The 69,980-nt window shown below is 33.3% G+C and overlaps 9 protein-coding genes, 3 non-coding genes and 1 pseudogene across 14 annotated transcripts; 9 read left to right on the forward strand and 4 right to left on the reverse strand.

Moving 5' to 3' along the window:
* The first annotated feature begins 2,151 nt into the window (after nt 1-2,151).
* On the forward strand, nt 2,152-3,451 carry LOC125185493 (uncharacterized; annotated as a pseudogene).
* A 685-nt stretch (nt 3,452-4,136) lies between these two features.
* On the reverse strand, nt 4,137-5,573 carry LOC125210512 (BTB/POZ and MATH domain-containing protein 3-like). Its single transcript, XM_048110060.2, has 3 exons — nt 4,954-5,573; nt 4,727-4,879; nt 4,137-4,424 (listed from the first exon to the last, which is right to left on the reverse strand). The coding sequence occupies exons 1-3, from the start codon at nt 5,569-5,571 to the stop codon at nt 4,335-4,337; spliced, it is 861 nt and encodes a 286-aa protein (XP_047966017.2). The 5' UTR covers nt 5,572-5,573; the 3' UTR covers nt 4,137-4,334.
* A 3,618-nt stretch (nt 5,574-9,191) lies between these two features.
* On the reverse strand, nt 9,192-10,947 carry LOC125205971 (uncharacterized). The gene is made up of 3 exons (XM_089064799.1): nt 10,339-10,947; nt 9,659-9,811; nt 9,192-9,296 (listed from the first exon to the last, which is right to left on the reverse strand). The coding sequence occupies exons 1-3, from the start codon at nt 10,942-10,944 to the stop codon at nt 9,192-9,194; spliced, it is 864 nt and encodes a 287-aa protein (XP_088920925.1). The 5' UTR covers nt 10,945-10,947.
* A 617-nt stretch (nt 10,948-11,564) lies between these two features.
* LOC125202954 (U6 spliceosomal RNA) lies at nt 11,565-11,665 on the reverse strand. The gene has a single exon (XR_007173279.2). It is a non-coding gene; the product is annotated as a U6 spliceosomal RNA (small nuclear RNA).
* A 1,481-nt stretch (nt 11,666-13,146) lies between these two features.
* Nucleotides 13,147-16,377, forward strand: LOC125191187 (ras-related protein RABH1b). Its single transcript, XM_089063499.1, has 6 exons — nt 13,147-13,467; nt 14,150-14,220; nt 14,588-14,676; nt 14,866-14,977; nt 15,752-15,842; nt 15,990-16,377. Exons 1-6 carry the CDS (start codon nt 13,351-13,353, stop codon nt 16,134-16,136), a joined length of 627 nt encoding a protein of 208 aa, XP_088919625.1. The 5' UTR covers nt 13,147-13,350; the 3' UTR covers nt 16,137-16,377.
* Nucleotides 16,378-20,544: 4,167 nt separating this feature from the next.
* On the forward strand, nt 20,545-22,686 carry LOC125214008 (putative purine permease 11). 3 transcript variants are annotated; one of them, XM_048114843.2, is made up of 2 exons: nt 20,545-20,715; nt 21,416-22,686. In XM_048114843.2, the coding sequence occupies exons 1-2, from the start codon at nt 20,709-20,711 to the stop codon at nt 22,498-22,500; spliced, it is 1,092 nt and encodes a 363-aa protein (XP_047970800.1). In that variant the 5' UTR covers nt 20,545-20,708; the 3' UTR covers nt 22,501-22,686. The 3 variants fall into 3 exon arrangements, with proteins under 3 accessions (XP_047970800.1, XP_047970807.1, XP_088920055.1); XM_048114850.2 differs by lacking the exon at nt 20,545-20,715 and adding an exon at nt 20,726-20,983; XM_089063929.1 differs by lacking the exon at nt 20,545-20,715 and having other exon boundaries at nt 21,409-22,686.
* Nucleotides 22,687-27,275: 4,589 nt separating this feature from the next.
* Nucleotides 27,276-28,856, reverse strand: LOC125208294 (uncharacterized). Its single transcript, XM_048107879.2, has one exon. It carries the CDS (start codon nt 28,517-28,519, stop codon nt 27,629-27,631), a length of 891 nt encoding a protein of 296 aa, XP_047963836.1. The 5' UTR covers nt 28,520-28,856; the 3' UTR covers nt 27,276-27,628.
* Nucleotides 28,857-36,088: 7,232 nt separating this feature from the next.
* TRNAI-AAU (transfer RNA isoleucine (anticodon AAU)) lies at nt 36,089-36,162 on the forward strand. Its single transcript has one exon. It is a non-coding gene; the product is annotated as a tRNA-Ile (tRNA).
* Nucleotides 36,163-39,750: 3,588 nt separating this feature from the next.
* LOC125202502 (putative 2-oxoglutarate-dependent dioxygenase AOP1) lies at nt 39,751-41,707 on the forward strand. The gene is made up of 3 exons (XM_048100907.2): nt 39,751-40,253; nt 40,640-40,970; nt 41,203-41,707. The coding sequence occupies exons 1-3, from the start codon at nt 39,877-39,879 to the stop codon at nt 41,455-41,457; spliced, it is 963 nt and encodes a 320-aa protein (XP_047956864.1). The 5' UTR covers nt 39,751-39,876; the 3' UTR covers nt 41,458-41,707.
* Nucleotides 41,708-46,102: 4,395 nt separating this feature from the next.
* Nucleotides 46,103-48,094, forward strand: LOC125202181 (putative 2-oxoglutarate-dependent dioxygenase AOP1). Its single transcript, XM_048100542.2, has 3 exons — nt 46,103-46,577; nt 46,965-47,295; nt 47,511-48,094. Exons 1-3 carry the CDS (start codon nt 46,201-46,203, stop codon nt 47,763-47,765), a joined length of 963 nt encoding a protein of 320 aa, XP_047956499.1. The 5' UTR covers nt 46,103-46,200; the 3' UTR covers nt 47,766-48,094.
* Nucleotides 48,095-54,536: 6,442 nt separating this feature from the next.
* Nucleotides 54,537-59,203, forward strand: LOC125201343 (phragmoplastin DRP1E-like). The gene is made up of 15 exons (XM_048099414.2): nt 54,537-55,055; nt 55,282-55,345; nt 55,474-55,581; nt 55,837-55,938; nt 56,044-56,094; nt 56,180-56,241; nt 56,550-56,640; nt 56,739-56,803; nt 57,265-57,459; nt 57,544-57,663; nt 57,740-57,810; nt 57,922-58,147; nt 58,251-58,301; nt 58,382-58,840; nt 58,931-59,203. Exons 1-15 carry the CDS (start codon nt 54,915-54,917, stop codon nt 59,057-59,059), a joined length of 1,935 nt encoding a protein of 644 aa, XP_047955371.1. The 5' UTR covers nt 54,537-54,914; the 3' UTR covers nt 59,060-59,203.
* Nucleotides 59,204-59,559: 356 nt separating this feature from the next.
* Nucleotides 59,560-62,300, forward strand: LOC125185500 (uncharacterized). Its single transcript, XM_048082038.1, has 3 exons — nt 59,560-60,201; nt 60,272-60,427; nt 62,011-62,300. The coding sequence occupies exons 1-3, from the start codon at nt 59,560-59,562 to the stop codon at nt 62,125-62,127; spliced, it is 915 nt and encodes a 304-aa protein (XP_047937995.1). The 3' UTR covers nt 62,128-62,300.
* A 5,956-nt stretch (nt 62,301-68,256) lies between these two features.
* Nucleotides 68,257-68,330, forward strand: TRNAI-AAU (transfer RNA isoleucine (anticodon AAU)). Its single transcript has one exon. It is a non-coding gene; the product is annotated as a tRNA-Ile (tRNA).
* Nucleotides 68,331-69,980: the final 1,650 nt, after the last annotated feature.

Raw genomic sequence — 69,980 nt, forward strand, 5'->3', positions numbered from 1 at the left:
CCCAAGCCAACCTAAACCTCCAAACCGCCCAAGCTGCCCAAAACGCTCTAGTTGCCCAAGCTGCCCAAGTCGATGAAGCTGACCAAGCTACCCAAGCTGCCCAAGCTGCTCAAGTTGCCTTTGCTGCCCAAGCCGTCGAAGCTGCCCGAGCTGCCCGAGTTGCCCGAGCTGCCCTAGCCGCTCAAGCCAACAAAGCTGCCCTAGCTGCCCGAGCTGCCCGAGCTGCCCGAGCTGCCCAAGACGTCCTAGCTGCACAAGCCGCCGAAACTGCCCAAGCAGCCGCAGATGCCGCAGCTGCGCAAGCTGCCCTAGCTGCCCTAGCTGCGCAAGCTGCCCCACCTTGAAGATCAAAACTGAGACGAAGCTCAGGCCTAGACCGAAGCCCAAGTCAAAGCCGAATCCGAAGCCCAAACCCGTGTCGAAGCCCAATGCAAAGCCGAAGCCAAATCTCAAGCCCGAGTTGAAGTTTAGTAGATGCACGGAACCACTCCACTCCACCTTTCTCTTTCTCTTATTCTGTAATACTCTCCTTCCAGTTCTGTTAAGACTTAGAATCTATTTTTTGAGAAAATTCTATGATGAAATCTTCTGGATCCGAAATTTTTATTTTTGTGAATGCAAAATTTATAACTTAATCCCAACCAAATAAAAAAATCGAAAATATTCTTTAAGGACCAAAATTTTGAAATACTTTTTTGAATTATTGTACTCCATGTTAGGTGTGAAATATTTAAATAATAGTAGTATTTTATTTTAATCTCTAATTTATACTCCTATTATACATATTATTATATACAATAATATACATTATTGGATTCTTTGTGTTCAAAAGAATCAGATTGACCTAAAAATCTCAAGAAACGCTCTAAAAATTTTGATGCGAATAGAACATTTAATTCGATAGTTCGAATTATGGATATTTTATTCACAACAAAATACTACACTGGATATATAATGGCGATATTTTCCTTTTCTTCTTTCTCTTTTTTTAAACTTATATGACGATCCAACTAATTACCACATGAAAACTTCCCCTATTTTATGTAACATTAATTTAACTAAATGGGATTTTAATATCTAATATCAAAAGCTTTTCAAAATTTATTTATTTTTTCATAGTTTGCAAACTTAAATACTTGTTAAATTTTTCTCACCATCCACCAACCACAAATTTGACTACATCAGTATGAAATGGATAACAATATCGAGCTTCTTAATTGGGACCTTGTAATCATATCATTATTATTTTTCAGTGCTAATCATATTTTTTCAGATCTACTCTCTCTGTTTCATTTTAAGTTCTCCCCGAGTTATGTCCAACGTTTAGTCATATGTTGTCATTATTATTCTTCGACAATTAATGGAATAGTATTATCTACTCAACCAAGTTTTTTTTATGTTTAATAGGTTCGAATGTAAAGGTTTTCAAAATAGCAAAGATTATGAATAAGTGAATAATCTTGAGGGCATATGTTAGTAATCATGTTTCATAAGATAATGAAGGAATGGTGTATATATGTTTTAGTGATGATGAAAAAAAAAATCACTACAAATTTAGTAATTCGATTATACATTGAACGTTACAAAAGCAAACTCTAAGCAAGGAAATTTAACTCTAAAATGTAACGTACACTACTAGGCCTAGCCTAACAGCTAACTCAGAAAAACAAAACAACCTTTGTATCCAATTTCTTCTTTTCGGAATTCAGCGTTTTCCCTACAAATTGAGCCAAAAATTCTCCTTGCTGGCTCTGTGGAGACTGCAATTCCCTCTTGAACCATTCTTGTGAAATTGAATTATGATAGTACTATAAAAATTTGTATAACCAAAAATTGAATCAGTATTTATGATTACGGATTTGTAATTCTTAAATCCGTACAATCAACTACAATTGTATCAACTATCACGGACAATTTGGTGACACTAACAATGTACTCAGCCCCAACACTAAGAGCTTCTTCTTTTTTAACATACTTAACTTATTGGAATTCTGTTTACATTTCTCAATATTGTTTGAGCATCCAAGGGCGGACGACATCGTCCGTCGCATCGTATGTTACTGTGGCATCGGCGACGATGGCTCGTCCATCGTCCGCGGACGAAGCACGGTCGATACCTATCATCCTTCGCATCGTTCGCGATGAGTCCCGATGGCGACGATTGGAGTACATCGGATGACTCAAGCCTTGTTCGATTGCGTTAATGACGTCGTGGCGGAATGCTTGGCACAAATGGAGCGCGAGCGTGCAGCGGCGAAGCAAGCGGCAGCGGTGCAGGTCCCTCGGCCGATTCGACGTCGGACGCATGTCCCCCGCGAGCACGACGTATCTCACCGACGTCTGGTCGCAGACTATTTTGCCGAGCAACCACGGTGGGGCCCAACGGTTTTTCACCGCCGTTTTAGAATGGGGCGAGATCTTTTTCTCCGCATTGTCCGGACGTTGGAAGGACGTGATGAATACATCCAGTATCGGGAAGACGGCATCGGCAGACCAGAACTTACACCGTTGCAGAAGTGCATGGTTGCGATCCGTCAGTTGGCCTACGGCACCACAACGGATATGTTCAACGAGTACCTTCACGTGGAGAGACAACTGGCCGCGACTACCTGAAGAATTTTTGTAGGGGAGTTGTGGAGGCTTTTGGCGACTCATATTTGTGACGCCTGACTGCTGATGATTGCCAGAGCCTAATGAGGATGCACGAGACGGTGCACGACTTCCCTGGAATGTTAGGGAGCATCGACTATATGCACTGACAGTGGAAGAATTGCTCGACGGCTTGGAGGGGCCAATTTACTAGCTGCTACAAGGGCAGCCACCCGACGATGATCCTCGAAGCCGTCGCTAACATCGTGTTTGGATCTGGCATGCATACTTCGGTGTAGCCGGGTCGAACAACGACATCAGCGTCCTCAACTCATCCACCCTCTTCGCCGATCAATGCAGGGGTCACGGCCCGACCATCGAGTTCACTAGTAACGGCCGTAGATATCATATGGGGTACTACTTGGCCGATGACATATACCCAAGGTGGCCTGTTTTTGTGAAGACGATCAGCTGCCCAATGGGTGACAGGAGAGTCTTGTTTGCGGCAAAGCAGGAGGCTGCGCAGAAGGATGTGGAGCTGGCTTTTGGTGTGCTCCAATCGCGGTGGGCAATAGTGAAAGGTCCGGCGCATTTTTGGTTCAAGGAAGTCATCGCCGACATCATGTATGCGTGCATCATCATGCATAATATGATAGTCGAACAAGAAGTTGGACATGTCACCGATTGGGTCGATGATGAAGCCGGATCTAGCTCCAGCACGGCGACCCCACCTGTCGGTCGAGGATAACCGATGGGCTTCGGTGAGGTTCTAGAGAGACAAACCTCAATGCACAGCCAACAAGATCATGCGGCGCTCATGGGCGACATGATTGAAGAAGTTTGGAAGCGTTTCGGCCATTAAGGATTTTTAGTTTTTTAATTTCATATGTAAAATTTGAACTTTCAATGAAATGAAGTTGTTTTATTCAATTTGTGTAGTGTTTAAATATTCAAAAAATAAATAAAATGTTTAGGACGGGGCTTAGGGCGGGCTATAGTCCGCCCCATTGCAGATGGAAGGGGCGGAGGATAAAATGCCTATGTAGCGGTGCATAGGACGGGGCTTAGAGCAGGCTATAATCTGCCCCATCGTGGATGTCCTTTGTTGCCTTTCTTTCATCTTTTTATGTTTTAATCGTGTTTTAGTTTATTCCGTTTTGGAAGGCAGATTTAGTTCGTGGTAAATAACTTTATTTTTTAATGAATAAGGGTTATTCTGATTGATTGATGCGTATACACATACATTAGCTGTTACGTAATCAAAACCATATTAAAATCCAATAGCTAACAAATTTACACCTTTCTCATGCAAAATTGCAAAAATCGAGTGAATTGATAGAATCAATACAAATTAAAATTCAAGATGAAAGAAATGTCACATCTTCTAAAATAATTATTGCCAATATTAGTTTTCAATTTGAAGCTCTCGTGAATAAATCAATCGAATATAGCCATGTCCAAGTTTTTGAAGAGAACAAAAATAAATACTACTAGTTCCCAATCTTTTTTCTTAATTGAAAATTAAATAATTTCTCCTAGTTGCTAAGAAAAAAATAAAGTAAAATATGTGGGCTGCGGAATGTAACGAAACCAAACTTGAATAGATTGAAAGTAATCTAATGACTTAAAGTAGAAAAAACAAGTAGCTCTACTAAGTAATTTTGTAAATTTATTACTGAAATCTGATGAGAGAGGAATAGGCACACCAATCTTCCTTCAATCCATCATTTGTGAATCACTTAGCTTCAATCCATCACTTTAGCTATCTTACTGGTAATCCGCCGTACAGTGCTCCATGCTTTCAAAAATGGGCGATATAAATCTTCTAAGTACACCTATATGAGCCAATATATAATAATCAACATTCTAAAATTAAAATGTAAGTTGTTGATTTTTTCTACTATCCTATTATTTGAAAATGCCCCTCCTATCATATATGGGCACTTTTGGACAAATCATGACAAAATTATTAAAGTACACTCTTACTTTATTCTATCTACTTTATTCACTTTTTACTTTATTCTCTCTACCTTTTTTCTCTTTCTTACTTTTTTATCTATTTATTTAACACACTCAACTTTGTGCCGAAAAGTTCCGCCTCAACTATGAGGGAACGGAGGGAGTATAAAATTATTACCTCTGCATTGTCAGCGAAACCGGGCAATTGGTAGCGTATAGATAGTGTCCTTATCTGCATGCGAAACGAATTGGGATCACGCCAGTTGGATTTTTGGATATCTTCTAGGTCACGAGAATGAAGCTTCTTGTTATATATAAACCACAACAGAGCCTGAACATTGACAAAGTTTAGTAAATAGCAAAACTAATATATAGGAGTATATACAATGAGTTTACGAGGTATACGTCAAATAAATCTGGTTCAACATCCGAAATAACAATGTCGGCATCGACATCGGCATTTAGTAGAAGAGCGGGACATCTTTTATGTACTATGGACTGCTCTGCGAAGAATCGCATATAACCTACTTGAAAAAACAGGTAACGGTCAACTAGTGGGTCGTTGGTATTGGTAAAAACCCCAATTGTTGCCTTAATCTTGAGGGAATATCGCATCCCAATGCAAGCATTCAGATATGGGGTAAACACATATAGGCAGGGAGACGAATGTCCAGCTTGGACAGTAAGTACACTCCTATAAAGGCCTCGTTTATGAAATGAGGAAGTCTTGACGTGGGGTGATTTCCCTGTAAATGGATATGGATTTACTATCCGGAAACTAAGCAGGAGCTCTGCTGTTTGCGTAGATTCAATGGCGAATGCCGCATAATAGTCAATGTAGTCCTCTTGTGTAGCTCCAGATGGGTAGAATTTGATCTTGAATGAGTGACCATCCGGCCCCTCGAATGCCGGGCTTTCGAGGGCAACACCGTACCCAACATGCCGTTGCTCCTTGTAATTTTGTACCGACCATACGTAACTTACCGTTTGCACTATTTTGCCATTATAAACCTCCTCTGCCATTCATATAGTAGATCAAAAATCTGACAAGCACAATTAAGAATATAGCAATGTGTATGCAAAAAATTAAGGAAACTCACCAACTACAAGAGATACTTATCATCTCTTTTAAAGCCATTCCTACGAGCAGATTTCGCATCCTCAACTAATTCTAATTCTGTTACCAAGTTTAGGGCTTTACATTTCTCATTGTTTGTTACTTTTCTACTTCTCATTTACTATTATTTTGCTTATATAACTGACCCGAGTTAGTTAGTGAAATGGGTTTCCAAAAAATTATAAAATACACAAATTTTATCAAATGCTTTGTTTGCGGTATGACTCATTCCCTAAGATCGATATCTACAAATTTTGTAATTAAAATTTGAATGTATTTTGTAGGCAATTATTGTAAAATTAGTACTTTCTCCATCCAAGGTGTGAACTTCTTCAAGAACACGGGACCGACCAACGGCGAACAAGGACAGAAATTAATGGAATATGAAGTACAAAGTTAATAGGTTTCATTTTATAGAGCTAGCCTCGGCACCTTATGTCGACAATTAAAATTGTTGGACGTTGAAACCGAGGAGTTTTGCATTGACGAAGACGAAGAAGATATGTTTGTGTAAGTATGTTGGCACTGTATAACCTAAATGCCTTTTGAAATCGTTATGTTATTATTCCAATCAATTATTTGATGTAGTATATTACTTAATGATTCCAAAATGTCTACATTATTTTTTCGATTCTACAATTACAATGACATCGTCACCAACAAAAACTCCTCCTACATCATATAAAACCAATGTTAATGGCGGAAATGCAAAAAACAAAGCATTACATCCAAGAAGGAAAACGATCGAAAAACTAAAATAGTTAAACAAAGTAGGAAAAATGTCATCATTTCGTGTAAACTGTGAAGGATGTGCGCCAAAAAGTTGTAGCAAACACATTAGGAATGTAGGAAATGAAAACGGCATCACTGTATTAACTCATTAAATATTTATTCCCACTTTGAGATGTTTTGAAAAATATATATTTGAAATTAATTATAAATCTATTGGTATTGATTTTATTAAGATTTTTTTTTTGGTACCATATCATATTTTTTGTCCAATTTTAAAAAACAATAGTACGTCAAACAATATTCAATATCATTTCCACCCAATTGACCACAACGTGCAGCCTTGATGGACTGTGTCACAAATACGCATTCCATTAAAACAACTCCGTTTCGAAAATACAAACGCCCACGCCCAAATCTATAGATTCACCGCGTCGATATCTCGACCAAATCCTCATTTTCCGGCGAGATCGGAAGCTTAATTTCTCCGTCGGAAGGAAAGTTCAGAAGTGGTGATCGGATATCTTAATTGAAAATTAAATAATTTCCCCTAATTGCTAAGAAAAAAATAAAGTAAAATATGTGGGCTGCGGAATGTAACGAAACCAAACTTGAATGGATTGAGAGTAAATCTAATCTAATGATTTAAAGTAGAAATAATTACTGTACTATGTATTTATGTAAATTTATTAATGAAATCTGATCAAAGAAGAATAGGCACACCAATCTTACTTCAATCCATCATTTGTGAATCACTTAGCTTTTGGATCAGGCTTAACTTTAGTTACATTACTGGTAATCCGCCGTACAGTGCACTATGCTTTCAGAAATGGGCGATAAATCTTCTAAATACACCTATATTAGCCAATAAGAAATAATCAACGTTACTAAAATTAAAATGTAAATTGATTTTTTCAACTATCGGATTACTTGGAAATGTCCCCTCCTATCAAGAAAATATGGGCACTTTTGGACAAATCGTGACAAAATTATTAAAGTACACTATACCCAATATGAATAAATACAAAAAAATGTACTATTTAGTAAAATTTCAGTACAGAGAATTTTAAATATTGATACCCTTGTCAAGTGTTGGACTCTTTCCTTTCTCATGCAAATATGTCAAATTATCATCCAAAAACCGAGTGAATTAGTATATCATAATTAAAGGAATCAATATCAAGTACATAAATTAAAATACTTGTGTTATATGCCTGCCTTCACGATCCCTTCCAAAGCATCCACCACTTTATGATTCTTCAAGTCTAGTAAGCGTCGCATAATCGACAAACTAACAACCAAATTCCATTTTCTCCCACTTCCCAAATAGTACAACATAATCAACATCAATTTTTTGATGACGACACCAACATAACCAGATGTCTACATTAATACTCATCAATCGTAGCACTAACATTCACTCCCTCATATTTTAAGTTCTCCACAAGTTATGTCCAACGTTTAGTCATATGTTGTCATTATTATTCTTCAACAATGAAGGGAATGGTATTATCCGCTCAACCAAATCTTTTTTTATGTTTTATGGAGTAGGTTCGAATGTAAAGGTTTTCAAAATAGCAAAGATTATGAATAAGTGAATAATCTTGAGGACATATGTTATTTATCATGTTTCAAAAGATAATGAAGGAATGGTGGATGTATGTTTTTGTTGGTGTAAACCTTCGGAGCGATTGAGTAACGAGATGAAGAAACGCGAACAAGAGAATGTAGGTTAAAGAGGAATCTTGTTTTATTGCTGGGAAAATTCTAGAGTGCAAGATACAATGATTTGAATTGGGGATTAAGAACCCTTGATCTATTTACTAAGCGTAATCGGCCAAGAAGAGGGAAAAACAATTAACAGCTGTGATCTAATCTATCTTACTTGCACAGATCTAACGGCTGACAATTAGCCTACACATTTGAACTAAAATCGCATTTTAGAGTAACAACTTTTCCCTGCTTGAGTCAGCCTCTTCCTTAGCTCAAAACTGAGCTCAAACCAGCAGTCAACAATTGCGGATTTGTAATTCTTAAATCCGTACAAAGGTTGTGACACTGACAATGTACTTATCCCCAACACTAAGAGCTTCTTCTTCTTTTTTAGCATACTTAACTAATTGGAATTCTGTTTACATTTCTCAATATTGTTTGTTGCCTTTCTTTTCTCTGTTTCTATTTCAATCGTGTTTTAGTTTATTCCGTTTTCGAAGGTAGATAACTTTATTTTTTAATAAGGATATTCTGGCCTATACACATACATTAGCTGTTACGTAATCAAAGGCCATATAAAAATCATTAAGATCTAATGGTTAACAAATTTACACCTTTCTCATGCAAAATTGCAAATATGTCACATTATCAACCAAAAACCGAGTGAATTAATGGAATCAATATAAATTAAAATTCAAGATCAAAGAAATGTCACATCTTCTAAATAAAATAATTGTCTATATATTAGTTTTTCAATCTGAAGCTCTCGCGAATAAATCAATCGAATATAGCCATGTCCAGGTTTTTGAAGAGAACAAAAATAAATACTACTAGTTCCCAATCTTTTTTCTTAATTGAAAATTAAATAATTTCACCTACTAATTGCTAAGAAAAAAAATATAAAGTAAAATATGTGGGCTGCGGAATGTGACGAAACCAAACTTGAATAGATTGAAAGTAATCCTCATAACTTGCTAATTATTTAAAGTAGAAATAACTACTAAGAATTTTTGTAAATTTATTAATGAAATCTGATCAGAGAAGAATAGGCACACCAATCTTACTTCAATCCATCATTTATGAATCACTTAGCTTTTGGATCAGGCTTAACTTTAGCTATCTTACTGGTAATCCGCCGTACAGTGCTCCATGCTTTCAAAAATGGGCGATATAAATCTTCCAATTTCACCTATATTAGCCAATAGACAATAATCAACATAATGAATTGAGGTGTAAATTATCGATATATGTTCTATCATATTATTTGAAATGTGGTACACGATAAATGCCAATATGAATAAATATGAAATTTTTACTTAAATTTTGGTATGGAAAATTTTCAATATAGATAGCATCCCTAAATTCAATAAACATTAGTACAATATTTCGTTTAGTGGTATTAAAATACCGTGGGAAATACAGTTTTATTAGTACTACTAATATTTTTTTTATAGCTAAATCAGTATTTTCCTACTTGTAGACAAAAGAGATAATACACCCAAGAACAAGCTATATATATATATATATATATAGTAAGTATGAAATTATTACCAACGAATCGTCAGCGAAACCGGGCAATTCATAGTGTATAGCTACTCTCCTGATCCTCGTGCGAAACGAATTGGGATCACGCCTGTTGGAGTTTTGGATAAATTGTCGGTCCCAAGAATGAAGCTTCTTGTTATATATGAACCATAACAGAGCCTGCATATATAGACAAAGCTTAACTTGTACACTGTTCCATAGTAGTAGAGTCATTTTGCCATTTTGGTACATTCTATAGTAGTTGAGTTATTTCTCTTTTTAGTAAAAGTCAAAACGCATTTCTACTCACTTAGCTTTCTCTCTCTTACTTTATTCTATTTTCAAATCTCTACTTTATTCTTTCTTTACCTAACTCACTTAACTCAATTTTTCTTAAATCTCGTGCCAAAAAGATGGAGTATAGTAAATAGTAGTAAAACTAATAAGTACAAGTGAGATTATAAAGCATACCGCAAATATATACTCCCTCCGTCCCGCTTTAGCAGTCCCATTGACTTTTCTGCCCTCTTTTTGTAAAAATGATAAAAAATAGTTAAAGTGGAGAAATGGTAAAGTAAGAGAGACAATAATGCAGATAAGACTCTTCTCTATATTATTCTCTCTCTTAATTTACCATTTCTCCTTTTTAACTATTTCTTATCATTTTTCCAAAAAGAGGGCAGAAAAGTCAATGAGACTGCTAAAGCGGGACGGAGGGAGTATGAATCAACACCCCGAATTACAATGTCGGCATCGGCATGGTGATTTGGTAGAAGAGCCGGGCATCGTTTTTCTATTATAGACCGCTCTGCGAAGAATCGTTGATCATATACTTGAAAAAACAGGAAAGGATCAGTTGGCGGGCTGATGGTATCGATAAAAACCCCAATTGTTGCCTTAATCTTTAGGGAATATCCTATCAAGGGTTCAATACTGGCTCTAAACATAAGAAGAGTGGGAGACGTATGTCCAGCTTGGACAGTAAACACACGTCTAAACATTTGTCTTTGATCAAATGAGGAAACCTTGTCGGTGTGTGTTATACCATATGGATCCATAGCCCGGAAAGCAAGAACCAACTGAGCTGTTTGTGTAGTTTCGATGGCGAGCGATGCACGGTTGTCAATGTAGTCGGGTAGCGTAGCTCCTCCCGGGTAGAATTTGATCTTGAACGAATGGCCATTCGGCCCGGGAAATCTAGGGCTCTCGAGTGCTTCCCCGTACCCTTGAGTCTTATACCCCTTGTAATTTTGCACCTGCCATTCGTAATTTATCTTTACCAGTGTTTTGGCATTATGCAAATCTTCTGCCATTGATCAAAATTCAAAACCTGAGAAGCAGAAAAAGGTAATAAGGATCAATTCACTAGCTACAATAAATTAAGCACCACGTGTGCAGGAAGCAAGACGAAACTCACCAACTACAAGAGAGAATTGAAGCAAAACAATTAAGGAAACTCACCAACTACAAGAGACAAGCAGCAATGTACTTATTCTTTTTTAAAGCGATTCCTACGAGCAGATTTTGCATCCTCAACTAATTGGTGTTCTGTTACCGAGTTTAGGGCTTTACATATCTCATTGTTTGTTAATTTTCTACTTTTTGCTTACAATATAGGAGTATTCTGTTTTGGAGTAACTAAATACGTTTGGTGTTAACATAACATCTAAGAAAATTAACACTAAACTGACCCAAGTTAGTTAGTGAAATGGGTTTCCAAAAATTTAAAAATACACAAATATTCATCCCTAGAGTTGTCAGCTGGGCCGGCCCACCAGCGAAATGAAACGGGTCTGGGCTGGGCTCATCAGTTGAGATGAGCTCCAATTGGGCCATTTTGCAAACCCAGGCCCAGGTCCAGCCCAGGCCCGGACCCAACAAAGGCCTACCTTCTATTATTAGTTTTTTAAAAATGTAATTAGGGGATTAATAACTAATAATAATATATTTCTCTATTTATGTATGTCATCTTGTGCACGATACATGTTTATTTTGTCTATATCATTCCAATATTTTAGATGTCTCCGAATAGACTCAAACAATAATAGTTTAATATCAACATAAGTTTCCAACTAAATCATGAATGAAACATACAATCTTGATTACATCTAAATATTTTCATAATTTTTTTAGGGTTTATGGTTTATGGTTTAGGGTTGTAACAAAATGACTCTGAAGTTTAACTTTAAGAATATTATGTATTCAAACCTTAATATATGATGATAATTATAGAATTATTTAAATTTGTTAGTTAGTTCATATACTTGTAGCTTTAAAAATACAACATCAACCCATATGTCATCATATACTAACAAAACTAACAATATTGGTTATTCTTTTAGTTATACACTTACTTTTAAATACAATATTGTTAATACAAAGTCAATAAATAAACTTAAACACATTATTAATTTAGATTTAGTTAATGAGATATAAAAGCACAAGTTATATATTTTATTTTTGCATATAATACATTTAGGATATCTTTAAAATACTTAAACAAATAATTTAAACAAACCCCAGCCCAGCCCAGCTCGGGCCCACATGGCAAGTGGGCCTGGGCCAGGCCGGACTTAGCAGAATTAGAAAAAGCCCGGCCTAGACCAGGCCGCCTCAGACATGGGCCTAGGCCGGGCTGGGCCTCAATATAGGCAGCCCTCGGAGGGCCCGGGACCGGGCTGGGCCGGCCCGGCCCACTTGACATCTCTACAGTCATCCCCTAATTTTTTGTAAAAGAACTATCTAAAATTTTGTAATTTAAATTTGAATATATTTTGTAGACAAATAGTTAAAATTTAGTACTTTCTCTGTTGAAGGTGTGGACTTCTTTACGAACACGCGACTGACCAACGACGAATAAGGACAGAAATTAATGGAATATGAAGTACAAAGTTAATAGAATAGTGTTGGACTCTTTCATTGTATAGAGCTAGCCTCGGCACCTTATGTCGACAATTAACCGAGTAGTTCTGCATTGACGAAGACGAAGAAGATATGTTTCTGTAAGTATGTTCGCACTGTCTAACTTAAACGACTTTTGAAATCGTTATTATTCCAATCAATTATTTGATGTAGTATAACTTAACGATTCCAATATGTCTACATAATTTTTTCAATTTTACAATTACAAAGACAACAAAAACTTATACATACATAATATAAAACCAATGTTAATGGCGGAAATGCAAAAAACAAAGTATTAGATCCAAGAAGGAAAACAATCGAAAAACAAGAGTAAAATAGTTAAACTAATACGTAAAGAAAATTGTCATCATTTCGTGTAAAGGAATGTAGGAAATGAAAAGGGCATCACTCTATTAACTCATTAAATATTTATTCCACTTTGAGATGTTTTAAAAACTATATATATTTGAAATTAATTATAAATCTATTGGTATTGATTTTATTACGTTTTTTTTTTACCATATCATATTTTTTGTCCAATTTTTTAAAAACTATAATACGTCAAACAATATTCAATATAATTTCCACCCAATTGACCACAACGTGCAGCCTTGATGGACTGTGTCACAAATCACAATATTATTGTCCATTACTTCACGCGCTCAAAGCCTTCAACATCAAAACAACTCCGTTTCCAAAATCCCAAATCTATACATTCACCGCGTCGATTTCTCGGGGCAAATCCTCATTTTCCGGCGAGATCGGAAGCTTTCTCCGTCAGAAGGGAAGTTCAAAGGTGGTGATCTGCTTGACTGATGGCTCCGGTTTCGGCTCTCGCCAAGTACAAGTTAGTGTTCCTCGGAGATCAATCCGTCGGAAAAACGAGTATCATCACTCGGTTCATGTATGACAAATTCGACAATACTTATCAGGTGCGGAATCACAAATTCGTCAAGTTAATGTTTACCATTTTTGAATTTAGTCTTATGTTGCTAGGACTCTGGATCTGATCCCTAATACCACTAATTAGCTCTTGGCACACAGTTTATTCCGTCCAGATCTTTGTTTTTTTTTCTGCTTTTTTGCTCGTAATTTTTGTCAATAGTTCAATCTCCAAACTTTCATTGATCTGCTGCTGCGGTTACAGAATTTTGTAATGTCGAGATGTGTGATCCTAGTTGGATCCATCTCTTATGCAATTAATCGAATTATTCTTCATTTTTCTGTTGTGATTCGTAGTAGTGTTATTTTTTCTCGGTTTTAAGGCATCTTAGTTTATTGGCTCGTGTCAGTTGAGCTGATTTTGTTGTGAGGAATTCAATGAGTTCAATAATAGGTGTTTTAAAGATTATGTGTTCTTTGTTTTGTTACACATCAATCAACTACACTCTTAGTTCATCACAGATTAGAAACCAAATATTCTGCTCGATTTAAATTAAACAGCACCCGGCAACTAGACAAACGTGGAATAAGTGATTGCAGTTATCTAATGCTATATTCAGGGAATGTTTTAGTTCACTTTTGTTCATATTATCAATAGAACCTTTATCTGTGACTGTATAATATGTAGAATAAAATTTTCATCTTACTTGTTTGCTTTTTATTTTTGTTTAGGCAACTATTGGTATTGATTTTCTTTCAAAGACAATGTATCTTGAAGACCGGACTGTACGTTTGCAGCTGTGGTAAGATACCCTTCTTCATCGGATGATTTCATGAATGCTTCCTAAAATAGATTTTATATATGCATTCTTGTAGAAATAATTTGCCAAAAAAATATCATCTAGAATCTAGAGGTTTTTGGTATGCCTATTTTTGTAGCATCATAATTGGAAAAACTAGGCATGCCTATTTTTGTAGCTTATCACAATTGAGTTTTCTAACTGCAATCAAAGTGAAATTTTAAGTGGTTCTTAGTGCCAGTGTGCTCTTGGGTATTCCATTCCTTCCTGGCACATACCTATGATTCTACTATGAATTCCACTTTTGCTCGTATTTGTTTCTCAGTTTCTTTCTTGTAGAGGAATAATCTTCTAATCTGTTCATGTTCAGGGATACTGCTGGACAAGAAAGATTTAGAAGTCTCATACCAAGCTACATAAGGGATTCCTCTGTTGCTGTCATAGTATATGATGTTGCAAGTATGCCACTGTGTCTCTTATTTAATTTATAGTTTTATACTTCATTTGATGATGCATGATTGGCTCCAGATGTACTTTTAATTTCATACCGAGAAGTGGAAAGTACTTTTTTCTCTTATGCTTCCTGCTGGCTTGTAGATCAAAATATTCCTTAATTTTCTAGTACTGATTATAATCCCTGGCTATTAGGCAGACAATCCTTTCTTAACACTGCAAAGTGGATCGAGGAGGTTCGCACTGAGAGAGGAAGTGATGTTATAATTGTTCTAGTTGGTAACAAAACGGATCTGGTGGATAAGAGGTAAACTCCATTGTCTGTAGTCATTTTCTCATATATGCATTTCAGATTGCAATATAACTCTCATATTTCCCAACTATTTTTGTATAACACTTAGAATTAAACCAAACATTCCAACTAATGTTGCAACCAGTTGCCTTTATTTATGTGTGGGCTTCCTTCTAACCATCCATCACTGTCTTTCATTTTTATCACATCCATAAGAGGTTCCAATTTAAGCTTGCTATTTTGTATTGAAGTGGAGTATATCAAAAGTTATTTGAAAAATATCCAGTAGTATTGTATAGATTGGTATAGGATTTGATTAGGCCTGATCGGTATAGAACTATTAGAATTAGTTTGTACTCATTGGGCCGACGTAGACAATTTAGAAACGATGTTGCAGATTTGCTTCTGGAATGCTAGACCGGACCTTTTCAAGACTCATGCTTGGTAGTTGGTTTCATAATTCTGATCTTAATGTTGCTTGCTTTGACATATGTCTATATTAAACCAATTCTGTAACAATGTACTAGTACTTGTAAGCAAAGCTATTATTTCAAATACATGAGGTTGCTTTGGTAAAAGTCTGAAAGCTGGGATAAAAGGCAGTGTAGCTGTGCTTCAGGAAAGTAGTGAAATATGACATTTGCCTGATATTCACTTAACAAAGCTGTTTGATTTTATAGTGAGCTTCCTACTTAAGAATCTAAATGTTGCTGTGTAACGTTGTAAGCTTTTCTTTATCATTACTTTGATGATGTTTATACTGGTGTAACCATTTGATAACTATAACAGGCAAGTTTCAATCGAAGAAGCAGAGGCTAAAGCTCGTGATTTCAATGTCATGTTTATTGAAACTAGTGCAAAAGCTGGTTTCAACATAAAGGTAACATAGATACTGCACTCGACCTTGTACTACTGCAAATTGATTTGTATGTTATATGCAACTCAAACTGCTAAATCTTGTTTTTCAACGAGGAATGTGCCTCACTAAAGTGAAAATATTATGATGCTGAGCTTTACATATGTGCAGGCACTATTCAGGAAGATCGCTGCAGCCTTGCCGGGGATGGAAACTCTGTCATCAACGAAGCAAGATGAGATGGTTGATGTCAACCTCAAGTCTAGCAACGCAAACGCATCCCAGTCACAACAGCAGTCGGGAGGTTGCGCTTGCTAAAAAGGTGAACCGGAACATTGGGTTGCGCTTAAGATATATTTTTAATGGACGGAATATGCATCTGTAAAGAGCCTTCAACCTTGAGCATTGAATTTTGTTTGTGATTGTCGAGAGTATTTCAAGTCGTCGGATGCAGTTGATTGTCATTGATGTTCATTTTTTTTCTGTTTCTCTTCCTAAACTTGTACCCATGATTATTGAATTTGAGACAGCATATAGTCATACTTTCTTCTTTCTGTCACATGCTCTAGTATTGCTCGTTTAGTTTCTACAAGTACCTTTTTCCTTTATATTTGTAATGTTGAATAGTAAGTTATTTAGTGATAATTGTTATTTGAATTATGATGTTTGGTCAGATTATAGTCAGTTCTTTAACATTTGAAATTGAAATATTAAATCATGAAATTTTAATTTTTCTCAATGGTATCATCTATCTAAAAAACAGTGTTTTTTGGTGATGTTCAAAATGATAGTGTTTATTAAAATGAGAGTAGAAAAAAAATATTTAAAAGAAACGAGGATGAGATAATTTTACAAATTGAAATTTCGTGGTTTAATTTTATTTTTTTTGGATCGTTCCAATTTCCCCTAGGGGGAATGCCCAAGTGGAATCCATGTCTTCTCTCCTATTCAGTTTCTCTTCATGTGTGCATGTCATCCTTCTCATCACTGCAAATCCTTTCTCCGGCTATCATTCCAATCCAATCAAATCCATGTATTTGATCAAAATTACAGTATAAATGGGTACTACTACATGAATATTCATAATTTGATAAAAAAATTTTAATAAAAAATTGAGATGCTTTTAAAAAATATCGAATATTTCATTATTTCATTTGCTAACTCTATCAATTGTTGATTTTTTTCGTGTATATATATAAAAGAAAAAAAAATTAAAGTATGTCATAAATCCCAAATAGTGAAACGACAATACAATGATTCTCAAAAGATTAATATTATTCCCTCCATTCCTTGTTAATTGAGAATTTTTTTGGACACGGAGATTAAGAATCGTGTGTTAGGTGGACGTTGAATAAAGTAAGAGAGATGAATAAAGAATAAAGTAAAAGAGGGAAAGTGTTACTTTTGACAAAAATAAAAATGACTCAATTAATTTGAAACTTTTCAAAATGGAAAAATAACTCAATTATCAAGGAATGGAGGGAGTACTAGTTAAATATAGACTACATCTGTTTCCTAAAAATAAAAACTTTAAAAATGCTACGGATATTAATGCATAATTAATGAGAGAGGAAGAGAAAAAAATGGAAAAGTAAGGTAGATGAAGAGAAAATTAGTGGAATTGGTGTTAATGGATTGTGGGGTTGATTTCCTTAAATGGAAAGTTTTTACTCCCTCCATTCACAATTAATTGACACCAATTTCCTTTTTCGTACGTCGACAATTAATTCACATTCTTACTTTTTACATATTCTATTAACTTATCATACTCATATTTTATTATAAAACTAATATTTCATTCGCCTCCTCATAGTTGAGTCATTTTTTTTTCATTTTGGGAAGTTCCCTCCGTCCCTGAAAATTTGTCACCTATTTCCATTTCTGTCCGTCCTTAAAAATTTGTCACATTTCACTTTTATCATTTTTGGTAGTGGATCCTACATTCACACTCACATTTTATTATAGAGTGAATTACATAAATGGTACCTGATCTTTCAATTTCGCACGTAAATGGTGTCTGATATTTATTTTATATCGTTTTTGGTACTTATAAATCACATTTTTGGTACCTGATGCAATTTTCTTCCCAAAATGCCCTTTAAACAAATATATTTTCTCATTTATGTCATAGAGGGTATCTTGGGCAAACATAAAATTAGTACAAAAAGTGATATTATAATATCTTCTCTCATTCTCCTAATTCTTTATACTATTATAATTAATCAATATTAATATTAATTTTCATTTTTAATATCATTCAAATATACTTAAATATAACTATAGTTATAATTATATTTAATTATTATTGTTATAATACTAAAAATTGATAGTAATTAATAAATAATTGTAGCATAATTATATAAATTATGAATCACATAATATTATGTAATAATTATTATTATTATTTTACATTAAATTAGTAACTAATCAATATAGATTATTATTGTTATGATACTAAAAACTGATAGTAATTAATAAATAATTGTAATATATATATATATATATATAAATTATGAATCACATAATATTATGTAATAATTATTATTATTATTTTACATTAAATTAGTAACTAATCAATATAGATTATTATTGTTATAATACTAAAAATTGATAGTGATTAATAAATAATTGTAGTATAATTATATAAATTATGAATCACATGATATTATGTAATAATAATTATTATTATTTTACATTAAATTAGTAACTAATCAATATAACCTTAATAAAAATATAACGTTGTGAATTGTATTTTTAGTTAGGTGTTTCAACCTTAAAATGAGTATAAAATAATTTAATAAAAAATATTCAATTGATTTAATTACTTTAAATAATTAATATAATTAGGTATTTTGTTTTTTATTTATATTATGAATGCAATTAGATGTATTTATAAACCACTAAAAAGAAAGAAGAAAAAAGAAGGAAGAAGAAACATTTTACTTAGGAGAAAAAAAATAAAAGAAAGGAAGATAAAATACTAAAAAGAAAGAAGAAAATGAAGAAAAAAGAAAGAAGAAGAAACTAATGAAGAAAAAGAGAAATAAGAAAGGAAGAAAAAATAATCACATATTAATGGAAATTTCCAAAAATATCCTCCATGAAAAAAAATCACATATATGGTACCTAGGGTTATTTTTGTCACTGGGTACTAAAAACGATATAAAATAAAGATCAGGTACCATTTATGTGCGAAAGTGAAAGATCATGTACCATTCATGTAATTCACTCTTTATTATAAAACTAATATATAAAAATAGGACTTACATTCCACTAACTTTTTCAACCCACATTCTATTACATTTCTTAAAACCTGTGCCGGATTAATGGTGACGAATTTTGGGGGACGGATGGAGTAACATTTTTTCTCACTCTTATTTTATTCTTTCTTACTTTATTCACTTTCTACTCTATTCTTTCTAAATTTTTTTCTCTCTTACTTTTTTTATCTATGTATTAACACACTAACATCTACTTCCTCCGTCCGAGATAATTTAACCCAGTATTCCATTTCGGTCCGTCCCAGATAATTTGACCCGTTTCACTTTTACCATTTTTGATAGTGAACCTCATATTCCACTAACTCATTCTTACTCACATTTTATTATAAAGCCAATATTTTAAAAGTAGGACCCACATCTCACCAACTTTTTCAACTCACTTTCTATTACATTTCTTAAAGAGGGAACATCTTTTTTTGTCCACGAACTTTGCCAAAGTATCATTTTAAGTCCGTAAACTTTGAAAATATCATTTGAGATCCACCAACTATGGATTAATATCATTTGAAGTACTTTTTTACTATTTCCAAGTTTTTCTGGACGAAAATACCCTCAATAGTCAATACCTTAAAGGGTATATATTTTTAATAAACTTATCATATACTCATATTTTTTACAAATATCTTTACAATATATTTTTTACGAATTTTCTAAATACAATCTGACCTTCAATATTGTCACTTAATTTTGTGACATGCAAGTAAAATTGCTTCTTTAATTTTTTATATTAAAGAATTTTAAAATTGAATAAAGAACTTTTCTTTAATAATAAAAAATTGAATAAGAATCTTTTATTGCATGTCACAAAATTAAGTGATAATATTGAATGTTAAATTATATCTAGAAAATTCATCATAAATATATGGTAAAGATATTTATAAAAAATATGAGTATATGATAAGTTTATTAAAAATATATACCCTTAAAGATATTGTGGGTATTTTCTTCCAAAAAAACTTGAAAATAGTAAAAAAGTATTTCAAATGATATTAACCCATAGTTGATGGATCTCAAATGATATTTTCAGAGTTCACGAACCTAAAATAATACTTTGGTAAAGTTCGTGGACCAAAAAAGATGTTCCCTCTTTCTTAAAACCCGTGTCCGGTCAAATTGTCTCAAATTATCTCAAACGGCGGGAGTATTTATTAAACTTCGTGCCGAAAGTTCAGTCTCAACTCTGAGAGAACTTAGAAAATATATAAAATTCCAGTTTCACTGTATTTCTTTTTAGTCGTGCTAAGTAAAAAAGTTTCAACTATTATTTTGTCTCTTCAAATATATTTTTTTATTTTTTCTGTTTTTATAGCAGAGTATATATATTACTTCTTCAAAGATATTTTTTCTGTTTTTTTAGCAGAGTACACATTACAGCATCAAATCAATCCCCATCAAGCAACCACATGTTCTTCTCAATCATATTCTTCTCTCTTGCAATCAGGCAATTAAAGTAACACAATGTTTGGTCCACATCGATTCAGCATAATTAGCATGAATAAAGTAACACAATGTTTGGATCCACTCAATTTCACCTCTTTCTCAACCATCCATGATATTTCCCTCACTACATATTTGATCTTCACCCACAGCTACCATTCAACCTCCAGTCATGTTAGGTTTGCTACTCACTTCTCTCATCTATTTCTTTCTCACTTAATTGTATGTGTGTTTTGTCCAAGTTCTAGTTTTTAGTTTGCTTCGCCTCTGATTGATTTCCTTTCCAGCATCTATGAGTTGCAATTTTACAATTTCAATGTTGATTCCATTTGATTTTATCATATCTGATTTATTCCATATCTGACATTAGTGGATCTACATTGTGTTACTCTGTTTTGTTGGACTGATTTTGTTGTTAGGAAATTCTGTTTTATAATATCTTGAAAGGTAAATCCGCAACTTTTTATTATTGTTCCTTTTTTTTGTGGGTTTAATTTTTTGGTTTGCTTGGCTTCTATTTGTGGGATTATCATAAGGAAGACCAAATCACCAATATTAGGTGTCCATATGATGATGTTCAGTTTTTAATATGGTAAAGGACATATTTGCATGAAGACCTTGTGAGATTGTTACGGACTCAATTCCCACCTCGGTTGTAAGAACAACTGATATGGGGTATATAGATTAAATGGACTCTCTGTTCTAACAGGCTAGTCTTTTGGGTATATCAGAGACCATTTACATTATTACATAATAGTAGTACTAGTGAGTATTTAGTGACATCTTTATGCCAAAAACATCAGTTTCAGTTTCTTTAACTTGATGAAGATTGTGTTATTATTTAGAATGTTATTAACTTTTGGAACTAATCTATGGCAGATAATCAAGTTCCGATGTTGGCAAACGATGGTTATCGCCAACCGCTTCACAGGCTTAATCGATCTCAATGGTGGATTTTCGTGGTATTGAACATCGTATTTGTTATTGTTGGTCAAGCTGCAGCTGTGCTGTTGGGAAGATTTTACTATGATCAGGGCGGAAACAGTGAATGGATGGCCTCTCTTGTCCAAACCGCGGCTTTCCCTATTCTTTACATCCTGTACCTTTTCCTCCGCTCCCCTGATAAGTCGTCCACCAGTTTATCAGCGCCACCACCTTCTACGCGCCTGATGGCCTTAATCTACATCGTTGGTGGCGCCATTATTGCTGGAGACAACATGTTGTACTCCATTGGACTGCTCTACCTCTCTGCTTCCACTTACTCTCTCATCTGCGCGACGCAGTTAGCATTCAATGCACTTTTCGCCTTCTTCATCAATCAGCAGAAGTTCACTGCTCGGATACTGATTTCAGTCGCACTTCTTTCGTTATCTGCTTTATTGCTCGCCACCAATGATGGCTCGGATGGACCTTTGAGGGCCTCCCGGGGAGATTATATCCTTGGAGTTGTCACAACGCTCGCAGCTTCAGCGCTGTACTCCCTCATCTTGTCCCTCATGCAGCTGACGTTTGAGAAGGTGCAGAAGAGGGAAACTTTCTCGGTCGTGCTTGATATGCAGGTTTACACGTCGATCGTGGCAACATGTGTCACCGTTGTGGGCCTCTTCGCCAGTGGAGAATGGGGGACCATAAGGGGAGAAATGGAAGGGTTTGGGAGCGGAGAGGCTTCCTACATCATGACACTGGTGTGGACAGCCGTGGCGTGGCAAATCTCTTCTGTTGGTGTGGTGGGACTGATATTTGTGGTGTCGTCTCTCTTCTCGAATGCTATCAGCACCCTCTCTACAGCAGTCACGCCGATTGCCTCTCTGGTTGTCTTCCACGACAAGATGAACGGGCCAAAGATAGCCGCGATGTTGCTGGCATTTTTGGGTTTTGCTCTTTACATTCGTCAGAACTATCTGGATGATCTTGAGGCGAGGAAGAAACAACAAAGTGAAGAGTGTGATGAATTTGTGCAGTAATTGAAGTTAACATATTGGTTTATTAGTCTCTTATGCAGTTGTAAAATAGCTAGTGTGCAGTGTTGTGCTAAGCCTTAGTTTTAATTTTTTTTATTTAACTTGACAGAAATAAAATAATTTTGATTAGAGATGTAGCACATGGCCACCTAGTTTGATTTATGAAATCTTAATTTCCCAGAAGCTCAAGATTTGGGTGTCACAATTTCATTCCCTCTTTATTTGACTAATTTAGCTTTGTTTCCGCAAATTCAATTGTGATTGAGATATACAAACTTCAATTTTTCCAACTGTATTCGCAATAAATTAGTTTCGACATCTATGACCCCAACAACCTAAATATCCCAAATTGAATAAACACACCAAATTCCACCCTATAATTTGGTGATTAAAGTTAGTGTAAAGGAAGTGAGTGATGAGATGCTTTATTCTACGTGTGTTTTAAAAAATTATGTAAATAGATGTGTTTATCACCAATAGGATAGTGATAAAATGTAAAATTATATATTGTACAAACTCAAATTTCCTCAACACAGCTTCAATACAGTTTCAATATAATATCAACACAGTGTAAAATTTCAAGATTTTAATGTCAACAAAGTATAACACAATATCAACACAGCATCAATCATTGACTACCGTTGAAATTTCGTTGACATTTTCCCGTTGATGTTTTTTTGTGATCTGTCGACATTTTTCAATGGTCCAGATCATAGTTTTGAGTTTGTACAATATTTAGAGTTTTCCTTTGATCACATCCCATCACGAATATCCATAGAATCCATAATTTGTGTCAAGATGGTAATGAATTTTTAATTCTTATATTTTTTTTTCATGCAAATAAAATGAATTTATCATTCAATTACATCATCCAACAAGTGGATCGAGTACAATGAATAATGAAAATGATAATGAAGATTTGAAGCGTTAAACATCCACTAATCCGTTTGAAATTTAAAAACCGGCAAGCTAAATCTGAACCATGATATCATTATTCCTTTAGGAGCAGCACACTTCGTTTGATTTCTAATCATGTTTTCTTCTTTGGTTGAACGGTGAAATTTGATGAATTTAAACTGAAACTTCGTTTTCATTGTCCATAATTACTTTGGTCCATATCCCGTGGAACCAATTTTACTTATTACTACTACAGTTGTAGTACTTTTATTTTATACTACTATTTTAAAAGAAAAAGCGATGATTTATCTTAAATAAAATTTCATTTGTTCCCTAAAAATAAAAATTCTTACTCTTTTAATATGTCCCCTAAAAATTGAAACTTTCTATTTAAATAATTTTTTTTTTCTCAAATTGGATGAGACTCATTTCCACTAAAGATTTTTCTTCCTATTCTTTTTCACTTTCTCAAATTTGCATTAAAACTCAAGTCATTTCCAAAGTTGTTATTTTTAGGGAATGGGGAAGTATGGTTTTTTTACAAAGTCATAATTAGTTCTTTGCCACATTAATTTCGATTTATAATTTATATTCTAATCTAAAAAATTATGGAAGTGACCAAGAGGCACAAGAAGTTACTGATTTAAAATTATGCTTAAAATGTACATAAATTTTTGTTTATGGAGTACTACTATACTATCTTAACAATATCTCGTAGAACATTACCATTTTGATCAACAGCAAGGAATGAGGTGTTTGAAATGAACTACTACCATGTTATAACTTATAAGTATGAACCTCATTTATATATCACCTTATATTTGCGTTATAAAAAAAACTATAGTGATGAGTTTGTGTATAATTATGTTATCCATCTATTTGATATAGGAATAAAAGCAAATACGCACTAACGTGCTATTATGATCAAAAAAATAATAAATTATAATGAGAAGAAAATGTAGATCCTTACATTAGACACTTTCAAATGACAGCCATTACCCATGAGCATAAGTTAGCCATCAATTGAAAAGACAAAATAATTTGTTAATGATAGTAGATAGACTAAATACAGACCACAAATAGCATCACTATGAAAAAGCTAAATCCACTATATTTGTACTTGATGTCATAAAACTCATAATTAATAGTTGAAAATCCAATTAATTTGAGTTAAAGCATTGTCAAATCTTCTACTATGTGTGAATCCCTTGATGCCAAGTGCACTTACTTATGTTCACACAGGAAACAATAAAAGCTATTTAATTTGTGTAGTGGGATTTTTGAGAACCCACTCATCTTAAGAAACTTTTTTATACATAAAAAATTTATTTATCAGTAATTTATTTAAATGAAATATTAACGTGTAAGAAACTATGTTTGTCACAATATTCTAATCTTATGCAGTCAAATAGGAGTAGTTGTTTAGAAATCACAAAAATATGAAAACCGAGGTGGATTTGAAAATGGAAAGTTAATAATTTAGTACCACTATATAATGAAACATTATCTTAATTATGTTTATTTATTTACTAATATAAAATGCGAGTCCAACGGAATTGCAATTGGAGTAGCCGTCTAAGTAGATTGTATGAAATATTATACTATTAAATATCGTATTGGATTTATTCTGTTTAGATTAACTAATCTAACATTATAGTATTATCATTATTTTATGATTCTGGAGTCTGGTTTTGAATTCGTCAGATGTAATTAATATTTTCTAGCTAGTTTGTTTGTGACTACCGTGTTTATTTATCTATCCTTTGACTTACTAGTTAATTACTGCTATAAAAGAACTTCATTTCGCTTTCCAATTTAATTGATTTGAGAATCAATCCAAGAGTATCGATCAATTTTAAATGAAAATTAGAATTAGTCAATCGCAATAAAAAATTGACGAGAAGGCAAAAATAGAAGAAGAAAAAACCTTCTTTGGGGCCAATGACAAGACTTGTGATCTGAAAATCATTGTAGTATAGTACTGTAATTTTAACTGAATTTTTTGATAACTGTAATATAAAAAATTAAAAGTATTGTTTATATGTTTTCTTATAAGAAAAACCTCCAAGATTACGTTGCGCAAATTAGTTAAATATTTTCTATAAATTAAAAAAAGTCATATTTATACGATCAAAAAGTATTCTGTAGTATTTTTTAATTAAGGAGTATTCAGTAGTCATATTTATAAGTAAAATGCTTTATCCATCGTCAAATATTATTTAAACTACTCTTGGAATGTTATTCGTTGGCTTTTGATTTCATATAATGAATTAACGACATTTGAAAATTGAAAGTTCAATTAATTACAGCATATGTAGCTATCGAACGCTTTATCTAAATTGGTCTTAATTATAGGAATAAAAGTACGTCATTTATTAATATAATTCCAATTAACTTTTAATTAATTTTTTGAGTCATCGTCAGCCAACGTAATTGGATAGATTTTATTTAATTATAGCAGGGAAAGAAGAAAATGTGACTGATTTTTTGGATTAAGGCGAGATATTTTAAGTAATTGAGGTGGTGATATCGCCATCATTATCAAGATTAGGTGATGCATTTTGTAATGAATTTGAATGAAGAATCTCTCTCTCTCTCTCTCTCTCTCTCTCACACACACACACACACACACACACACACACACGCACACACACAATTGCTGTATAAATTGTTTAGATGAGAGGTATTAATCTGAATGACCTGTGTTGTGCTCACCAATTATAATAAAAGGTTGTATTGTCACATTGTTTTGGATTCAAACATAACTAGTGCCAGTTGTATAATATTTCCCTTTTTTATTCAAAAAATAGAGTTAGAGATGATTAAGAAATTCCTAATAAATCTTTATGAAATGGTAAATTGATATGACATCCTCGCATGATATGAACTAATAAGTCAAAACGCTTTGAATGGAACTTTTATTTTTACATTTTGCAGTCTAAATTCATAATACTAATAGCTAATATCAACATATTTCTGCCAAAACAAATCCAAAAATTATAGTTTCGACCCAAATTATCATAACATAGTTTGAAAATGCAACAAAATCATTTATGTATCCCAATTGCAGCACATCTTTAAAGCCTCCAATGTAATAGAAGCTAAATTACAATTAATATTAAAGTGATATATTTATGTTACTAGTTCAGTGAAGAGTAAGCCAGCAAAGCAGCAATGTACAGTCAAGATCAAGAATTCAATACAACAACTCCTCACCTCATTTCCACACCAAATTTAACACTCAACACACCTAAATCTAGGTGTCTCTCTCCTTTTTTAATTATGAATTGGTGAAGTGTACTATTACTTGAGAATGGACTTGACATAGTTCGGTTAGTACTATAGCACTAATGTATTTACATTGAAACTGAATTATGCATGGTGTCTAATTAATAGAGTCATTTACGATTGTTTCCAAACAAATCCTTTACTAGAATCTTGAATTAGCAACTGAAAATTTATGCTACAAAACAACAAGAATTTATTATACCGCGAGAGTCTTGTAATCGTATTCGGTAATAAGAATCATTCTTGCATCATATTGACATACCGTAAAAAATTGATAGTGATGAATCTATATTTAGAATTCGATCGTGCACTAAAAACTAATAATACAACAGTATTTCTATCTATAATTCAACAGTATTTTGGTGTGATTCCAACTCATACTATGTAGTATAACCAGATGTGTTGACAAAAACTTCTAAAAAAAGTGTCTATTTTGTTTTTAATCCATTGATTGCGTTATTTCTTATTCAAGAAAAAGTTCAATTGCAATTTGATATTTTCGTCCTATTCAATTAAAAATTCCTCTCCACTAGTATATTTTTGTAGTTTAGTGACCAAACCATAAAGCACTAAAATTTAGAAGCATACCACTCTTTAAAACGGTGCCACATATTTCACTTTTAATCCAAACAAATAGTTTGTCAACCCTATCAATAATCACACTCAAAATTCAACTCTAATAAGATCACCTAATTCAAAACAATCCTAATGCTAATTCACTTAGCCCCTCCGAGGGCATTTTCGTAATTTTATATATCACGAAAATAAATAAATCATCCCCAAAATATCACTATATTCCTTTTCCCCCCCTTTATTTTTCCCCAATTCAACAGTGACTTTTTCCAATTACAAACCAAAACAAAACGGTCACAACACGAGTTGCGGGGCAAAACCGTAAAATTAGAGCGTCGTAATCGGCAAAGTCAAAAGTCAACGGCGAATGAACTCAATGCCTTGAATTGTACCTCCCGAAATCGGCGAGCTTCCGCGACCGGTTTTTGCAAAACGACGCCGCTGCGGAGAGATGAGGCTTCGCCGGAACCCTCGTCTCGCCGGGGAGGACAGCCTCCGGCGGAATCCCCTTCTGATTCCACTGCCGGCTCGGGCTGGCTCGGACCAGAGGACTCAGGCAAAACGCCAATCCTGAGAGGCTCCGATTCTGGCCGCCGCCGCCTCCCCTCCGCCGCGCACGCGCCGGAGTCCTCCGCGGCGTCTGCCTCCACCCCTGTGACGACTCCGACGAGTAGCCGCTCGATCCTCCGTGGCAATGCTCGTCCTCCTCCTCGTCGGAGCATCGCGCCGGCGACATTCCGCGGTCGCGATTCCGGCACGATCTCTGCTGCGCTCCGATCGAGCTCTCGTCCACCGAGAACGACCGAATCTGCTTCCTCCGCCGCCCGGGGATCATGCTGGAGAACCGAAACGGTGAATTGGAGCAGGATTGACCGGAAACCCCTTGATCCGAGCTCGAATTGAAATCGTGCTTGTCAGATTTCGATCTGAAGAGACCTGAAAACAGAGACGAGAATCTGCCGCCGCGGTGGCCTTTCCCGTGGCTAATATCACCCACCGCGGCGGGGGCATGCTGCGGCGTGGTGTAGAGGCTCCGCTCGCGGCCGTGGATTTGCCAGGTCGCGGCGGCGGCGTCCGTCGGCCGGCGGGAGATGTAAGGGGAGACTGATCGCGGGAACGAGAGAGGCGGTGGATTTTGCTGCTGCTGCTGCTGCGATTGCTTCAGCGCCTGCGCTTCCATTATAGCGAAGAGGCGGTCGCGGAGGCAGGAGGCGCAGACGCCGACGCTGCTGCTGAGATCGGCGGCGTGCTTTTTGCACCTCATTTTGTGTGTATTTACAGCTACAAACAAATCAGAGATATCTGTATATGTATATGTATGAATCTATATAGCTATCTAGAGGTCTAATGGAGAGGAATTTGGAGGTAATCGCATTATTCTGTTGGGTAAATCATGCGTCTGTGTGTAAATTCGGAGGATCTTTGATGAGCAGAGTGAGGATTTGTCTTCTTCCTCTTCTTCTGCAATTCAATTGTGTGTTTTTAGAGAGAGAAAGACAAGAAATGCAGAATTAAGAGCAAACTGGGTTTGTCTTTAAGAGAGAGAGAGAGAGGGAGTCAGTAAACAGTACTTGCACTAGTGGGGTTGGGTTGTCAAATAGTGTTCCAAGATTTATCGATTTATTAATTCATAAACAAAATACTCCTATCTACGTGGATCAATCCAATATATAGGAATCAAAATATATAAGTTCATTTCTTAGAAAATAAATTTAGTATTTTAAAATTCACAATCGTGGCAAATTTACTTAGTCAAATTACTAAAAATTTAACTTCATAGTAATAACTAAACGGCTCAACGCCTAAATCGCATGCTTTGCGTTGAACAATGATGAAAAGATTTCCTTCTCTGTGATGAATTAATTGCCTGGAAACAGCTGACTGCTGATATATTTGATTCCATTAAAATGGATGGAATTAAAGAATACTTTCAAGGTGGCCTTCGGTTGCTACGACTAATTATCATGAGATTATCCATCTAATATTAAATTGTGAGATTATTTTAGTTGGAGGGTGATGATATGACTAATAATCATGAGACAATTTATCTAGGATTAAGTTGTGGGGGTCAATTTTATAAACCAAACATAATACGTATTTAATCATGAGATTTAGTCTTATCAACCGAACACCCCCGAAATATTTGGCCAAATAAATTGAGATGTTAGACTTGTGTATAAACTTATATATTCAAAATAATAATGGAGAAAAAGAAAGAGAAAAGTACTTAGTCTGATCTCACATATAACCCAAATTTAAGCTATATATCGACACATCAAGATAAGGTGTACTAAAGTCTAATGACGTTTATAATCGATATTCTACCGATGTCTCTTTAGTCGTCATTCATTAGGAGTACTAATTTTTAAGCATATCTATTTTGCTACAAATACACATGTAAAATTATTATCATGGTATTTTAAATTGAAATTGAGTTAGAATTTGTAAAATTATCGAAACTCAACCCTTGATTTTAACATTATCCATAGACTTTGAACTTAACCACACAATTGAGCTTGACAATCAAGTTTCTTCACATCAAGGGCACCTTAGAAAGCGAAAAGCAAAATTTTCACATGATAAACTATAATACCTTTACATTCAAATTTTAATGTTTCGTTATAAGAAATATGGATATAATTACGTGCGAAATCGTATGCTCCTCCGATTATTTTAAAGTTTTTACTAATTATGCAAATTAAAATGGGATTATCTATGCAACACAATTAAATGTTTGGAGTCACAAAAACGAGCAAAAAAATTTATATAGTCTAATAAATAATGAATATTGACTATTAAGATTTAAGGAAAAAATAGAAGGTGAAATGTTCAAAGTCCTTTAATGCTACGGCAATTGGCCAGGTCTGAATTTTGAGCTCCGTCAAAGCACCTTGACATTTCAAATTTGAGATCGTTAGATGATAATTAATGTTAAAAAAACACTATATTATTTTGTGTTTGGATATTTGGTTTTGGGTGTTTTATTTTCTGGTTTGAATTTAAAATTTTGATTTGTCTATAAATTTGGTCTTCTTTGCCGTTAAAACATGGGTACTACTTGACTCGTACCACACACTTCGGAAGATTTGGAAAAATAGTTTAGATTTTTAATTTAATTAATTATAATTGACAGCAAATCGATGGAGGATTACAGAAGTTTCGAAATTTAATTATTGTTGAGCAGATTTAACTCTGACATCCAAGGTTATTGAAAAATTATTCCCCATTAGATCTGAGTCCTCTATTCTATCATAGTTATAATCGCATTAATAAAAAAAATGTCAGTATTTTCTCCCAAAATTGTAAGCCAAAAAAATTAAAAGCGTGGGTTTTATATAATACACTTTACTTAATCAGGTTATTATATATGAAGTCATTTATAATGGATGGACTAGGAGTTTACTTGCATTAATGATCATTAAATTTCTTAATTCTCTTATAGTAATAATGTAATAGCGGTCAGACTAATTTGGTGAACTTTCTTAAGACAACCATAATTTATTTAGGCTATACTCTAGCTCTCTTATACTGAAATTAAATTAACTTGCATTAATGTCTTCGCTATACATGAGTCGTCAATAATTTTGTGGTCGAAATAATTATAAGTAGTACTACTATTATATTTATTTAAATTGATTTTTCATAATTAAAATACGTACTAGTACTATATATGTAAGACATGTGTCATTAATACTTTCAAAAAAGTGTCATGCTGCCTCATGCCGATCATCAATAAAAAACAAGAGACGTCATGCTTCAAGTTAGAGGATATGTTACTTGCTAGCCCCAATATTTTCTTAAAAAGGAAAAACCATAAAATAAAGTGGTGAAATTCAATATTGTATGATTATTTATTCAGCATAAAGTAGAAGCAAAAGCCACTTTTGTTTGTTCGATAGTGAAATAAGGCAATAAAATTTTACTCATATAGCATGACTGCCATATTTTATGCTATACATAAATATCGATTTTGATGGATTTCATCAAAGATTTGCCATCCACATGTAGCGCACTATTCCGAACTTTGCACAGCCTAATATTAGGAGGAAATTATTCCATATACATATTCTGATGGAATTACGGTCAAATTGTCCAAAATATTTTAGAAAATTTGTTCAAATTCTGATACATTCATAGCTTTGGAAATTAGATTGACACGTGTTTAAAAAAAATTGTTTGATTTTATGAAGAAAAGTAAAAAGGAGAAAGTGAGTGGAATGTGAGACTCATTTAAAGTATTAGTTTTATATTGGATTTTGAGTGTAAAAAATTGGTGGAATGCGAGGTTTGCATAATAAAGTAAATGATTCTATAAATCGTGGACAAACCAAAATGGCAAAATGGCTCTTTAAATGGTGGACGGAGTATATTGTTTATATTAAATAAATGATGTCGTTTTCTTTATACATGAACATAAAACATAATTTAAATCATTGGGAGTGAATGAAGTTCACATATATTTTTTCGATTATCATATCAAATGCAATTTAACAAAAAAAAATTCAAGAGATAACTAGGAAAAAGTTCAAATTTCATTATTTTTCTGGTAGTGGGATAAATTTTAATATGACGTGGTATTTTTGGCAATTATTCCTATTTTTTTTATAAAGAAGTTATGCTTTAGTATCTACCATAAAATAAAACGCCCCAATACAATTACATACAAATAAACTTTTGTTGCACTACAAGAGTTGAGTTTGGGCAAACATAATTTTCAAACGCCACAATATAAATGACTTACAATTGAACTTTTGTTGCACAACAAAAATTACGTTTGGGCAAACAAAAGACAACTAATATGTCACAATGTCTTCAAAAATTTCAACCCACCCAAAAATGACTAAGTAGAGTACAACAACATCAAAAGTTTGCAAACTAATGAAATGGAAGCAAAAAAACCCAACAAAACTAGGTAGAAGGCAAAATATGGACAAAATATCACTAGGTAGAAGGCAAAAATATGGACAATCATTTTTCCAACTCTTGTTATTTTCAAAATGGAGAAGGAAAAAAACCCAACAAAACTAGGTAGAAGGCAAAATATGGACAAAATATCACTAGGTAGAAAGCAAAATATGGATAATCATTTTTTCCAACACTTGTAATTTTCAAAATGGAGAAGGAAACAAACCCAACAAAACTTGGTAGAAGGCAAAATATGGACAAAATATTACTAGGTAGAAGGCAAAATATGGATAATCATTTTTTGCAACACATGTAATTTTTAAAATGGAGGCACTACCCCACATGATACAATTGATGAAAATATGAAAAGGGTGAGGCATGACTTAGCTAGCTTGTGCTTAAAACCTAGTCTATGTGTTTGCTTGATATTTACAACACCACATATATATTTTTCAATATGTTGTGTAATGTGCACACTCCATTCATCTTGGGACTTTGACTGGATACTAAATACCATGGGACTTGTATTTAAGACAGAGACAACACATCTACAAATTAAAAAATGAGCCTATATGTAACTTTTGTACTACATGACTAGAGAAACTAATTTATTATAGTTGATGTCTTAAGCTAAAACAATTTGACTGCAAGCATTATAGCTTAGCATTGGTATTTATTCTCTTGTAATAATAGTAAAAGTCGAGGACAAGGAAGGATTATTAATGCCTAATATCGGTTATCCCAAATTGAGTAATGAATATTCTTGAAAAAAGTCATACTACATAGAATGGTAATAAGAAAGGTTAACAAAATTTAGTTAAATCCTTACTTGTCCTGCATTTTATAAAATTTGTATCATGAATTATGAAGTTTTAAAAAATTCTCAATTATCAATGATTATTTTTTTGGAGGGAAATTCAATGCTAAATGGTGCACGCCAGCACGAGTGTAAAGTTTTGGTGTTATAAATTAATAGTGACGTAAATGTGTACTGTTAATGAGACGACATGGATATATAACTAAATAATGTCGATTTGAGCTTAATAAACTAAAAATACTAGCACAAATTTGATCAAATGAAGCAAATTGAGAATTGTTTAAACTTATTAATTTGTCATTTAAATTTTGTAAGGGGTGAAATAGCCAACATTTGATCAAAATTTATAATTTTATATTCACTAAATCCTAATAAAATTATCATTTATTCACTCCTCATTTCCTTATGACAATCGACTTTAAATAATTCGAAACTTATACTATGTGTTTGACGAAATATAATTATTAATTTTGGGTAATTTACCAAGGTAGCTTGGATTATGAACTAGCATGATGTCAGTCCAAAGGCAGATAAAAGTTTGTTGAGGGAAAAGAATTTGATTCTACATATTACATGTGTTATCTTATTTATGATTTCCAATGAAATAACTTTATTCTATTACTAATTAAAACTCTTTCAACATTTTCTTGCGTAAATTAGAACAATCAAAAGAGCAAGAGTTAAAGTTAGAATGATGAAATATATTTACGTGTCTCAACTACAAATGAAACTTGTTATGTGTATCATCGTCTTAGCAATTGGTTGGTACCCATGTCTATCAAATGAGAAAAATATCCATTACTAATACTTGTTAAAATGAAAATATATCCTATATATACAATGTAGTAGTATTTCAATTACATTGATATTGGTGTCGAATGTCGGTGCCATCATAACTTACACCAAGTCTATTCTATATAATAATGGTTATATGTGTTATATCATGAAATCTATAAAGAAATAATCAGTATATCAAAATTATAATGAAATTTTAAATAGAGGATCTAATTAAACGATGGTCTCATGTCATGCCTAGGCATAGGTAATTATAAATTGTTTTGTAAAGTTGGTAAAATAAAATTATACTCCACATTATGTCGATGTGGTGAAACACCATTTTTTGCTTTTTACTCTTTTCCTAAAGTGAATAGTTGTTACCACGTTTCTTTCGTGACAAATCAGCACCCATTTATCTAAAAAGGTTAATTAGTTAAAACACAGCTTTTTAAGATGTGTGTATGGTATACCAAAGAGACATGCTTTAAGATATGAACCCGTTATTTATAATTTGATAAAAATTAATTACTCTAATATTTGGTACTCCTTTCGTTCCATAATAGATGTCACATTTTTCTTTTTAGTTTGTTCCACAAAAGATATCACATTTCCATTTTTGGAAAAAGTTTTCTCTCACATTAATATAAAAATTATATTTTCTTTCTCCATTTAATACATAAAACAAAACCTCCTAAAATCTCGTGTCATCACACAAATGTGACATCTTCTATGAGACGAATGAAGGATATAGTATATTGTTAAAAGTAAAAGGTTGTAAATAATTTTATTTCCTATATATTGTTAAAAGTAAAAGGTTGTAAATAATTTTATTTCACATAAAATAGCTTGATAATTTGAATTTCGAAATATACCATAGTAAGGTCTAATGACATGGCCTCCTACTACATTTTTTATTTGCCACTTGCACATACTTTACATTCACACGTTCGAGATGATTCTGGTTTTGATCGATGGAGAAAACCTTATTAATCGAACTGAAATAAACACGATTTCTATATGAAGGAGATCAAATTGAGATGAATCTAGCTTCTAGGGGTGCTTAATCGGTTCTCCGGTTCTCGGTTAACCGGAATCGAAACCGGAACCGGCCGGTTAATTGAGGAACCGAGAACCGGAAAACCTGTTCCGGTTCCGGTTCCTATTTTTTGAAAAATATCGGTTTCGGTTAGAACCGGAATCGACTGGTTCTTAAACGGGAACCGGATTGCATTTTAATTTTAATTTTATTTTATATTTTTTAAAATAATATTGTATACATCATGTGTGTATATGTATATATATGTGTGTATGTATGTTGCTATGTGTGTGCGTATATGTGTTGTGTGCGTGTGTTTATACGTGGTTGTGTCATTGTGTGTGTGTATATTGCTTTTTTTTGGTTAAATGTTGTGTGTGTTCATGTGTCGTGTGTGTGTGTGTTTTGATATGTTGTTAAATGTGTGTGTGCATGTGTTGCTTTTATATTTTGCATATTTAGGTTGTTTCTTTTGTTTGGTTTTATATTTTATATTCCTTCTGTTTGGTTTTTTTTATTATTAGATAGTACTCCTTTCGTCCCAATAAATATGAAACGTTTGCTTTTCGACACAAAATTTTATTTAGTGTTGTTTTGTGAGTTAAAGAAGAAGAGTAAAGTAAGAGAGAGGAAAAAGTAGAGATAAAATTATTTCTATTTTAAGAAACATTTCATTTTTAATGGGACAACGCAAAAAGGAAAACGTTTCATTTCTAGTGGGACAGGGGGAGTAATATTTTATGAGTTGATTTTTTTAGGTATTGAATGATATATATTGTCGTCTTGTCGGTTTGTATTGTTGTAAGTTTTTTTTTGAAATTTTAGGTATTTGATATATTGAAATTTTAGTTATTGGATTATAAATATTGAATCATTTATATCTTTATTCAAATAAATTTGGATTAAATATTATAAATCGGTTCCGGTTCCGAACCGAAATCGACCGGTTCTTAACCGGAACCGATCGATTCCAGTTCCGGTTCTGAAATTCATGAAAATTTAAAATCGATTAACCAGTCATCCGGTCCGGTTAAAACCGGAACCGGCCAAATAAGCAGGCCTACTAGCTTCTATCAATTGATTGATGGAAAACCTTATTAATCGATTGTATAAAGGAAAATATCAGATTAACTACCCCTACCTCCTCAACGACAACCTATATATGTACATGCCGTTTAATGAATTTATAAATATGTTTTTGTTACTTGGAGAAAACTTAAACTATCTCTTTAACTTTTAAAATAACATTCAAACTAATGGCGTTAATTATAAATTCTTTTAATCCATTCAATCAAAAAGGCCTATTAGCTCAGTTGGTTAGAGCGTCGTGCTAATAACGCGAAGGTCGCAGGTTCGAAACCTGCATGGGCCAATTTTTTCTATTTTATATTTTTATATTTTCGTGTTGTTGCTATGTTTACATCCGAATGGGCTTTAGTAGTGGGCCTTAACATTGGGCATGGTTGAAATTGAAGAAACTAAAATTGTTGTCGATCACTAAAACAATGACATTTTTATAACAAAGTGTATTTATTTAAAGACTACTACTAGTATTATATTCGACATGGTCAATTGATGGATCTGCATTGGCCGATGGAACCCCGTTGTGGAGTGAGATTACGAATCTTGTCCGGCTCGAACGCTTGAGGACCCTCGCTCTCTGTTCCGGAGGGGGGAAGTGTTCGAGAGGCTTTCCGTCTGCTGGTTGTGCCACGCCTCTGTTCGGTTTTCCATACGGGGCTGTGTGGAAGCGATTCCGAGAAGCTGCGTTGGAGAAGAGGTTGAGCAGCTGCACAATCTAGCATTTCAGCTGCATCAAGAGAGACAACCTGTAGCAAGGAGTCCGTTTTTGGCTGTTCTCGGGCAACACGTGATCCCTCCAATTGGGATGGCACATTGGCACCGAAGCACTTTCACAACTCATTTGCCTCTTCATTGGCTGCAAACCCGACAAGTCACTTCTAGTAGCCGGGTGAGCCCCCCGTCACGGTCAGAATCTCCGTCTCCGTCGGAACAGCCTCCTTCAAATCGTTGGCGTCTTCTTCATTATTCGTTGAGCTCTCCATGCACGACCACCATTTCCCTACATTCATTCTCCGGAGAAGGGTCATGTCCAGGTGCTTTCCGATTTCCTAGTAACCCTTCTCTCATTTACCAGCCTCGTAGGGGAGGGGGGGTTGCTTCCAGCTTTGAAGACCATCTCAAGATTCGTACGCAGCTCCGGGGTCCCGAGTTTTCCCCCGGATCTTCCTCTTCCGACATCCGTGGAGTCGCCGGTCACGCGGTGTGGCGCCGCCGAGGGAAGAGGGGTAACGGGTGAAAAAACAGAGGATTGAGGCTTAGAATCAAGAGGAGGTGGGTGGAGGGGAAGTGGTGGCGGAGTGGACGGTAGGAGGGGATGAATCGCCGGCGAGTGGAGAGTCGAGAGAGAGTTTTTTAGAGAGAGAGAGAATTTTTCCCTTCTTCTTCCAGAGGGCAACTGCTAGGTTCCGAATAATAAAGCCTTATTTCGAGCTCTTCTTGAGGACGTTATAAAACGAGACTCGTCCCGCGCACGATTCAATATAATAGCAATCTTAGCACCGCTAGATATAAATTACCATTACCCAATATACCAGGTTTATTGGGTTGCGAAAAACCCGCACCATTTGATAAGTCAAAGTAGTGCATAATCAATACCGTATGCTCAATGCTAACGTACATTGATTAAGAAAAAATAATTATCAAGACCTCGTCTTTCAGTAGATAGCATAAAGACTTGTCACGCTGTTAGATCCAATCCAGTGCTATACCACACCAATGTCATCTTATTTCAGTAAGACTTAGAAATATGCGGATTGACCAATCAACCTTTCACGATAAGTAGTCTAAGCCTATCTGGGTTGTGAAATTCTTATTTTTCTTTGTTCAAAACTGACCGTGTTACCTTAAAGTGGACGACGCCCACAACCGGTCTACTAAAACAAAGACTTAGACTTTGTAATGTTACTTATACATTTAAACATGCAATAGACATCCATTAAATGTAAAACATAACAACATTACTACAACAAAAATAATCTGTTTTATTCCTTGGAAAATAAAATAAGAGTTTTTATAGTATTCAATCACTAGAAAGGTGAGTATACAAACTCTAACACGAAGAACGGCTCGCCTCCGAATTTTTTGTCTCCGTAGATGAACTTTTCAACATCTCCGGTCGAGAGGTTGACTTTTGCGAAGCCGGACACTTATGAAATTATTTTTAACATTATTTAGTATATGATATTTTCAAAAAATAAATATGAAATGGTTCTTTGCTTAAAAATAGAAATAGTTTGATACAATAGAAAGAGTAATATACTTCATATTTTAATATTTCATTTATTTTTAAAAGAATCACAAAAATTTGAAAAACCTCCTCCTATATGTATAACTATATTTTTACATGGATTCTATAGTATCAAACCCATATATGGATACATGGATTAAAATATTTTTTACCATTAATATATTTGAGACAGTAAATTAATTAAATAAAATTAGAAACATAATAAACATGAAACAATTAATCATGAAACTATTTAATCAAAAATTATAATGTTCCAATATTGATGCCACAATCAGTGGAATCACAACACCGCCATTTAAGCTGCAAAATTCTGCATTGGACCACACATGAGATGAAAGTTACACGGGTACATGCAAGTTGAACCCAAGATCAGTACTATATTTTTCTTTAATTGGAAAATTAGCTGAGTAGTTATCCACCCTCTAATATAGCAAGCAATGACACCACTTGACACCACTGTCCAAATTATAGATGTTTTTATTACTTGATATAGATATGATAATGAAGAAAACTATATAATATATAAACCAATGGAATTAAGTTTATAGTTATATTTCTGTCTTGTAGTAATGATTGCTGCAATACTCCAATTAGATTCTTTAATTTGGTGACGGATCGAGAAATGTTTTCTGGAGGGGCGGAATTTCTTTACCTTATGTACGTCTTTTGATATCTTCTCTAACTCGACCTGCTACCTTCAAATCTAAATATGACCCGAATCCGTTAAAGATACGATATAATATGGGTTGACACGACACGAGAACAGCCTGAACCCAATATTACACGATTAAAACATGATATTACACAATTAAACCTAATTTTAAACTTGATTTATATGATAAAAATCAATTTTCCAAGATTTAATCCCGACCAAGTTTATTATTCAATTTGTAGGCCCAAACTTAATAAATACTTCAGTCCAACTCAAATTAGTATAGTCCAGCCCAAATACCTATTAAGTATAAATGCCCCAAGACTTAGTTGAAACTACTAGAAGTAAAAATTCAGTTCAATGAATTCGAATTAAGCATGTGTTGAATTATTTCAAAACCTACTAGAAGTAAGTAAAAACATACTGTAGTTTCAAGGTACTACGTAGCGGAATGAAGTAATAAATCTACTACAATGAAATAAAATAGGTTTGTAATGAACACCGAAAAAATTTACACATCAGCGAATCTCATAAAAAAAAAACAATTCAATTAGGTGTATCTAATGGCCCTAATTTGGTATTTAACTCGGTCTTTAAAATTAGTTCATTATTGATCACCATTCAATAGTATTATATTTAATTACATAGACAAAATTCATCCAGAGTTAGTTTCTGCCCACTAAATTACAAACAAAAGTCCAAAACCATCAACAACGTGTAAATATTTTTGGGTTGGTATTTGTTTTTCACACCTAGAGGCTAGTAGGTTAGTTCGATCCGTACTATACTAACAAGTATTCATGTTTACCCACCCCTACTAAATGAGCTTTTTAATGAATAATTAAACCGCCAACTGTTTGGTTTCCAAGATTATCTTAGTCGTAGGGGTTAGCTATAACTAAATATCTCATGATTTTGAGTTGTGGGATTGATTCTCATGAACCAAACACACTACAAATTTAATCTCAGATACAATATTGCAAACTGAAACCACAACCAAGATCTATAAACAAGTGTATAAAATGGAAATTATACCATAACCAGAATCAAGATCATTGAGTTTCCGTACAAGAAGAGAGCTACCTAGGTTTTTGTTCACAAAAATGAGTTGTGTAAGCATGAAGCTCCCTTTGATTGATCTGAGCAACCTTGGAGAAAATGATTCTCCAAAGTGGGAATCAACCAAAATCCAAGTTCGAGAAGCCCTTCAAGAATATGGGTGTTTTGAAGCTACATTCAATAACATTATTCCTCTTGAGTTGAGGAAATCACTTGATGATGGGATTCGACAACTTTTCGATCTCCCTTTAGCCATCAAACTACTCAACAAAAATTCACCCAAATCTTACGATGGCTATGTTGGCAAAAATGATTACGGTCGACTCGTGGAAAGTACGGGCATCAATGGCGCCCTCTCGTCTCACGCAGTCGACACCTTCGCCAACCTCATGTGGCCTGATCAAGGCAATCCCACTTTCAGGTTTAATCCCTTTTTTGTTTAATTTATTAATATTACCATCTTAATGACCTTTTTAATACATGTCGATCTACTAAAAAGGTTAATGTTGCTAACTTTTGATGAATCGACTATTCAGATTCATATAATAGTTTCTCGTACGATACTTATGTAACTTTTGGTGAATTGACTATTCATATTCATATAATAGTTTCTCTTATGATACTTATGTACTAGTGCTCTACATAGTTTCATTTTCACATTAATTTTTGTTGAATATTATTTGTGTTTATTTGCAAACATCAATTGTGGTGCATTGTACTCTAAGTTTTCATCTAACATTAAATTTTGACTAAAAATATTGTGCATTAAGACAGATTATTTTCTTCTTGATTTTACTATTGTAACAGCAAAGATATACAATTATATTACGAGAAACTGTCTGAACTGGACAAGATTGTGAGGCGGATGGTGGTGGAGAGTCTTGGACTGGAAAAATATATAGACGAACACATCAACTCCACGGACTACCTCTGTCGTTTCCAGAAGTACGAGGCGCCTCGAACGCCTCACCCAGTGCAAGGACTTTTTTCCCATGCAGACAAGAACACCATCACCACATTGCATCAGCTTAATCATGTTAACGGTTTGCAGATTCTTACCAAAGATGGCAAAACTTGGATCCCTGCAGATCCAACATCACTCGATTCATTCATTGTCATAGTCGGGATCTCTTTCCATGTATGTTACTAATATCCTCGTTTACAAAAAATAATCTTATTTTTTTATTTATTAACAACGTACTCAAAACATGTATTTCCTTCATTTGACTAATTTCTCATTAAAATACGCGTCATCTACTGTTGAGACTATTTTTTCATGAATGGAGATCATAATTTTTTTCATAATTTTTTTTGCCTTTTCATTTGTAATGAATCTCGTAATTTACTTCACCGATACGCGTAATTTACAGGCATGGACAAACGGGCGAGTGCATGCTCCAGTCCACAGGGTGGTGATGAGCGGGGATGAAGCTCGGTACTCTATCGGATTGTTTTCGGTTCCGAAAGAAGGGTGCGTGATTAAGACTCCAGAAGAGTTGGTGGATGAAGATCACCCTTTGCTCTACAATCCTTTTGATTACCATAGGTTCCTTAATTTTATCTACACAGAAGCTGATCATAGTCGGGCTTCGCCGAATCCTCTTAAGGAATATTTTGGAGTCTAAATTTCATGATTATCAGCTTATATGCCTGATTGTTTGGGAGTTTAATTTCTTCCTAATCTATTTCTATAATAATAGAAGCTTCTTATGCTTCAAATAAATGTGATAGTCCAGAGTCTTTGTCCTAGCGGCAAGGGACTTAGACATCAATGTATGAGGTGCCGAGTTCGAACCCTCTTTACCTCAGTTGTAATTTACTCATTTCTTAGGAGTTTATTTGTAATTTCCTCCTTCATATAGGAATTAATTTTTTTTTAAATAAATAAAAAATAAATAAATTAATGTGATAGATAAGCTCATTTCTGGGTTTTCTTTGTTGGTTCTTTCTCGGATCGTGAAAGAAGATTCGAACCACATATTAGATAGATAGTATATATTTGGAATTGTATTTATTCATAATGTTGAAATACATCCTCTTACTCTCCAACTTTCTATCCTCTAAAAAATTATTTTTAACATTATTTAGTATTTGATATTTTGTAAAAATAAAATACTTCATATTTTAATATTTCATTTATTTTTAAAAGAATCACGATTAATTTGAAAAACCTCTCCTATGTATATAACTCTATTTTTACTTTTAAACTAGTATCACAATTCCCACCCATATATATGGATACATGGATAAAGATATTTTTTAACATAGATATATATGAGACAATAAATTAATTAAATGAAATTAGAAACATAATAAACATGAAACAATTAATCATGAAATAATTAAATCACAAATTGAAATGTTCCAATATTGATGTCACAATTAGTGGAATCACATACCGCCATTTAAGGTGCAAAATTCTACATCGGACCACTTGAGATGAAAATTACACGAGCACATGCAAGTTGAACCCAAGATCAATACTATTTAATAGAAAAATTAGCTTATTAGTTATCCACCCTCTAATATAGCAAGCAATGGCACCACCATTCAAATTATAGATGTTTCTATAGCTTGATATAAATATGATAATGAAGAAAACTATAAAATTAATAAACCAATGGAATTAAGTTTATAGTTGTATTTCTGTCTAGTAGTAATGATAGATAAATGTTTTCTGGAGGAGTAGATCCTTGAATATCTTCTCTAACTCGACCTGCTACCAATTAGATCCTTGAATTTGGTGACAGATAGAGAAATGTTTTTTGGATGGGTAGAATTTCCTTACCTTATGTACATCTTTTGATATCTTCTCTAACTCGACCTGCTACCTTCAAATCTGAATACGACCCGAATCCGTTAAAAATACGATATAATATGGGTTGACACGACACGGGAACGACCTGAACCCAATATTACAGGATTAAAACCTGATATTACACAATTAAACCTAATTTTAAACTTGATTTATATGATAAAAAATCAATTTTCCAAGATTTAATCCCGACCAAGTTTATTATTCAATCTGCAGGCTCAAACTTAATAAAAACTTCACCCCAACTCAAAACTAGTATAGTCCAGCCCAAAGTTAAGTATGAATGCCCCAAGACTTATTTGAAACTACTAGAAGTAAAAATCCAGTTCAATGAATTCGAATGAAGCATGTGTTGAATTATTTCAAAATCTACTAGAAGTAAGTAAAAACATACTGTAGTTTCAAGGTACTACGTAGCGGAATAAAATCTACAACAATGAAGTAAAATGGGTTTGTAATGAACACCGAAAAAATTTACACATCAACGAATCTCATAAAAAAAACATACTGTAATAAATCTACAATAATGAAGTAAAATTGGTTTGTAATGAACACCGAAAAAATTTATACATCGGCGAATCTCATCAAAAAATAAATTCAATTAGGTGTATCTAATGACCCTAATTTAGTCTTTAATTCGGTCTTTAAAATTAGTTCGTCATTGATCACAATTCAATAGTTCTATATTTAATTACATAGACAAAATTCATCCAGGAGTTACTTTCTGCTCACTAAATTATAAACAAAAGTAAAAAACCATTTACAACATGTAAATATTCGTTTGTGAGTGTTGTTTCGCTTTGCTTGCCTGGCTTAAGTATTATTCGTTTCATCAAAAATAAAATAAAATTAAGAACTGCTATTGAAATTTGATCAATATCTTACTTTAATGAAAACAAAATGTCAACCATCACATTACATCATTTTAGTAGTTATCAATTGGCGGCGCATGCCTAGACCATTCTAGACTCAGGCCCATGACTAAAGTAGGCTAGAGTGGGATGCATTTTCTTTCTATATTTAGACTCAATCTAACCCAAGCTAGTTTTGGTAATCTATATTAAATTATTGTTTTATCAATTTTTTATAAATGTATTTTTGAATGATTTTTAATTAAATTGTAGTACTCCAAATTAAAAATTGTTTTATTTGCGAATTAAATCATATATATTCCTATAATTTTCTAATTTTCCTATAATCATATATATATTTATTAGATGATTTATGAATCACGTTAAATATTACTCCCTTCGTCCCATAAAAATAGACACTTTTGGTATGATATGAGTTGATGCAAAATCGGTAAAATATGAGAGAAATTGAGAGAGAGAGAGAGTGATTGGAGTACTAGTGGAGAATAAACTTCACTTCATTAGTAATAAAGTCACCAAATATAAAAGTGGACTATTTATATGAGATAGATGGAACATTAAATATGTATATTCAAATTTATCTTCCTATAACTATTTAAAAAAAATCAATTGCAAAGAGATTTTGAAAAATATATAAATATTTGAGTGAATATAATTTAAAAAAGATTAAAATTAAAGTACAAATAATGAAATAGTAGTAGTAGTAGTGTAGAGTTAGTTGTTGTGGGTCATATTTGAGCTTGTATAGGATTGGATTAGGTTAGTTCGATCCGTAACTATAATACTCTAGCACAGTTATTACTTTGATAGAACGAGTCACCTGGCTTATGCTCATGCGATACAAACGTTGATTACTGATAAAGCCAATTTCTTGCATTGATTATGAGGGTAAATTCAACGATATTCTGGGCCTAACACATGTTTTAAGTTAGGTTGTGTAGAGAAAATCGTCAGACCGAGGAAATAAGAGAAGAAATTTGTCTGGCAAAGGAAAGAAGCGAAAAAGAAACAAAAGAGCAACAATTTACAAGATGGAGGGAGCTTCGAAGCAAAGGACAAAATAAAGAATGTCCAATATACAGATTTAATATATGTAATAAAATAATCAATAAGTCAAACTGTCAAATGAAGCATATTGAATATAATGGCTTGCTTCTAGAACTTCAAATTCTTCCACAAGTCATCAACCAACCATCTAGATTCTAGATAATACCAACATTATGTACACATGTAGTACTATTACTTATATTTTGTTAAAGTGATGTCTTAACTCTTAAGGTTTCAATTTCTACAACATCTTTCTCCGGGGAAAAATTACATATAGTATAATGTAATTCGACGATGATTCTTTTAAGATCAAATATGAAGATGTGCAATTTATAATTCGTACATTAATTAAAGCATGTGGGATTGAACACATTTGGTCTATACATAAAATGTAAATCTTGGGATCCTCCAAATATAAATCTTCATTGAGATCAAATGCAAAATCATTTAAATTTGTGGTAAGATCCCAAATAAAGTATGAATGCAAGACTCTACATATTTGTCATCTATTCACACCTTAGAAAACATATACTAGGAGTAATATTTACTTACTCATTTCATCCATCAATATAAGGAGAGTTTTGATCCGGCATGGATCTTAAAGGACATTCAAATTTAAAAATCAAAATTTTGTAACTCAATCTGAATTTTGAAGTCCGAACCAAGTCGAAATATCCATAAAACAAAAAATCCAAAACTCTGAAACATAATATGTAGATAAAAAATATACTACTATTTGAATAAAAATATATACTTATATAAATATAATGTTTAATGGAGTATTAATTTTAATTTGGATTTCCAGATTTATATTAATAAAAATAATTCAAATCAAATTGAAAATGCGAATTTTTTTTAAAAAAAAAGAGTAATACGATCCGATCCGAAAATATGAATTGCAATTTGATTGATTATCATAAAAGAATAGGACATTTGGATGATAATAGCTAGCCTTTTCATGTGACGATCTTACCAATGAGCACTTGAAAACTTCCCTAAAAAAACAACATGATTTTAATTAAATACTGTTAGTAATTAAATAGTAGCCGTAATACTATAATTATAATACGAGGTCCCCCTGCTGTCACTGAAACCTACATATATAATGTACTTATTTATATTAGTCGGACCAAACGACATTAATTCTGTTGTCATTTGGATAGAAATTCATGTATATATATAATTATTGATTTATTTAATGATACTTTATTCTTATTTATGCAAATCAACCACTTCTTTTTTTAAATTATAGCATTTGATTTTTTTCATCTAATATTTATTCAAAACTTAAAACTAGGAGTTATTGAGTCACAAAAGTCGTAGTATTATTTGTAGGAATGGGCAACATAGCTAGAAATTAGAAAGCCACTCTATTACTTGGAGCCTTGGAGGTGGGGGCTCTACAATTTAAATTTAGCTGATTCACTTTAAATATAACTATTCCCTCTAAATGAATCCGGCTAACCAAATTCATTACACAAAAAATAAAAATAAAAAAATACACATGTGCCACGCAATAAAATACTCCTATATGAAAAATACAAGTCTATAAAATGGAAATTATACCATAACCAGAACCAAGATCATTGAGTTTCCATACAAGAAGAGAGCTACCTAGGTTTTTGTTCATAAAAATGAGTTGTGTAAACATGAAGCTCCCTTTGATTGATCTGAGCAACCTAGGAGAAAATGATTTTCCAAAGTGGGAATCAACCAAAATCCAAGTTCGAGAAGCCCTTCAAGAATATGGGTGTTTTGAAGCTACATTCAATAACATTATTCCTCTTGAGTTGAGGAAATCACTTGATGATGGGATTCGACAACTTTTCGATCTCCCTTTAGCCATCAAACTACTCAACAAAAATTCACCCAAATCTTACGATGGCTATGTTGGCAAAAATGATTACGGTCGACTTGTGGAAAGTACGGGCATCAATGGCGCCCTCTCGTCTCACGCAGTCGACACCTTCACCAACCTCATGTGGCCTGATCAAGGCAATCCCACTTTCAGGTTTAATCCCTTTTTTGTTTAATTTAATAATATTACCATCTTAATGACCATTTTTAATACATGTCGATCTACTAAAAAGGTTAATGTTGCTAACTTTTGATGAATCGACTATTCAGATTCATATAATAGTTTCTCGTACGATACTTATGTAACTTTTGATGAATTGACTATTCATATTCATATAATAGTTTCTCTTATGATACTTATGTACTAGTGCTTTACATAGTTTCATTTTCACATTAATTTTTGTTGAATATTATTTGTGTTTATTTGCAAACATCAATTGTGGTGCATTGTACTCTAAGTTTTCATCTAACATTAAATTTTGACTAAAAATATTGTGCATTAAGACAGATTATTTTCTTCTTGATTTTACTATTGTAACAGCAAAGATATACAATTATATTACGAGAAACTGTCTGAACTGGACAAGATTGTGAGGCGGATGGTGGTGGAGAGTCTTGGACTGGAAAAATATATAGACGAACACATCAACTCCACGGATTACCTCTGTCGTTTCCAGAAGTACGAGGCGCCTCGAACGCCTCACCCAGTGCAAGGACTTTTTTCCCATGCAGACAAGAACACCATCACCACATTGCATCAGCTTAATCATGTTAACGGTTTGCAGATTCTTACCAAAGATGGCAAAACTTGGATCCCTGCAGATCCAACATCACTCGATTCATTCATTGTCATAGTCGGGATCTCTTTCCATGTATGTTACTAATATCCTCGTTTACAAAAAATAATCTTATTTTTCTATTTTCTTACAACGTACTCAAAACATGTATTTCCTTCATATGACTAATTTCTCATTAAAATACGAGCCATCTACTGTTGAGACATTCATGATTTTTTTTCATAATTTTTTTGGCCTTTTCATTTGTAATGAATCTCGTAATTTACTTCACCGATACGCGTAATTTACAGGCATGGACAAACGGGCGAGTACATGCTCCAGTCCACAGGGTGGTGATGAGCGGGGATGAAGCTCGGTACTCTATCGGATTGTTTTCGGTTCCGAAAGAAGGGTGCGTGATTAAGACTCCAGAAGAGTTGGTGGATGAAGATCACCCTTTGCTCTACAAGCCTTTTGATTACCATAAGTTCCTTAATTTTATCTACACAGAAGCTGATCATAGTCGGGCTTCGCCGAATCCTCTTAAGGAATATTGTGGAGTCTAAATTTCATGATTATCAGCTTGTATGCCTGATTGTTTGGGAGTTTAATTTCTTCCTAATCTATTGCTATAATAATAGAAGCTTCTTATGCTTCAAATAAATGTGATAGTCCAGAGTCTTTGTCCTAGCGGCAAGGAGCTTAGACATCAATGTATGAGGTTCCGAGTTCGAGCCCTCTTTACCTCAGTTGTAATTTCCTCCTTCATATTGGAGTTAATTTTTTTTTAAAATAAATAAATAAAAAATAAATAAATGTGATAGATAAGCTCGTTTCTGGGTTTTCTTTGTTGGTTCTTTCTCGGATCATGAAAGAAGATTCGAACCACATATTAGATAGATAGTATATATTTGGAATTGTATTTATTCATAATGTTGAAATACATCCTCTTACTCTCCAACTTTCTATCCTCTAAAAAATTATTTTTAACATTATTTAGTACTATTTGATATTTTGTAAAAATAAAATACTTCATATTTTAATATTTCATTTATTTTTAAAAGAATCACAATTAATTTGAAAAACCTCTCCTATATATATATAACTCTATTTTTACTTTTAAACTAGTATCACAATTCACACCCATATATATGGATACATGGATAAAGATATTTTTTAACCTAGATATATATGAGACAATAAATTAATTAAATGAAATTAGAAACGTAATAAACATGACACCAGTTAATCATGAAATAATTAAATCACAAATTGTAATGTTCCAATATTGATGTCACAATCCGTGGAATCACAACACCGCTATTTGAGAATTAAATCATATATATTCCTATAATTTTCTAATTTTCCTATAATCATATATATATATATTTATTAGATGATTTATGAATCACGTTAAATATTACTCCCTTCGTCCCATAAAAATAGACACTTTTGGTATGATATGGGTTGATGCAAAATCGGTAAAATATGAGAGAAATTGAGAGAGATAGTGATTGGAGTACTAGTGGAGAATAAACTCCACTTCATTAGTAAAAAAGTCACCAAATATAAAAGTGGACTATTTATATGGAACATTAAATATGTATATTCAAATTTATCTTCCTATAATTATTTTTAAAAAAATCAATTGCAAAGAGATTTTAAAAAATATATAAATAATTTGAGTGAATATAATTTAAAAAAGATTAAAATTAAAGGACAAATAATTAAAATAGTAGTAGTAGTAGTAGTGTAGAGTTAGTTGTTGTGGGTCATATTTGAGCTTGTATAGGATTGGATTAGGTTAGATCGAACCGTAACTACAATAACCTAGCACAGTTATTACTTTGATAGAACGAGTCACCTGATTTATGCCCATGCGATGCAAACGTTGATTACTGATAAAGCCAATTTCATGCATTGGTTATGGGGATAAATTCAACGATTTCCTGGGTTTAACACATGTTTTAAGTCAGATTGTGTAGAGAAAATCGTCAGGCCGAGGAAATAAGAGAAGAAATTTATCGGGCGAAGGAAAGAAGCGAAAAAAGAACAAAAGAGCAACAATTTACACGACGGAGGGAGCTTCGAAGACAAAGGGCAAAATGAATAATGTCCAATATACAGATTTAATATATGAATATTAAAATAATCAATGAGTCAATCTGTCAAATGAAGCATATTGAATATAATGGCTTGCTTCTAGAACTTCAAATTCTTCCACAAGTCATCAACCAACCATCTAGATTCTAGATAATACCAGCATTATGTACACATGTAGTACTATTACTTATATTTTGTTAAAGTGATGTCTTAACTCTTAAGGTTTCAATTTCTACTGCATCTTTCTCCGGGAAAAAATTACATACAGTATAATGTAATTCGACGATGATTCTTTTAAGATCAAATATGAAGATGTGCAATTTATAATTCGTACATTAATTAAAGCATGTGGGATTGAACACATTTGGTCTATACATAAAATGTAAATCTTGGGATCCTCCAAATATAAATCTTCATTGAGATCAAATGCAAAATCATTTAAATTTGTGGTAAGATCCCAAATAAAGTATGAATGCAAGACTCTACATATTTATCATCTATTCACACCTTAGAAAACATATACTAGGATTAATATTTACTTACTCATTTCATCCATCAATATAAGGGGAGTTTTGATCCGGCATGGATTTTAAAGGACATTCAAATTTAAAAATTAAAATTTTGTAACTCAATCTGAATTTTGAAGTCCGAACCAAGTCGAAATATCCATAAAACAAAAAATCCAAAACTCTGAAACATAGTATGTAGATAAAAAATATACTACTATTTGAATAAAAATATATACTTATATAAATATAATGTTTAATGGAGTATTAATTTTAATTTGGATTTCCAGATTTATATTAATAAAAATAATTCAAATCAAATTGAAAATGCGAATTTTAAAAAAAAGAGTAATACGATCCGATCCGAAAATATGAATTGCAATTTGATTGATTATCATAAAAGAATAGGACATTTAGATGATAATAGCTAGCCTTTTCATGTGACGATCTTACCAATGAGCACTTGAAAACTTCCCTAAAAAAACAACATGATTTTAATTAAATACTATTAGTAATTAAATAGTAGCCGTAATACTATAATTATAATACGAGGTCCCCCTGCTGTCACTGAAACCTACATATATAATGTAGTACTTATTTATATTAGTCGGACCAAACGACATTAATTCTGTTGTCATTTGGATAGAAATTCACGTATATATATAATTATTGATTTATTTAATGATACTTTATTCTTACTTATTTATAGTATTTGATTTTTTCATCTAATATTTATTAAAAACTTAAAACTAGGAGTTATTGAGTCACAAAAGTCGTAGTATTATTTGTAGGAAGAAATTAGAAAGCTACTCTATTACTTGGAGCCTTGGAGGTGGGGGCTCTTCAATTTAAATTTAGCTGCTTCACTTTAAATATAACTAATCCCTCCAAATGAATCTGGCTAACCATATTCATTACACACAAAAAAACATGTGCCACGCAATAAAATACTCCTACAAGAAAAATATTTCATAAATTTTACCGAGCATTCTTGTTATTTTGTATCACATTTAATTGCTTTATTTAGCATCACTTGGCCAAACACAACCATATAGTACTACTTTATTTAATGTGACAAGACCACCCATATATCTTACTCCTTTGTGTTTGTTAATTATCCTTTTACTATTTAATAAGGAATCAGTCTAAATCATTTCATTAGAACTACGACTTGGATAGTCAAATATCGTGGCCCATTTTATTTTTGAGTAGAATGATAACAAGATCAACAAAATATACGTTTCTTACTCTTTGTTGATTATGAACTTATAAGTTATAACATATGAACATGAATATAGTAGCAGAGGTGTGACCAAATACAAACTCCTATTTATAATACAAACTACAAATTTTAATCATACACCATCATTGTAACTAATCTACGGCTGTTAAGAGGTTACAAATTCGATGTCACCGGGTAGTACAATTTATGTCAGCGGGGTGTATATGGAAATCTTTTTTTGTTGTCAGTAACATACATCCTCATTTCACTCCAATCTGGTATAATCATAACCAGAATTGTCTGTAACCGATTCTAGGGGCGTGATTAGTCAATAATAAGGCCCTAATTTATCTCCACTATCCAGTTGACGTAAATATCATTTTTTGGAAAGAGATTACATTACTCATTCAGCCATAAAAAATAACACATCTTAATTATTCAACATTGCGATATCAAGTTCAATCTCCTGTTGAAATTCATATCTCAAATCTTCTCCGGCGTAAGGTCAACGTACACATTTGTGTTGAAATGGAAATGGCTTACGAAGCTTAAGGTATTTTTCTTGCTAATTAGAATAATAGGTGTAACATAATGTTGAAACCAATGACGATTATGTTCGATGTTTTTACGTTTGTTGATGGATGAGGTTGAGGAGTAGGTTATATTTCGAAATGGTTGATGTCCCTGTGATGAGTTTGCTGTCGTTTTTTTGGTGAAAAAATTGTTAAATATTTAGTGTAGAAGTTGTTGTGCTTGACCGGAGAAGACATAGTAGGTAGAGTTGAAGGCATGAACATTAGGTTATATTTCGAAATGGTTGATGGATCTGTTTTCGAAATGTAGATTTTGTTCAATTATATCTAATTTATTATGCTTGTTCTGATGCTCTGTAATTAAATCTGCCAGCAATGTGTTTTATCTGATATAGTTTGCGATGATATTCTGCCAATTCGGCCGCTGACATTCCGTCATGATATTCTTCGATGACATTCCGTCTTTTGGAGTAGGTAGAGATGAAGACATGAGCATTAGGTTATATTTCGAAATGGTTGATTGATCTGTTTTCGAAATGTAGAATTTGTTCAATATTATCTAATTTTTTATGCTTGTTCTGATGCTCTGTAATTAATCTGTTAGCAATGTTGTTTATGATGATATTCTCATTTCGGCCGCTGACATTCCGTGATGACATTCTTCGATGACATTTCGTGTTTCAGTGTAGGTAGAGTAGAAGACATGAGCATTAGGTTATATTTCGAAATGTTTGATGAATCTGTTTTAGAAATGTAGATTTTGTTCAGTATTATCTAATTTTTTATGCTTGTTCTGATGCTCTGTACATAATCTGCCAGCAATGTGCTTTATCTGTTATAGTTTGAGATGATATTCTGCCCATTCGGCAGCTGAAATTCGGTGATGACATTCTTCGATGACATTTGTGTATACAACTGCAGTTATTCCAGATTGCAGACCCGAGCTGAAACCTATGTTGGTCAGGTGTTTGAAACATTAGACGAAGGAATTTCCTTTTATGAAGCATATGCCAACGACTGTCGTTTTGATACTCGAAGATTTGGACACAAATACGCAAATGGTATCAAAACCTGGTAGACCATTGTGTGCAGCAAGCAAGGTGAAAAGTGGAATGTCGACGAAGAGGGTAGTTCTACCAAACGTAGACGTCGTTCTAGCAGATGTCATTGTAATGCCATTACTATCAAAATGTCAATAATCAATGTCAATAAAACGAACAACATCAGCAAATGTAGACCAAGTTAAGCAAATGTAGACCAAGTTAAATAAAGATTTACAGAACGGTGTGGATTTTTCAATAAAACGGTGTGGATTTCTCAATAAGCAATGTCAATAAGCAATCTCAACAAGCAATGTCAATAAAACGAACAAAACAAAGATTTACAAAACGGTGTAGATTTTTCAATAAGCAATATCAATAAGCACCAACTAATAGAACGGTGTGGATTTCTCAAGAAAACGAACAAAACAAAAATTTACACAAACAAAATAATCCACTACCAACTAAATAAGGTCGTGTGCTACAATGATTCACAAAGATAAGAAAAAAAAAATTCATAACAGAGTTCCTTGCTTGTTAATGTCAGCGAAAACTCATAGACAATTCATAATGTCAGCATCACAAAATCAACCTTTAATACCCAAATGTCAGCAACTCAAAATCACCGAGAAGGTCTACAATTCATAATGTCAGCAACATAAAATCAACCGGGAATCACAATGTCAGCAACAAATGATAAGCTTCACGGCGACGAGAATGTCAACGTCGATTGATTTCAGAGAGAAGAGAAGAGTTATCGTGATTAGTGAGAAGAGAGAGACGAGAATGGGTGAAAGAAGAGAGATGGGAATTGAATAGAGGAGTGAGAAGTCAAACGGCGGAATTAACAGGATCTCATAATCCTACCGAATTTAGTGATTTCAGCGTTTTAAATTAGTCTCCAAATTACCCTTTGTTGAGTGATTTATAGGATATATTGACATTTCATGAGCCCAATGATATTTAACCGTAGATTAAATATAAGTAGTGGGTAGGATTAGAGTTTGTATAGTTTGTATCTTAGAGGGTTTATAGATTATCATGACCCTATAGGAGTATATGTTTATCATAAGTCATAACATATGAACATGAATCTAGTATATGTTTATCACCGATCACTCAATCCAACTAAACTATCAACTTTTTCAATATTTAATTAATTTTTATCTTCATCATATCATCTTTCATAATTCATATCATCAATATTCATCCAACTCAACCGTACCAGTTTTTATGTTTTATTAATGACCACCTAACTACATCATTATATAGTAGGATTTTGTTTTTATAATATAATATTATTATATGAAATATTTATTATTCTAATCCTCCTCCAACAAAAGAAATTAAAAGAATATGAAATTGTATGAAAAAAAAGAATTATAGGAGGAGAAAAAATGATATTTTTTTGTACGTAAACTATAGCAAATTTGGTTTCTATTTATAGAGGATGAAAATTATAAATTTTGGTAAAATTTTCATAATAATTTAATATAATAGATTTAAGATATATAAGTTTTAAAAGAAAAAAAATGTCGATCAATGAGATTATGTCATTTGGCACAATCTCATTGGATGAATGGAGGGAGACCGGATGATTGGCGGTGAGTGTGAAAGAGACCAAGGTCTGGAAGAGAGAAGGACCACTTCCTTCAATTTTTTTTTTAAAACGGAAATGAGGTGGCGATCGACCTCTAGAAACCGATGAACATGATGTAAGAAGTGAAATGCATTACTACTTGTTCATAGTTGTTAGTCTTCCAACTCAAACACACCTAATACATTGTTTGACTTTACAACCTAAACAAATCTACATTGTTTCATCTTTTATACATCCATTTTTTTTTCAAATTAATGAAGTAAGTAATATTTCGTCAGTATGCCTTTAACATGTCCCAGATGCCGCCGCCCACCGCCACCCACATCTCCGACGGTGAACTTTAATTTTTAATTTTAAATGACAGGAGTAACGAATAATTAAATAAAGTATAGAAAATTGCCAATTTTCCTAACTGAATTAACACAAGGGCGTAGGTTAGCACAGACCCTCGCAATATTACTATCGCCACACGCCTAAAGTTTGAAAATTCCCGGTCCATCCTATCGTCTTTCGCTGAATTCTTTTTCCTCTTTTCTTCCAAATTGTTTCTCCATCTTATTTCTGTTTCCTTATGTTCCAAGTTTCGTTGATTATTCAACCTTGAAATTTCCTCTTTGTGTTTGGAGTGAAACGGTAATCGCGCCTTCAACTTTGCTGCTGCTGCTGCCGCCTTTCTTTTGGAGGAGGAAGAGTTGAAATTTTAACGTTGTGATGGCGACGATGGAGAGTTTGATTGGGCTGGTGAACAGAATACAGCGGGCCTGCACTTCTCTAGGAGACTACGGCGGCGATCAGCAGGCTTTCTCTTCTCTGTGGGACGCTCTCCCCTCCGTCGCCGTCGTTGGTGGCCAGGTTAGCTAATTACATACGCGTTTTGATTTTCTGGAGAATATGTTACGTTTTTTCGTTACGATTCACACTAGAAGAGATGAGAGCTTAGTTTATTGGGGAAACGAGCATATCAACGCTGATCACGAGGGGAATCTTACCTTTTGTTTAGCACAAGGAATTTGTTGATTTTAGCCCTAGGATTACCGTTTTTTCATTTTTTTTAATGGAGAATTTATGAAATTGACAGAGTTCGGGGAAGTCATCAGTGTTGGAGAGCATCGTAGGACGGGATTTTCTTCCTCGAGGCTCTGGTTGGTTATTCAATTTATGTAATTTCGATTGTTGAGGAAGAATTGAATGTTTTTGTGCTAGTATTGGTGTTGATTCGGTTATTAGCCCTCGATATCTGATGCGTCCTTTTCGGATTTGATGAGTTTAGGCATCGTTACGCGGCGACCTCTGGTGTTGCAACTGCAGCATATTGAAGAAGGACAGGAGGAATATGCAGAGTTTGGGCATTTGCAGCAGAAGCGTTTCACTGATTACTGTATGTGCAACATTTCATGCATTATTGTTAAGGAAACTTGATTCTGCATATTTATTTACTCTTTAGAAATTGCTACTTCTTAGTTTATCGATTTCCATTATAGGAAAAGGTGAGTAAATCGATATTTTGGAGGGAAATAACAATTGATTGGTATAGTTAACGTTTTAGGGTCATTTGTGATCAGTAATGGTATGGTGGTTTCTGATACATTTCCTCTCTTTGCTTCTCATGATTGGCAAACTGTTTATGTTGCAGCCTTGGTTCGCAAGGAGATTCAAGATGAAACTGATAGAGTGACCGGGAAAACAAAACAGATTTCTCCTATTCCTATTCATCTAAGCATCTATTCACCCGATGGTATTGTTTCCTTGAGCTGAAGTAGTGTTAAATCTTTAACTACCAGATTTGCTTCTAGTGTAATAAGTTTTCTACCCACTGATGCTTTTTGAGTATTTCTTGCAGTTGTTAACTTAACCCTGATTGATCTTCCTGGTTTGACAAAAGTTGCTGTTGGTAAGTGCATAAATTCCCTCTTTATACTTTCAGTACAATCTTCCATTCATGGGGAATTTGTCCAATGGAAACTTTTATCTTGCAGAGGGACAACCAGACAGTGTGGTCGAGGACATTGAAAATATGGTTCGCTCCTATGTTGAGAAGGTAATGATAATAATACCTTGAACTTTGTACATATTTTCCTAACATGCTTGCCCTGCTACCCTTATAAATGAACCCGACTGCACATGTAAACGTAGAAGTACTTATAGTAAAAATTAAATAGTATTGATGTCTCAAAGTTAGTCCATAACCACAAAGGCTTGATTAAACATTGTCAACTTCTTGACTGAATAACTGTTTTACTGAAGTCCATTTTGGTTATATTCATAGTAGATTTTTCTGTTGCATTCATCTACTTCTTTTGCTTTTCTTTTCATTCATGATGGATAATTTCCTTCATTTTTTGACAGCCCAATTGCATCATACTTGCAATTTCTCCAGCTAATCAGGATATTGCAACTTCTGATGCTATTAAGCTTTCGAGGGACGTAGATCCTTCGGGTGAGTTTTGCTTCTCATTTTATAAATCAAGAGTGTAAAGGTTCAATTGTTTGTATATATAACTAGGTATGCCTAACAACTCATGCAATGGTATGCAGGAGAACGGACATTTGGGGTGCTGACAAAGCTGGATCTGATGGACAAAGGAACTAATGCACTAGAGGTAAACTAAGCCTACATTCTCTCAGTCTCTCAAGAAAACTCGTTACTCAGAATAATGTTGGATTAGTGGATACCGTTGAAGTATTTGCTCATCTGTTTGAGGCACTATCCTTTTGGAAATGAAGAATAAGGATATGGATCAGCAGTGATTTTTTCATTTAAAAATCTGACATGATAATAATATTCATTTTCATCAAGGCGAACGAAAGTTTAACTAATTTAGAATTGGAAATTCTGTTTCAGTGATATATGCCTTGACCTTCACATTTTTAGCTTGTGTACATATTATATGGTCATTGGTTAGCTACTTTCTTGTATCATTCTGCTTTGTTTCATCACTATATCTGATTATACTTCCTCTTCTTCTCACTGTTCCCTGGTATTTTTGGTTTCGCTACTTATAAATATAAAGAACACAAGAGTGTTTTAACTAACACTTTTAGTTATGCATTACCTAAATAGGTTCTGGAAGGCAGATCTTATCGCTTACAACATCCCTGGGTTGGTATAGTCAATCGTTCACAAGCAGATATTAATAAGCATGTTGATATGATGGCTGCTAGGAGAAACGAGCGTGAGTACTTTGCTACAAGTCCTGACTATTCACACTTGGCGAGTAGAATGGGCTCTGAGTATCTTGCCAAACTTCTATCCGGGGTACAGTTTATTTATGAATTGTAATTGATCTCGGTACTGGCATTGCTTGAGTGGATCCAATATGGTTGATTTTTTCTATTTCAGCACTTGGAAACTGTAATTAGGGCAAGAATTCCAAGCATTATTTCCTTAATAAACAAGAGTATTGATGAGCTCGAATCTGAGCTGGATCGGCTTGGCAGGCCTGTTGCAGTTGATGGTGGGGTGAGTACTTTCTCGGGCTCTTTCGTTCCCACACTGATTATTGATTTTAACTTTTTGAGCAACTGATGTGTTTCAGGCTCAACTGTACACCATCTTAGAACTTTGTCGAGCTTTTGATAAGATATTCAAGGAGCATCTTGACGGAGGGTAAGATTCTCCCTAATTTCATCATATAGTACTTGTTATCCATGTAAGCTTCTGAATCGGATGCCTTTGAAGTTGTTGAAGATTCTAATAAGTTGACGTTGATTATTTCAGCCGGCCAGGGGGGGATCGGATTTATGGTGTTTTTGACAATCAGCTACCAGCTGCTTTAAAAAAGCTTCCATTTGATCGACATCTCTCTCTGCAGAACGTTAAAAGAATTGTTTCAGAAGCTGACGGTTATCAGCCACACTTGATTGCTCCTGAGCAAGGTTATAGACGACTTATTGAGGGCTCACTGAATTATTTCAGGGGGCCTGCTGAAGCAACTGTTGATGCTGTAAGTACCTTTTAAATTAGATGCAATATTACTTTACCCGGTAGTACTAGCTAGATGTGAATGCTCCATTTCAGCATCAATGATCCTGAAAGCTGTTTTTCAGGTTCACTTTGTCTTGAAGGAACTCGTGAGGAAGTCGATTGGAGAGTGTCAGGTAACCTTCTGACATGAGTCGATACGTGAAACTGTTTCATGGTTTATTATGCTGGTACTAAAACATCCTCAATGGAGCAGGAATTGAGACGATTCCCAAGTCTGCAATCAACTATAGCAGCGGCAACCAATGAAGCTCTGGAACGGTTTCGTGCAGAAGGCAAGAAAACAGCCATTAGATTGGTTGATATGGAGGCTTCATACCTCACAGTTGAGTTTTTCCGAAGACTTCCACAAGAAATCGAAAGAGCAACCAACCCGGGTGGGAATCCACGCGGAAATCCAAGGGACGATCCACGGGGAAATCCTAGGGACGATCCACGGGAAAATCCACGCAACAGCTCAGCTGCTGAAGCAGTGACCATTGATCGTTATGGGGATGGGCATTTCAGGAGGATAGGATCAAATGTATTATCTTACGTGAATATGGTATCTGAGAATCTGAAGAACACAATACCGAAGGCTGCCGTCCATTGTCAAGTCAAGGAAGCAAAACAGAATTTACTCAGCTACTTCTACACACAGATTGGGAAAAGAGAGGTAAAACTATTATTCATTTTCCATCTGACATATATGAACATCTCCCTCCAAATTTCCCATTTTACGATGCTGTTTTGGCCCGTGTTGCAGGGCAAGCAACTTGGTGACTTACTCGATGAAGATCCGACCTTGATGGAGAAGAGGCAGCAGATGGCGAAAAGGCTTGAACTTTACAAGAAGGCGAGGGATGAGGTCGATTCTGTATCATGGGCGAGATGAATTTGACAAGATGATTTTGTATGTTAATATACTTCACACAATAACTATTTGATAGGAGAATATCGATTGTTTATTTAAGATCAGGAAACCTTCGGCGTTGTAATGTTTATTCATCTATATTCTTGTATTATTTTGTTGTGCTTAGTTAAAGCCTATGTTTGCGTACAGTTTTGTCCAAACTCCAACAAATCAGATTCATTAAAATTATAGCACTAAATTATATCGGAAAACTATCTGAACTAAATCTGCCTTCCAAAACGGAAATATAACTGCATAGGTTGTTAAAGAAAAACAAAAATAAACTAATAATGACTTAAACAGAAAGATAGATAAGCATTCCAACAAATAATGAGAACTGCAAAGCCCTAAAAACGGAAACAGAATTCCAATCTACCAATGAGTTGGTTGCGAAATAATTGATCATGGGAGTCGCTTTTAAAAAGCAGAAGCTGGTAGAGCAAAGTAGATTGTTTTTTATTTTTTGGTGAGTTTTAGTAATAATGGGGGAGGCAAAGGGGGAGGTGTATAGTGGGAAAACAATGGAAAAGGTAAGTTACACATGGCTACTGCAAGATTATAAGAAGTATAGGGAGCTAGGGCCCGGGGTGGCTCTCGTAAGCCCGGCATTCGATGGGCCGAATGGTCATAAATTCAAGATCAAATTCTACCCTGGTGGAGCTACACAGCGTGCCTATATTGCTTGGGCTGTTTCATTCGCTATTGAAACTACACAAACAGCTGAGCTGGTTCTTAGTTTCAAGACTGTGGATCCACTTATAAGCTTTGCATCTGCCCAGAGTTGTTCATTCAAAAAAAGAGGAATATTTAGGCGTGTATTTAGTGTCCAAGCTGGACACACCTCTCCCAGTATTCAATTGTCGAGATACCGTTTGGAAAGTGAACTCATAACAGGAGAAAATGCTTTCAAGATTGAGGCAACAATTGGGGTTTTCATCAATACCAATACCAACACCAACCACCCGCCAATTGATCGTTTCCTGTTTTTCAAAGTAGACGATAAACGATTCTTTGCAGAGCAGTCTATAATTGAAGAGCGATGCCCCGCTCTCCTACCAAATTCATCCTCGCACGAACCAGACGCCGACATTGTTGTTACGGATATTGAACCGGATATATTTGATGTATATTTTGCAATCATATCAATTTTACATTATTTTCAATTGAAGCTAAACTTTATAATTGTGCATGCAGGCTCTATTATGGTTTATATATAACAAGAAGCATCATCATTCTGATGCAGAAGATATCTGTAGATCCAACACTCGTGATCCCAATTCGTATAGGACGAGGATATGGAGAGTTGCTATGCGCTGCGAATTGCCAGGCTTCGTCACCAGCGATTCAGGGGTAATAGTTTCATACTAGTTAATCTTTGCCAATATTATCCATTTTGTTTCAAGTGGGAAGAAATATTATGTTTCTAATATTTTATACTACTACAATACTCCTCGTTAATTGACACTAGCATAATTTTTTGTTCATCCCTAATTAATTGATACCTTTATTTTTTTATAATTTTTGGTAATGAACTCTACACTCTACTAATTCACACTACTCACTTTTTATTAGTGTAATTGTATGATCAACGTTCCACTAACTTTTTCTACCCATTTTCCTATATTTCTTAAAATTCATGTTAAGTCAACCGAAACATATTAATGAGGGGCGAGGGAGTACTGACATATAAAATCGTACTCTCTCGTCTCAAAAAATAGATAACTTTGTAAATGGCATAAGTTTTAATGTACAATTGGTAATGTAATATTAAAAGAGAAGATAGAGATGGAAAAGGTAGTGGAAGGATTATTGGGTCCACATTATAAATAATGTGTAAGATTATTATTTGTTGAAAATTTCTATATTAGACTTCGTCTAATTTTGGGATGACCCAAAATAGTAAAATTAGTTTATTTTTTAGGAACAGATGGAGTATATTATTGTGTATGTAGAATTTTCATTTCATACCAAATATTATTATTATTATTATTATTATTATTATTATTATTATTATTATTATTTATTATTATTATTATTATTATTATTATTATTATTATTATTATTATTATTATCATCATCTTATTATAGTTATAATTAATATTACTTCCCCCTTTCTAATTAAGTTCAATCATGTTTCTTTTTTAGAAGTCCCTTTTCTAAAAAAAAAATCAAAATATCTAATCACTTTTTACTTTATTCCATTACCTATTATATTCTCTTTTATCTCTCCTACTTTTTTTTTCTATCTTTTATTTTCATTTAATCTAGTCAACACTATTTTTTTAATTTCAGCACTCTAACAATTTTGACTCAACTTAGTTAGGACATAGGGAGTATCTAATTTCAGAGGAATGGTAGTTTAATATGTGTTAACGACATCTAGTAAGTACTATTCGTCAGCAATTAGGAGTCCCAATTTACTAGTACTCTAGTATTTTAGTTCGTCCGCAACTAAGAGTTTTCGTAAACTTTAACTGTATATGGTAGATAGACTCATGTTCACTAACTCATTCCATACACATTTATTATATAATTAAATATATAAAAATGGGTCACATATTCTGCTACATTTTTCACTTACTTTTCTTTATTTATATCTTAAAATTTGTATTAAATTCAAATATGACTTCTATTAATGGACAAAGGAAGTAATGTAATGTAAAATGCATTATCACATAAAATCTATACCAAATGAATATATATATTAATATTTCTTCATAGTATTACTAGTATTTTTGGTATGATATACTCTACTTTTCCATCTTAGTTTTGTCCTACTATTCAACAATGTTCTACTCTACCATATAAAAACCAAAAAATGCCCAAATATCATTGGGCGGGCATTTTTATATAATACAATAGGACAAATTGATAATTTACGTCTTAATTTTTTATAGTATTATGTATTAATTATTCTCTGTTGGCCAATATAGGTGTATTTAGAAGATTTACAGCGTCCATTCGTGACAACATGGAACACAGTATGTCAAATTATCGAAGTTATTAGGAGCAAGCTCAACAGGGTACCCAAAATTGTGCCTGATTCATAAACAAAAATACTATTATTGCAGTGTTCGCAAATGAAGGAGGATTGGTATGATTATTCCTCACTTAGATTTCATTAATAAATCTAACGAAATTATTTCGTGAGATCTATTTGTGTTTTTTTTCTACTCTAAGTTCTATGTTTTTTTTTCTATTAAGCGTGGACTACTTTCATTTATTGAGTTTTGATTTTGAAACTACCTGTCGTCGAGATATGTTACTTTGTTTTTTCACCATGTTACTCAGTCGAACATCCAACCAACAACTTTTTAATTAATTAATTAACCTCTCTTTCATATTCTCAACATTACTCTAATCCATCCATATATCTTTTTAAATAGTTTATCAATCACCTCCCAACTAAATTATTATATTATAGTATAATTTTCTAATGATATTATAAACAATTATATTATTATAGTAAAGTGACATTTATAAAAAATTATAAAATACCAAGATAAATAAACAAATATTTGTTGGATCGTTAAATTAAAGAAATTTTATTTCAAATTAAAATTTAAAATTCTGTAATTGAAGCTAGAATGATGATCATCGTGTTTTTAGTCACATTTACAAAATGACTACACTATACATATGCAGGGAGTTCTTTTAAATTTCAACGAACTTCTTTTCATTTTTTCTCTTTATATAATTTTCTACTATTTTCTTTCATATTCTAATTTTTATAGATTTTAATTTTCTGAAATCAAATTTGAAATAGGAGTACAGAAATCTAGATATTTATTGTTCAAAATATCTTTACTTTCAATTACAAAATTAAATTAAGTTTGTAAATTTTTAATTCCAATGACAATACATTTACTTCATGTACATACAAAATTGTCAATCAATCGCCCTAATTTGACATCAACCGAGAAGAGCATCATACTGCGATTAAGCACTTGAAATAATTGTGTCTTTTTTGAAATTTTGGAAACTCACGTTTCTAACTACTCACTCCGTCTGCGATAGTAGTCCTATTTATTTCCTGACACGAAATTTAAAAAAATGTATAGAAAAGTTCCTCCGCCCGCGAATAGTAGTCCTGTTATTTCTGGCACGGAATTTAAAAAATGTTTAGAAAAGTGAGTAGAAGAAAAGTGGTGGAATATCGGTCTCACTTTTATATATTAGTTTTAAGTAAGTATGTGACTAAGATGAGTTAGTAGAATTTGAGTCATTTACTATATATACTTCCTTCGTCACGCTTAAGATGACACGTTTTCCTTTTTAGCTTGTCCCAACTAAGATGACACATTTCCTTTGGTAACTTTCTCTCTCCAATTAATACACTCAACCACTTTTTCTCACTCCTATTAAAATATTCATTTTCCTTTATCTCTCTACTTTAATACTTACATTCACCTTCTCTCTCTCCAATTAAACACTTTAACCAATAACTCCTAAAATCCCGTGCCGGCTAAGCAATGTGTCATCTTAGCCGGGACGGAGGGAGTAGTAATTATGGACCAGAACTCTTATTCGCGGACGGAGGGAGTAGTAGTTGGCGTTTTTTGACTCAACTTAATTTCAACACAATTTCTTAATCTCCGTCCCAAAAGTTTTGACTCAACTTAGTTAGGACGGAGGGAGTAGTATATTCCCCTTGATGCACCCAACATTTTATCATCCAAAAATATACTCCCTTCATGCATGAAAAATAGTTTCATTTTCTCATTTTGGGATGTCTATAAAAAAATAGTCTCATTTCTAAAAATGAAAAGTTTTTCTCTCATACTTTATCCACTTTTTCTATATATCTCTCTTACTTTATCCACTTTTTCTTTTTCTCTCTTATTGTAATAATTTCTCATTAAAATTCATGCCGTCCATAAATGAGACTATTTTTTATGGACGGAGCGAATATTCTTTTAGCTCTAGAATGTTGCATAAAACACTCTTTTAGCTCTAAAAAATGATAGAATATGTGAATGCTATGAGACACAGGACTGAGCCAATATATAACTAGTTCTTTGGTGAAGTTTGAGTAATGAAGTTTCTTTTCACTTTTCTTACTTTAGGTCTAGTTGTTTGTTTCGATTTCACTTGAGTCAAAGTAGATCCAAGTGTTTTAGTGTTTTTCTCGTGTTCGCAACAAGTTATGCATGCATTTACGTCCATTCTGCTTTCGTCGCTCGTGTAATTGATCTCCAATCATCAAGGTTCAAGGCCCAATCCGAATCACAAAACGCCACCATTGTGTTATTCAAGTATTGAATGTGAATGTCATGATCAACAGTGCATGTCAAGTATTTTAGTACTCCCTCTGTCTACGAATAGGAGTCTCGTTTTTTCATTTTGGTCCGTCCACGTATAGGAGTCCCGGTTCATAATTACCATAAATGGTAAAGAGACCCTCACATTCCACTAACTCATTCCACTCACATATCATTTAAAACTAATATATACAAGTAGGACCCCTATTCCACTACTTTCTTTCACCCACTTTTCTTAACATTTCTTAAAACTCGTGCCAAATAGAAATGTGACTCCTATTCGTGGACGGAAGGAGTATATTGTTTGACCGCTTTGGAGTAAGTATCAAGTGGTGAAGCCATGAATTGACTTTGTTGACACAAAAATTGATTTTAGAACATGTAATAATAGTATATTGTAGTGCCCGACCTACTGTGCTTTTGTATAACCATCCATCTGCAATTAGGTTATCGTCAACCTTAATTTATACAACTGAGAGATGAAGATCATCGGTATAGGGATATCCAGTGTTATTTATGTGATACATTTGATTATTTCTCTTGAGCGGGATAATGGTGTACAATTCTAATAATTCAATGTAATGTGTGGTTAATCGTGTTATTTATGTGATACATTTGATTGTTTCTCTTGAGCAGGATAATGGTGTACAATTACTTTCTATTTGTATTAATTTTGTTAAGAATTTAATGAGATCCGATTTATTATAGTTCATGCAATTCTTTGAAAAGTGACCAATTATAAGCGTTGATGACATAAAACACAACAAGTTTAACTAAATAAACATCCAACTTGAATTCAAACAACCATTCACTTCCAGTAAACATCTCAACTACTAATCAAAACTGAAAATATGAAAAGTACAACTTCTAACTAGAAACTAAAAACAACAAATGTCAAAGATTTCCACTGGCCCCCTACTGCTCTCTACCCTCAGCAACATCATGAAGGTAAGCATCATTGAAGTAGTTCACCAAGTGATACGCTTGAAAAGAGAAATAATTGACAAAGCAAAGCATGACCAATACCACTATGTATACTGCAGTTTATAATAAACAAAGGCCAGTGGCAATGGAAATGGAAACGAAGAGTTGTAAGATTCCATAGTCAATAGGCGGCTGCACGAGCATAGTTATCACAAAAAAACTGTATCCAATGACCCAAAACCCAACAAAATGCTCATTATACAACTCAATGGTTTATGGCTAGCAACATAGTTAAATTCACCGAAATGTACACACAAAGGATATCGAACAGATGTCTCGGCATCACCCGTAGGAACTTACTCTTCTTCTTTCACGAGCCGAGTCCGGCTAAAATCACGAACAATGACCCACCAATTGCCGCAATCCTAAAATATAACTTAATTAGATATGTTACAAAATAACTATAGTACTAATAGATTTGGTTGTCTTAAATTAGAATAGAGTTAAGAACTTACCAGTTACCAGTATGGGGCTCACCCACATGGGAAGAAGAAGTAGGCGTTGCCGGAAGAGAGGATTCCAGTGATCCAGAAAAACCAAAGAAAATACTTTGAAGTAGCAATCCTCCGAAAGTGTGAATCCTTTCCCTTCCAACTGAAGTATTGCAGTAGCACGACGACTCCGGTGGCCACCGGAGGATTGGCCGTCCCCTCGGGTTGGAGAATTGTCTACACCAAAAAAGAGTTTTGGTGTATGGTTGGAGATGGTCCCGTCTTGATTTTTGTCACTGATTTTCTATAAAAATTACCGCAGCTCGTAAGAAATTATAATAAAATTTTCGTGTTGAACACCCGTCGTATGTTTTCTAAGTTATAAAAGCTTTGAAAATGATTGGGCCGTCACAATTCCTTTATATATAAATATAAAATTATCAATAAAAATATATACTCCCTTCGTCCCACAAAAGATGTCACACTTGTGGGACGACACGTGATTTTAGGAGGTTTTATTTTGTGTGTTAAATGGAGAGAGAAAATATAAATTTTATATTCATGTGAGAGAGAACTTTTTCCGAAAAGGAAAATGTGACATCTTTTGTGGGACAAACTAAAAAGGAAAGTGTGACATCTTTTGTGGGACGGAGGGAGTAGTTTGTTAAAAATGTAAAGATATTGAGTCTGAGGGATGTGTTATATTGCTAACTCACTCTTAAATTACTAACTGCAATTATATGATAGAGATTAGATATTCAAATCAAGGGCTAAGATCATTCAATCTCATGTATCAATATCATGCATAAAAAATGTCAATTAGGGTACTAATGTCAATTAACAACAAATTAGTTATAACTAACTTTTAAAAAATATCTCAAAACTTTAAATGCATTTAACTATCTATTTTTGTGCACAACTTATATCAAATTAAATATAATTTTATAATGATTCGAACGAGATCCTACATGCATATGTTTCAATGTTAAAATTTGATAAAATTTTCGTGAATATTCATAAATTTCGTAAAGCAGCTTTATGTCAATACACCTTACATAATATGTTAATATAGTGCTTGTACAATGTTAATATAAAATTGTGTTGACATTGCCATGTCTTCATGTTGATATATTTAATACACTATATTGATATTGTATTCTTAAACCATAAATTGATAGTTGTAATTATCTTTTTAATATTAAAAAATGAAAAACGAAATTACACATGACAATTTATAGACCATTAGATCTCTAAAATACTATGACTTTAAATTAGTTGTAGTTAGCAATTAAGGGATGAGATATCAATTGATCACATCCCTTAGGCCTAATTGGCCTAATGGTTTATCCCAAAACCCGAAAGTTTATGATTATGGCTGAAAATTTATTACCGAATAAATTATAGACCAAATGGCTTATACCTAAATAGCACGACAACAATTAGCTGAATCTGAACGGATGGACCTGATTGAAATCCTTACTAAAAAAAACATATAGTATATCGATTGTATACCAATTAGACGGCTATAAACCAAAGTTTGCCACGTGTAACTTGCTAACTACAACTAATATAAGATCATAGAATTTTTAAAATTTAGTGGTCTAAAATTTGCTACGTGTAATTTTCGTTTTTATTAATTAAATTGAAAAAGATAAAAAAAACTACTAAATTAGGGTTTTGGATGAAAATGTCAATATAGTATTTTGAAATATCAACACAATGCTTTGAGAATGTCAACATATTGCTTTAAGAATGTCACTCTACATGTATTATACTGATATATTTTATATACTATCTTGATATTTGTTGTTGTACGAAAAAATTGAAATTTTTTGATTTGTTTTTTCAAATTTTGTCATCAGAACATATGCAAGTGAGATCTCGTGAGAATCCTTATGACATTATCTTTAATTTGATATATGTTGTGCGAAAAAATTATTTAAATCAAGAAAGTTATATGCGTTTTTAAAGTTATGAGATAATTTTTAAAGTTAGTTACAATATAAATAAACCTTGATACCCTTATTGACGTTTTTTTATCGTATTGACATTCCAGCGATGATCGAAGCCCTTGATTTGAATATCTAATGATTATTACTTAATTATATTTAGCAATTAAGTATTAAATTAGCAATATAACACTCCTCTATCCGCATATATGTCAATTTCAAATTACAATAAGGTGTGTACGAAAGACTACACATAGACAAATAAAAAATGTGACTATAAATTGTTATTTGTGTGAGTACAGAAAATAAATTGTTAATTGCTAATGGTTGATGTCTTAAACGAAAACAATTTGCCTTAACCAATAGTCGAGCACAAAGCATGATTAAGAAATGAAACCATGATCTAAAATTTGATATAAATAAAGATAAAAATGCATCCGTTGTTAAAGAATCAAATGAGCTGTACAGAATTTCACTTTCTCATAAAAATAGCTGGATAATATGTATGGTTTCCAATTAATTTTATGTTTAAATTAATATAAATTAATCAGAAAGGCCTATTAACTCAGTTGGTTAGAGCGTCGTGCTAATAACGCGAAGGTCGCAGGTTCGAAACCTGCATGGGCCAATTTTTTCTATTTTGCTTTTCAAAATTTCCATTTTGTCATTTTTATATTCTTTATTTATCTTTTTCACATTTTTTGGTTGTCTTTTCTGTTCAAGCAAAAATATTGAAATGTCATGTACAAGTTACTATTTTCAATTCCATATGAAATTGTACATATTAAGTACATAGATAATTAAATCAATTAAATTATATCTTTCCTTAATAATACGAAATAGACCCATATTGTTTTATTTGGTTAATACATGAATGTGAAAAAAAATACTAGTATCAATTTGCGTATCAGCGTAAACCAAGTAAAATTATGAGTATAGTTTTATTTTGATTTCACTGTCCAAATTTGATTATTTGGAACGTTCAAATTAGGTTTGAAAATTTTCCATGCATAAATTTTCCATGTACTATTATTTTCCATGTTTAAAAATTGATGTAGTGTCAAATCAATTTGTTTTGTGTTTTTATTGGAACAGTACGGTGCTAAGTGCTAACATGATAATTACGAATTATTAGAGTAATCCTTTCATAATTAATAGAGTATATAATTAATGTATTCCTTTTTGTTACGGTATTAACTTTATTAAGTTATGATTGTATTTTCATTTACTTACTTTTATATGTTGCATTCATTCATGGTCTTCACAACCATGGTTACCACTACATCGCCAGGTCATATATCTTTTGTAACACTCAGATCATTTCGTATAATGTGTTATTGAGTTTGTGTCTGCATCGTATATCTTATTGTGTTGTGTAATCAAAATTAGGATTGTGTCGCTAACAAATTTGTTTAATGTATTAGTCGTGTTCAAATTTGAATGTAGGGTCGATTTTTGTTCAGATTCAGATTTTCTTAGCATGCCGGGTTTAAGTTTGGCTTAGGTTGTTACCAAATTCAAAATTGAATTAATTAACTAGTAATTGTACTTAAAAATTACCAAGTTGGATTTACTTTGTATTGGGCCTCTTTCTCCTTAAGAAAAATAGCCCAAATGTTTATTAGTCCAAATGCTCCCATATTAGTATTTATTAGAGTTGTATCATGCCGTACTCATTTTCTTTAGCAAAACCCAATTATACTTAATTTCTCTTATATCCTCTTCTATATTATTCATTTTTATAATACTTATTTATTTTATCTATTTTATCATCTCTTCAATTTTATTATCATTCCCGTGAGTCATTAAACATTGAGTACTTCATTAGTCTACATGCCAAAAAAATACCTATGGGACAGTAGGCGTGTAATATTTCTTTGAATACGAATATTTCTAGAACATATCCTTCCTATTTTTCCTATTTTTATTTCCCAAGTTTTCCTTTATTCCTCGTTTTTTCTAAACCCCAAATATTTTCCATGTTCTTCCATTTCTTCCTATTTTCCATGTTCTTTCTGAGTTCGTTTTTTTCCTTTCCCCCTTATTTTCGGTGCTCTTATTTTTGCCAGTTTTTCCCTTTTTATTTCCCATTTTTTTCCTAATTACTCCCAATTTTAGTGATACGTCTTCAAAATTGTCGCCATCAACTTTTTCCCGAATTTTTTTTTCAACTTTTTTCCCCTAAATTTGAGCTACTTTGAACATGAGTGAGTCATTAACTTAAAGTTGTAGTACCCTAAACTTATCGTTATTGTAACTTTAAATTGGTCCCAAACAT

The sequence above is a fragment of the Salvia hispanica genome, chromosome 2 (genome assembly GCF_029641045.1).
Source record: "Salvia hispanica isolate PSC_SH4W2 chromosome 2, Shi_PSC_v1, whole genome shotgun sequence".
Lineage (NCBI taxonomy): Eukaryota > Viridiplantae > Streptophyta > Magnoliopsida > Lamiales > Lamiaceae > Salvia > Salvia hispanica.

Coding starts and splice junctions, on each gene's coding strand:
- LOC125210512 (XM_048110060.2), bottom strand. CDS start 5,571: ATGGCAGAGGAGGTTTATAATGGCAAAATAGTGCAAACGGTAAGTTAC. Junction 4,880..4,953: donor TTGAACCAGATTTATTTGAC/GTATACCTCGTA, acceptor GTCAATGTTCAG/GCTCTGTTGTGGTTTATATA. Junction 4,425..4,726: donor GTTTCGCTGACAATGCAGAG/GTAATAATTTTA, acceptor TGGCTCATATAG/GTGTACTTAGAAGATTTATA.
- LOC125205971 (XM_089064799.1), bottom strand. CDS start 10,944: ATGGCAGAAGATTTGCATAATGCCAAAACACTGGTAAAGATAAATTAC. Junction 9,812..10,338: donor ATTCATACTCCCTCCGTCCC/GCTTTAGCAGTC, acceptor CTATATATGCAG/GCTCTGTTATGGTTCATATA. Junction 9,297..9,658: donor GTTTCGCTGACGATTCGTTG/GTAATAATTTCA, acceptor TGGCTAATATAG/GTGAAATTGGAAGATTTATA.
- LOC125191187 (XM_089063499.1), top strand. CDS start 13,351: ATGGCTCCGGTTTCGGCTCTCGCCAAGTACAAGTTAGTGTTCCTCGGA. Junction 14,677..14,865: donor CATAGTATATGATGTTGCAA/GTATGCCACTGT, acceptor CCTGGCTATTAG/GCAGACAATCCTTTCTTAAC. Junction 14,978..15,751: donor ACGGATCTGGTGGATAAGAG/GTAAACTCCATT, acceptor TAACTATAACAG/GCAAGTTTCAATCGAAGAAG.
- LOC125208294 (XM_048107879.2), bottom strand. CDS start 28,519: ATGAGGTGCAAAAAGCACGCCGCCGATCTCAGCAGCAGCGTCGGCGTC.
- LOC125202502 (XM_048100907.2), top strand. CDS start 39,877: ATGAGTTGTGTAAGCATGAAGCTCCCTTTGATTGATCTGAGCAACCTT. Junction 40,254..40,639: donor CAAGGCAATCCCACTTTCAG/GTTTAATCCCTT, acceptor CTATTGTAACAG/CAAAGATATACAATTATATT. Junction 40,971..41,202: donor TAGTCGGGATCTCTTTCCAT/GTATGTTACTAA, acceptor CGTAATTTACAG/GCATGGACAAACGGGCGAGT.
- LOC125202181 (XM_048100542.2), top strand. CDS start 46,201: ATGAGTTGTGTAAACATGAAGCTCCCTTTGATTGATCTGAGCAACCTA. Junction 46,578..46,964: donor CAAGGCAATCCCACTTTCAG/GTTTAATCCCTT, acceptor CTATTGTAACAG/CAAAGATATACAATTATATT. Junction 47,296..47,510: donor TAGTCGGGATCTCTTTCCAT/GTATGTTACTAA, acceptor CGTAATTTACAG/GCATGGACAAACGGGCGAGT.
- LOC125201343 (XM_048099414.2), top strand. CDS start 54,915: ATGGCGACGATGGAGAGTTTGATTGGGCTGGTGAACAGAATACAGCGG. Junction 55,346..55,473: donor TTTTCTTCCTCGAGGCTCTG/GTTGGTTATTCA, acceptor TGATGAGTTTAG/GCATCGTTACGCGGCGACCT. Junction 56,095..56,179: donor TTTGACAAAAGTTGCTGTTG/GTAAGTGCATAA, acceptor TTTATCTTGCAG/AGGGACAACCAGACAGTGTG.
- LOC125185500 (XM_048082038.1), top strand. CDS start 59,560: ATGGGGGAGGCAAAGGGGGAGGTGTATAGTGGGAAAACAATGGAAAAG. Junction 60,202..60,271: donor TTGAACCGGATATATTTGAT/GTATATTTTGCA, acceptor TTGTGCATGCAG/GCTCTATTATGGTTTATATA. Junction 60,428..62,010: donor TCGTCACCAGCGATTCAGGG/GTAATAGTTTCA, acceptor TGGCCAATATAG/GTGTATTTAGAAGATTTACA.